The sequence below is a fragment of the Anguilla rostrata genome, chromosome 1, assembly GCF_018555375.3.
Source record: "Anguilla rostrata isolate EN2019 chromosome 1, ASM1855537v3, whole genome shotgun sequence".
Classification (NCBI taxonomy): Eukaryota; Metazoa; Chordata; class Actinopteri; order Anguilliformes; family Anguillidae; genus Anguilla; species Anguilla rostrata.
This window is the reverse complement of record NC_057933.1, coordinates 21951931-22019752: the sequence shown is the minus strand read 5'-3', so window position 1 is coordinate 22019752 and position 67822 is coordinate 21951931. Positions and strand designations below refer to the sequence as shown.

General features: G+C 42.2%; 5 protein-coding genes across 10 annotated transcripts; 3 read left to right on the top strand and 2 right to left on the bottom strand.

Annotated features, from left to right (window-relative positions):
• The first annotated feature begins 1367 nt into the window (after positions 1-1367).
• On the top strand, positions 1368-9055 carry LOC135252130 (uncharacterized). Of its 2 annotated transcripts, none has more exons than XM_064329942.1 (5): positions 1368-1652; positions 3806-3992; positions 4207-5166; positions 5522-5591; positions 8415-9055. In XM_064329942.1, the coding sequence occupies exons 1-5, from the start codon at positions 1576-1578 to the stop codon at positions 8738-8740; spliced, it is 1620 nt and encodes a 539-aa protein (XP_064186012.1). In that variant the 5' UTR covers positions 1368-1575; the 3' UTR covers positions 8741-9055. The 2 variants fall into 2 exon arrangements, with proteins under 2 accessions (XP_064186012.1, XP_064186013.1); XM_064329943.1 differs by lacking the exon at positions 1368-1652 and adding an exon at positions 3486-3705.
• A 2903-nt stretch (positions 9056-11958) lies between these two features.
• On the top strand, positions 11959-23388 carry yy1a (YY1 transcription factor a). Its single transcript, XM_064329947.1, has 5 exons — positions 11959-12594; positions 20092-20254; positions 20994-21054; positions 21593-21751; positions 21983-23388. Exons 1-5 carry the CDS (start codon positions 12072-12074, stop codon positions 22163-22165), a joined length of 1089 nt encoding a protein of 362 aa, XP_064186017.1. The 5' UTR covers positions 11959-12071; the 3' UTR covers positions 22166-23388.
• A 3439-nt stretch (positions 23389-26827) lies between these two features.
• On the bottom strand, positions 26828-41709 carry tpp1 (tripeptidyl peptidase I). 2 transcript variants are annotated; one of them, XM_064329937.1, is made up of 13 exons: positions 41555-41709; positions 40835-40906; positions 39580-39719; positions 36792-36942; positions 36052-36173; positions 34870-35048; positions 34189-34387; positions 32378-32566; positions 31048-31117; positions 30735-30855; positions 29128-29286; positions 28512-28637; positions 26828-28175 (listed from the first exon to the last, which is right to left on the bottom strand). In XM_064329937.1, exons 1-13 carry the CDS (start codon positions 41563-41565, stop codon positions 28038-28040), a joined length of 1677 nt encoding a protein of 558 aa, XP_064186007.1. In that variant the 5' UTR covers positions 41566-41709; the 3' UTR covers positions 26828-28037. The 2 variants fall into 2 exon arrangements, with proteins under 2 accessions (XP_064186007.1, XP_064186006.1); XM_064329936.1 differs by lacking the exon at positions 41555-41709 and adding an exon at positions 41110-41231.
• Positions 41710-42126: 417 nt separating this feature from the next.
• On the bottom strand, positions 42127-53760 carry mis18bp1 (MIS18 binding protein 1). The gene is made up of 16 exons (XM_064329930.1): positions 52914-53760; positions 52639-52806; positions 50664-51016; positions 50164-50237; positions 49913-50034; positions 49733-49823; positions 49188-49264; positions 48813-48979; positions 48176-48257; positions 46328-47879; positions 45363-45532; positions 44950-45089; positions 44325-44470; positions 43155-43242; positions 42835-42889; positions 42127-42574 (listed from the first exon to the last, which is right to left on the bottom strand). The coding sequence occupies exons 1-16, from the start codon at positions 53758-53760 to the stop codon at positions 42465-42467; spliced, it is 4242 nt and encodes a 1413-aa protein (XP_064186000.1). The 3' UTR covers positions 42127-42464.
• Positions 53761-54186: 426 nt separating this feature from the next.
• Positions 54187-59875, top strand: im:7136021 (uncharacterized). 4 transcript variants are annotated; one of them, XM_064329939.1, is made up of 4 exons: positions 54187-54711; positions 56248-56460; positions 58422-58638; positions 59527-59875. In XM_064329939.1, exons 1-4 carry the CDS (start codon positions 54702-54704, stop codon positions 59732-59734), a joined length of 648 nt encoding a protein of 215 aa, XP_064186009.1. In that variant the 5' UTR covers positions 54187-54701; the 3' UTR covers positions 59735-59875. The 4 variants fall into 4 exon arrangements, 3 of the variants coding, with proteins under 3 accessions (XP_064186009.1, XP_064186010.1, XP_064186008.1); XM_064329940.1 differs by having other exon boundaries at positions 54187-54885; XM_064329938.1 differs by having other exon boundaries at positions 54187-55381.
• The last annotated feature ends 7947 nt before the right edge of the window (positions 59876-67822 follow it).

The following is a 67822-nucleotide window of genomic DNA, read 5'->3' as shown; positions in this document are numbered from 1 at the left end:
CATGAATAAATGAAAGACATAATGATTGATTTTATGATGCAAATTACATCATTCTACATATCATGTTGGAACTATTTCAGCTGTTTCATTTCATTGCTTCACACTGATGCAGTTTGAGAATGTTTTGCATAAAGTAAAAAAAAAAAAACACAAACATATTTGCCAAACCATCTGCCAACACAAACTATTCTAAGCACATTTCCCTTGTGCTTCCCTTGCACTATGGAAATAATGTAATATGTTTTTTTTTTTAGGATTCATTGCCCAAAGACTATGCATTCCAATCTTGTGCACACCAGGGGGTGTCAGCCCTGCCATCCATATTTTGTAATTGTACTACATTGTGCCTCCCTCGCTGTATGTAACAAATGCTCCAGAAACTCCATTGCATATTATATGCCAGTGGTACAAATGTACAAATATATTGGTATATTGCAGCCATGGTGTTTTAAATTAAAATCCAACCAAAACTAATATCTTGATATTAGAGAATCCTTAGGTGGTGCCTTCACAGTTCTATATTAATATGAATAGGGTCATTCATTCCATTTTTGTTTGTATTCAAAATTTTCTAGCTGAAAAAAATAGAATATCAAGGTAGATGAACATGCAGTGTTGGTAGTATATTTACCTAGTGCTATGTACCATATGGTCTGGTGTGTCAGGCTAATATACGATTAGTTGAACCATAAAAATTGTGCTATGGCAATAAGAATATGAGTAATTAAAAGTTATTTAGAGTTAGCAATTTTTCACAGCCATATGCTGGAAAATTCTTGGCTGGTCAAGCGTCACCAGAAAAGATACTCAGCACCTGGTGTTGTCTATGGGTCACGGTCTTCAAGCATTCATTGCATACAACGGATATGCAATGAAGTACTAAGCATGAATACTTTAATTTACATAATATTAGTATGACCCCAACGTCATTGTGCCCTGAAATGGGGGAGGGGGCTATATATAAAAAGTGCCATAATGTTTACATGGTGAAACCAAAATGAATAAAAATATCCTTAAATAAAAGCACATAAATGTGCATTTTAATGTACACAAATAAAAAATTGTGGAGTACAGCGCCAAATCAAGAAGAATATGTCTTTGTCTCAAACATTATGGAGCTGACTGTATAATGTGAAATTTGAATGGGAAAAATGCATTGAACCGGGTATGGACTGTCTGTGTTTCTGAATCTCGGGTTTTCGGATAGCAATCTCGTCTTATTGTTCTACCACATTAAGCCGAAGTAACGTAACAATCTATATTTAACTGAATTTAATAAAAATTTGCACAAACCAGTAATTAATCCGCCCTCTTTTTAAAAAAGTGTGCACGGACCCTTTAATTCCTGAGGTCAGTTTTCGGGGGTCGGTTATTTGGTTACACCACAACAGAGGAAGTTTTGTTTTAAGGTTGAAGCGATTTTCCGCCATATTGGTGCACAAGTGCTCCTAGTTTGTAAAGGAAACCAACATCTGGCAAAATGGATGATTAATGCAACTTCATACTATTAAAGAGTGTGAAAGTTAAGCCAGTGCGTGTCGTGTCACTTTGCTCTGGCGCGAAGTCCTGCATACCATGCCGGTGTGCTCTGCATTTAAATGCAATGCTCGTACTGGATGCAATAAAGACAACAGCAAACTGACGTTTCACAGGTAGGACTGCTGTGATAAACGTATATGTCGTATAGGCTACGTGTGATGAGTGTGTCAAACTGAAACCATTTGTGGAAACAATCCTATATCTGGCGTGCATATTAAGGTTGTCACGTTAGCTAGCTAACTGTTATTACAGGGCAGTTCGTGCTTGCAGCATGGTTGCACATGCACAACAAACTACCATAAAATATCAAGCCCCTAGTTAAGTCGCGGAAAGTTGTGTATGACACTGCAGTAAAAAAGACATTGCCGTGAAAGTATTTGCTCACCCTTTATTTTCACAGTCTCTCCAGAAAGGGCTCATTTATTATTTTATTCTCTGATTTGTCAAAATGAAAGGGAACGCATGCCCAAAGACATTTTTTCAACTTATAAGTATGACTGATGGTGAGCGCTGTTGCATGTACACTTCTATAACCGTGTCAGTTACAAACTTTAATGCCTGATCCCACTATATTTGCAAATTTTCTTTTCTTCAAATCGATTAGGATTAGTTGAGCTGTTATTTTAACACTGACCTGATCATTTAACTATTTTCCTTTAACAATTATTGGTATAGGTTGCTGGGAAAAGTTATGGGAGGTACACTATATGACCAAAAGTATGTGGACACCGGAACATCACACCTGTGTATGCTTGTTGAACATCCCATTCCAAAACCATGGGCCTTAATATAGTTGGTCCCTCCTTTGCTGCTATAACAGCATCCACTCTTCTGGGAAGGCTTTCCAGTAGATTTTGGAACTCAGCTGCAGAGATTCACTTCCATTCAGTCACAAGAGCATTAGTGAGGTTGGGCACTGATGTTGGGCGATAAATTGAATTGCAGTCAGCATTTCAATTTATCCCAAAGGTGTTTGATGGGGTTGAGGTCAGGGCCAGTCAAGTTCTTCCACACCAAACTTGGCAAACCGTGCACCTTGCTTTGTGCATGGGGTCATTGTCATGCTGAAACAGGAAAGGGCCTTCTCCAAACTGTGGCCACAAAGTTGGAAGCATGACATTCTCTAGAATGTCATTGTATGCTGTAGCATTAAGATGTCCCTTAACTTGAACTAAGGGGCCTAGCCCAAACCATGGGAAAAGGCTCCGGACCATTATTCCTCTTCCACCAAACTTTACAGTTGGCAATATGCATTTGGGCAGGCAGCATTCTCCTGGCATTCACAAAACCCAGATTAATCTGTCAGACTGCAAGATAGTGAAGCGTGATTCATCACTTCTGAAAATGCTTTTCCACTGCCCCAGAGTCCAATGGCGATGTGCTTTACACCACTCCAGCTGACGCTTGTCATTGCTCATGGTGATCTCAGGCTTGTGTTCGGCTGCTTGGCCATGGAAACCCATTTCATGAAGCTCTTGACGAACAGTTCTTGTGCTGACGTTGCTTCCAGAGGCAGTCTTGAACTCTAGTGAGTGTTGCAATGGAGGACAGACTGTTTTTACACGCAAAACAGTTGAGCACTCAGCGGTCCCGTTCTGCTAGCTTGTGCGGCCTACCGCGTTGCAGCTGAGCTGTTACTCCTATAAGTTTCCACTTCACAATAACAGCACTTGAAGTTGGCCAGGGCAGAAATTTGATGAACTGACATGTTGGAAAGGTGGCATTCTATGACAGTGTCATATTGAAAGTCACTGGGCTCTTCAGTATGACCCTGCCAATGTTTGTCTATGGAGATTGCATGGCCGTATGCTTGATTTTTTGCACCTGTTTGCAATGGGTGTGGCTGAAGTGGCCAAACCCACTAATTAAAGGGGTGTTCACACACCTTTGGCCATGTGGTGTATGTTTAAAAGTAGGCTACAGGTGTTTCTGAAGCCATTTCCATTCATTGAGCCCCTGGACCTAGGCCTAAGTAGTGTCAAGGTCAATGGATGCATATTAAATTACTAAAATAGTAACTAATCTTAAAAATGTTGTGTAAACTTTGTTCTTAGGGCTGATATTAATATCAAATGTTTAGTAAATAATTTAAATTTGTTTTATCTGCACAATTGTGTCTAATACCCCCAGGAACACGTAACTACCACAGTTGTAAGTCAAGTAAAGGTAGGCCTAAGTGTTTAGTTCACAGCTTAAACTTAGTTGAAGGCTGTAATGGAAAAAAATGTGTTTTACATATTTGAGATGATATTCCTGTGGGGTTTAGGTTCCCACTGAAGCAACCAGAGAGACTCAAAATCTGGATCCGTGTCACCCAGAAAGACCACTGGATCCCGACACCAAATTCAGTTCTGTGCTCGCGACACTTCAAAGAAGACTGCTTCGACAGGACTGGCCAGACCACACGCATCAGGGCTGACGCTGTCCCAACAATTGTCCTTTTCCCCCGGAAGGTATCTTTAACCTTTTAAGGTGCAAGATCACAAATATGTGATTAGAATGTCCTTAACTGGACATTCTGAATATTCGTTGATGTTTGCCGTAGCTCATTTTGAAATGCATTTGAATGAACACTTATTACACATATTTGACTTTTCAGTTGATTGGGCTACTGATTGCAAGGCCGATGTGAGCAGTGGCCACTTTGTCTCTCTCGTGCATTTGCAGAAATCCCAGCTGCTGGAGATGCAGGAGAGCGAACAAAACGAAGTGCAAAATAGCCCCCGCCGGAAACGAGGCCGCCCCAGAAAAGCGGCCCCAAAAACCGAGCAGGCCTCCAAAAAGGACCCGCCTTCAATCCCGAATAAATCCAACAATGCCCCTTTACCGGCCCCCGTCCCCATCCCCGTCCCCGTCCCCAGCAAAAACAACACTGCTAGCGCCCCCAGCGCGGCGCCTCCCGCGCCCCAGGTAGGGCGGAACGCGGCGGCGGCGGCGTCGCGGCCCCTGATGGCCGCGGCGGCGATGGAGCACCAGCCCAGCGTCCTCACCTACTTCAGCTACGTCCCGCGGGTGGAGCCCAAGCCGCTGCTGCCCTCGGACCACCTGTACGCGGTGACGGAGTCGCCGGTCAGGCTCAAGAGACGCTGCAACAACATCACGGACAAGCTGGAGGCGTGCCGGAAGAAGCTGAAGATGGAGCAGCAGAAGGTGCGCCGCTGGCACCGCGACGTCGCCAAGCTCAAGACGGCGGTGAAGGAGCTGCGCAAGGAGAGCGCCGCCCCGCCCAGCTGCTCCGACATGGTGGCGGAGAAGTTCAGCGGCGTGCCCAAGGAGCTGGTGAAGAGGATGCTGGGAGAGAAGAGGGCCTCCCTGGAGTACACGGAGGAGCTGAAGGCCTTCGCCTTCAAGCTCCGCCTCCTGTCGCCGAAGGCCTACAACTACGTGCGCAGCAGCTTCAAGCAGGCCCTGCCGCACCCCAGCGTCATGAGAACGTGGCAGGCGCACGGCAAGCTGGGGGGCGTCGCCGATGGCGACGACGCGCTGCCGGAGGCGCTGGCCGAAGAAGACGCGCACGGGAAGAAGGGCGCGGCCGTCCCGCACGCGAGGACGGCGATACAGCAGTGTCAGTACGCCAGGCTCCGAGTCAAAGCGCAGGAGGGGGACTCTTTTGCGGAGTGGGTGGAGGTACTGAACTTCACTGTGTCTACAGAAGAGAAGAATACGCTTTACCTGAGAGTCGGCCCTATTGACAAGAATGTTGATTGTACATTTTGTGTTGATGGAAAAATTAATTGGTCTTTTACTGCAGCTTCGCCTGTTAAATAGATTTTCCTTATGCGTGTAGTGTTAGCTTGATGGTGCATTTTAACATACAAAAACACCAAGAGGGTCCTGTTATATTCACTGTAGGTCTACAAGTACAACTTAATCACATCAGTTCTGATGTACATCCAATGGGGTTTTAGGATGTGAGGGGAGCAGGTGATACTGCCCAAAACTAAAGCCATTTTAAAAGGTCTCATATTTCTTTAATTCACAGATTCACAAAGGAATGGTGGTTTACATTTGCTTTTTCAAAGGAGCCACAGAAAAGGTGATCCCAAAAATGGGTAAGTTGGGTCCTCAGGTTTCCACTCCATAGCTTTAACTTTATTTAACTATACAGGAAGTGCCTCAATTGGCCATTTCACTATTCCGTTATTAGCCAGAAGTTCCTAGCCTTCAGATAAATCTTAGTGGAATGTACGCGACAGAAAAAAATCCTTAAAACCAACTAATTTTTAAAACATTTGATGTATTTGGGAATAAAGTTTGCTGTAAACATGAAACATGTAATCTTACTGCATTAGTCGACTGCTTACTTGCTTTAATTCTACTGCACTTTGCTCTATATTTGCCGTTGAAGCTTGGTGTGCATATGTTGTGATGGATGGTTTAATATTTTCAGGGTATGAGCAGCACAGCTGAAGATGATTCTATTGCTATACTTCATTGTATAGTAGTCAGGCTATTCTCATTTCTGTATTAAGGCTCATGTTCAACTAAGTTTCTAGCCCAGTAATTGGATAATATGCAACACACAGTTTAAAGCTTGTTATCTATATTACAGTAATTACAAGGATGAGCATGGAAAAACTGCTACATTTTTTAATATGATCATTTAACACACTTCAGAAAATTATCTAAGGACTATCAACTGCTAGAAAAGGCATAAAATGTGTGCAATAAATTAGTATTTATTTTGGTCTTATTACGAATATGTAAAAACATAGTTTGTAGATGCCAGTATTATCAGGACAAGCATGAATGACTTATTACTATATGGGATTTTTGCACTATTTGCATATTACATTTGATATGTAAAATATGCTTCACTGGCATTTGCCGATGCTGAAAGCATTCCTCTGATATATCCTATTGCAGGCATGATGCTCCAATACCTATATTAATATGACATTTCATATACCTACCGTCAGGTCCATAAATATTTGGACATTGACAAAGTTATTCTTATTTTAGCTGTCCACCACAGCATATTGGAATAGAAATTAAATAATAAATATGAGCTCAAAGTGCAGACCTTCCGCTTTAATTTGAAGGTATTTACATCCAAATCAGGTGAACGGTGTAGGAATAACAGCACTTTTTATATGTGGTCCCCCCTTTTTAAGGGACCTAAGGTAATTGGACAATTGGCTGCTCAGCTGTTCCATGGCCAGGTGTGTGTTATTCCCTCATTATTTCATTTACAAGTAAGCAGATAAAAGATCTAGAATTTATTTCAAGTGTGACATTTGCATTTGGAATCTGTTGCTGTTAACTCAAAATGAAGTCCAAAGAGCTGTCACTGTCAGTGAAGCAAGCCATCATTAGGCTGATAAAAACAAAAAATCCATCAGAGAGATAGCAAAAACATTAGGTGTGGCCAAATCAACTATTTGGTACATTCTTAAAAAGAAAGAATGCACTGGTGAGCTCAGGAACACCAAAAGGCCCAGAAGACCACGGAAAACAACTGTGGTGGATGACTGAAGAATACTTTCCCTGGTGAAGAAAAACCCCTTCACAACAGTTGGCCAGATCAAGAACACCCTCCAGGAGGTAGGCGTATCTGGCTCAAAGTCAACAATCAAGAGGAGACTTCTCCAGAGTAAATACAGAGGATTCACCACAAGAAGTAAACCATTGGTAAGCCTCAAAAACAGGAAGACGAGATTAGAGTTTGCCATCATAAAACATCTAAAAAGGCCTGTACAGTTCTGGAATAACATCCTATGGACAGATGAGACAAAGGTAAACTTGTACCAGAATGATGGGAACTGCTCATTATCCAAAGCATACCACCTCATCTGTGAAGCATGGTGGAGATAGTGTTATGGCGTGGGCATGTATGGCTGCCACTGGAACTGGTTCCCTTGTATTTATTGATGATGTGACTTCTGACAAAAGCAGCAGGATGAATTCTGAAGTGTATAGGGCTATATTATCTGCTCAGATTCAGCCAAATGCTTCAAAACTCATTGGACGGCACTTCACATTGCAGAAGGACAGTGACCCGAAGCATACTGCGAAAGCAACCCAAGACTTTTTTGAGCAAAGAAGTGGAATGTTCTGCAATGGCCAAGTCAATCACCTGACCTGAATCCAATTGAGCATGCATTTCACTTGCTGAAGGCAAAACTGAAGGCAAAACGCCCCAAGAACAAGCAGGAACTGAAGACAGCTTCAGTAGAGGCCTGGCAGAGCATCACCAGGGAAGAAACCCAGCGTCTGGTGATGAGTATGGGTTCAAGACTTCAGGCAGTCATTGACTGCAAAGGATTTGCAACCAAGTATTAAAAATTACAATTTAATTTATGATTATGTTAGTTTGTCCAATTACTTTTGAGCCCCTAAAATTGGGGGGGGGGGGGGCTATGTATAAAAATGGTTGTAATTCCTACATTGTTCATGCAATATTTTTGACAAAACACTTAAATGAAAACTGAAAGTATACACTTAAATCACATCTTGATTGTTTCATTTCAAATCTATTGTGGCGTACAGAGCCAAAATGATGAATATTGTGTCACTGTCCAAATACTTATGGACCTGACTATGTTCTGTACACTAGCCAAGACAGCCTTAAAAGAAGTCTAAGATTCAAAGGAATAGCAAATAGCATTAAACCATTTGATCTGATAATCTGAGCAGATTGAGTTTTTAAATTGTACAAATTTTATATATTAATTTCATAAGTTTGTACAGATTTGGACAGACTGTTAAAGAGATTACTGTCAAGTGACTGTCATCATCACTGTTGGAGATTGTATTTATATTCTGGCCAGTACAACAGGATTCAAGGCCATGGCACTGACTGCATAGGTTTTGAACATTTCCTTTACACGGTTTTCTGTTCTGTGACGTGTCTGGGTCTCTGTGTGTCCCCTCAGTGAAGGCCTTGCTGAATGTGAAGCTTTTTGAGGCGGGCCCGGGGAAGCAGGCCTCGGTGCTGGAGCTGCCCGGGAGCGTGCTCGTGGTCCCCCAGGACACGCTGGGGGGGCAGGCCAAGAGGCGGAGCATGCACTACCCGAACAATATCGAGAGCACGAAGGGCCTCCAGCTCTACGCCAGCTTCGTGACTCAGCTGGAGAGCCAGCTAGCCTCCTCCAGCAAGTGCACGGAGGCTGGGGTGGTGGTCAGGTACGGGGTCTACGGAGAAAAGCAAGCCCTGGTGATGGACAGTGATGGACTCTCCACGCATCTGATGGAATTTTAAGCCCCTCCCACTGGACCTCTTCGCTCTTTCACTGTGCAGTTCATTATGTTCAGCAGGATGAGAGACACATGCAGTAACATTACAATGCTCCACCCACCAGATAGGTTTTTGTATATGGCAGAAATATATTATGCATCAGATATTTTGTTGGGTAAACCGATTTGATTTTACGTTTCATTTCTTCCAGAACGGACAATTCTTCAGCAGTCTGAGCTTTTTCACAATTTTTAGTAACTTGGTTTTGATAGACTTATTTACTTTTACTATTGGACATTCCTTTGTGTCCGTGCCATTAAAAGTTGGAACTTCTGCATATGTCCATTTGTTTCCTGGTCTGGAAAGTAATCCAACCCGAAATGAACAAGGCACAGTTTTGGTCCTTGCGAATAGCAGTTTGAATAATCGGTATTCCACCACAGCTCTCTATGAGACCACTCATTTGCACCACACTTCTGCTGCTGATGTAATTTATGATGGGTAGTGTTGTATAGGTAAGATGATGTATGTGGACTCCCAGGTGGAATTTTTCATTTTTCATAAACATTCTTGTCGGAAATGCCTGGTTGAAGTGCTAGAAGATTTGCCGCTGGAAATTATTCAGAACACTACCGCCACCTGACACTGTCTGTATTAAGCAGTAGTGATCATGTTTCTACTGTTAAATACAGTTGTATCAAACAAGAGAAATGGGGGAGACCTAGTGTGTTACCTCACATAAAGTGCTGGTTGCAGTGAAACAAAATGAATCCCAAAAAGTAAAAGAAAACTATAATAGTGGCTTTTTACAAACTGTACACTCAGAATAAAAGAGTTGGGCCTTTTTATATCAATGCCTCAGATTAATGACACCGAGCCTGCAAATTAAATAAAAATCACATCACATGAAAAAGAAAATACTATAAATATGTACCTGTATATTTTAGTCTGTGGTGTGTGGGGTTGGTTCAAATGAACAGTGGCACCTGCAGGGTTCTCTCCGCAGGTACACACCGCTGTGCAGAGTAGGCATTGTGCGTTCCTCTGCAGCCTCAAAGTTTTTCTTTTTATTTTGTTAAATAAAAAGTATAAACTTCAGACTGGAAAATACAAAAATGCAACTGAATTTGAAACAAAATCACCAATGCATCTTTTAATTGCAAACTCTTCAATTATATATTGCATTTACGTATCTCAGAAGAGAATCCTGCAGGCTTCTCTGCAAATAGACACTGGTAGTCATAATAGATTAACACGTTAAACATACAGTATTTCTGGTGGCAGTCACCTTGGCAAACTGCCACTTTTTCAAAGTTCTTGGAATAAATATTAAGTCTATTTTCCTTTATGGAATAATAACTTTTGTGATGAAGAGGTTTTGATTCCAGTGAGTTCCAGATTGCAAGGAGAGGACTAAGGGTTTAGTTTCTACATGGTTTTTGAGAGAAATGGCTCCATCTACTGGAGCATTGTTACATACCAGTCAACAGCTCAGGTATTCAGATACTTATACCTGAAACGCCATTTCCCTCATTACCTTCCAGATAAAATACAGCACTTGCAGCACCTGTTTAGTCCCATTGGGGGAAGATGAGCTGGAAATTTCTGTCAGTGTGTAAGTGAAAGTTTTTTTTGAAGGAATTGTTTTGTGGAGTAACGCATCTGCCAAAATTAAGTCAACAGCTAAAGCATGTTATTGCAATTTGGCAAGCTTGCCTTCAGTTTTTCTGTCTTCAAGGATAATTGAGTTACAGATTAATGTGCTTGCTATTAAATGCATCATGATTTAGGTAATCTGGTGCAAATTATGACTTGCTGTAATATTATTTTTTGTTTTTCCCAAACTATGCCATTATTTTAATTGCACTAGGTTATTTATTGGCAAGGCACTAAGGTTTAGCATTTTTAGAGCAATAGAAGTTAGTTATAGTGCTATAGGGATTCAAAATGAATTATATGAGTTGTGCACTCTGAAAACGGTTGCTTGTCTTTTCTTCCTGTTTATCCCAATCCATGAAAATTACAACAATGCTTTTAATGCTGACACCCTAACCTTCCAGACCTTTCCAGGTAATGCAACCTTGTCTCTATACTGCTGAACATCAACCTCAATATTATTTTTAAATCCCTGGAAATAAGGCGAGACACAATATCAAATGACACCATTTGTCAGGGAATACTAGGTGACTCTTCTATATATTACATAGTATATTAAATACAACACTCCTGCAGCCCACTTGATGGAGAAAAAGCAGCTGGGCAAATGAGCTGGTAGATCTTCATCAAAACAAGATATTGTATCAAACACCTGCTGCCTACACCTAAACATAAAACATCTCAGCCAATAAAACCTCAGAGAGGCACAAGACAAGGATGAGCCCTAGCCTGAGTCTGCCAGAACTGCTGTCAGTACTACCAGTAGAAAAGAAATCATATGCCACACCAAAAACATGCCTATACTGTAAGCTGATTATCTGATATCTTTGGAAAAGATCCTGGTTGATCCTGAATATAACATTTACAGTCTCTTCAGTTTGCAAAGTTCAGCCTCAGTAAACATTAATGAAATGCTGCAGCTTAAAACCTTGTGCTAAAATGAACCCTAAGCACTTGTTAAAATATCTGGACTTAAAATGGTCTCAAACATCATCTACATAACACATCATTCTAAGAAACCTCACAAATGATTTCTAAAGAAAAATATTTCACTGTTATTGACATAATTGCGCTTTGGCTTTCATACTGGGAGCCATGAGTACACTCCATAGTAGCAGCTTTTGAACACACTGAAATCAGGAAAAGTGATGTTTTGAATAAAATTATATTCCATGTTTATGCCAAATATTATGATCAATGTTTGGTTTGCAATTTTTTGTAGACAGACACAAGCCCAGACCACACATACTCAGATATGCAAATCATAACTTGAAATATACAAAACAGAAAACGTTCCGAAGGATGTTTGGTATAGACATTGGCTACACCTCTGAAATAGTCAAAATTATATTTTTCATCTTTTCTGATTGAGTGATTCCTTTGCAAATGGCAAATTAATAAATAAAGTATTTATTATCAATTACCTGTTTTCCCAGTTTTAATAACTTATAATTTGCTTTAAACCTTGTCAAACATTTCGTTCCCATACATAGAGCGAAGTGTGTAACATTACGGTGGCACGGTCAGTATGAGCTGTTGAGCTCTCGTCTCGCGAGACTTAGCATTTAGAGCATAGTGGCGAACGGGACTTGGCATGGGACTGAGTTGAGTTTGTGTTGTCGAAGAAGGAGGAAGGGATAGAGACAGGAGAGGGGGCAATAGAACAGAGCGAGTGAGAGCATTCTGGGGGGAATCCAATATGGCATCGGGCGATACGCTCTACATCGAAACAGATGGCACGGAAATGCCAGCCGAGATAGTGGAACTCCATGAAATAGAAGTGGAGACTATTGAGACAACGGTGGTCGGCGGTGATGATGACGACGAGCACCACCAGCCCATGATTGCATTACAGCCGCTGGTCACTGACGATCCGAATCAGGTTCACCACCACCAAGAGGTGATCTTGGTGCAGACCCGGGAGGAGGTGGTCGGTGGGGACGATTCGGACCTCCGTGCAGATGACGGTTTCGAGGACCAAATCCTCATACCTGTCCCAGTACCTGCTGCAGAGGAGGAATATATAGAGCAGACTTTGGTGACTGTAGCCGGGAAGAGCTCTTCAGTGGGACGGATGAAGAAAGGGGGAGGCGGTAGCGGAAAGAAAGCGGGTAAAAAAAGCTATCTAAGTGCAGCGGAGGCAAGCGGTAGAAAATGGGAACAAAAACAAGTGCAAATAAAGACCCTGGAAGGAGAGTTTTCGGTCACGATGTGGGCTTCGGGTGAGTATGGTTTGATCATGGAAAATAGTCTTTTCTGTGCATTGTTCTGTCTATGCTAACAAAGCGGGCCTGCAAGGGCGTTGTCCTCCTTTGCTAGCCCAGCTTTTCTCGTTGTGGACTAACACACTGTCAGAAGTATTTTTTTACAGTTTTCCATGCATGCTTAAATGTAGTCCGATTGAAATGTTTTGGTTTGGAAGGGAAGCCATGTTTTTATGTGTTGATGGGCGCCGCCATGTTCCCCCGGTCCAGTATGGCGGCCCGAAAAAATGGCGTTTGTGCGGCCGGGGGAACATGGCGGCGGGTGCGGGAGCGAGCGCGCTGCTGCTGGCCCCTGGAGTAGGCCGCAATGGCGCAGTTTAAACATACAAGATGCAAGCTACTGTTCGGAGGCAGGAGGGGGAGGGGTCCGGAGGAGCGGGAGGCTAAGCGCGCAAAATTGCTGCTAACGCGTTAGCCAGATTATTCAAACGGGACCAACATCATGCAGTTGCTTGGCAGTCATAAACAGAAATGTTCCGTTAACTATTTGACCAACGTTATCACTGTTGTCGAACATGGTATTTTAGTTCTAATCAGCTAGCTAATGTTATTATTTCTAGCTAACAAGTTAGCCTGGCACGCTGCTTTTGAAGCGATAGCTATAGAACATTAGTGAAGTGCTACAGAAGAATAGAAGTGTCAGTTAACTTAGCCTGATACTATCTGTAGTTTTCTTTCCAGCTAGTTACTCGGTTGTCTTGAAACTAAACTTTTAGGCAACATATTAGACTATGTACTAGTATAACGTTATTGTTGATGTGGTTTTAAAAAAATGCTAGTATCATTAAACACGAGCTGATGCTTCCCTGAGCAGTTAAGCTTCATATGCCCGTATTACGAGCATGACATCGCTAGCTAACTTCGTCTTCAGACAGCCTAGCTCTTTAATATTGCTGGACTGCAGGTTTCCTCGTTTGATACTGATAGGTAGCTAAGGCTACCTCATAACTGGTAGCTGTCGTGCTAGCAAGCAAGCTAATGTTACCCGCTTTTAAAAAATGAAAAGTGCATATGCGGGTCTGCTTTACACGTGTAACACAGCGGATGGCCAAAGAATGATTACCTCGCTGTTTTATATAGTAAACAATTCGAGACACTGAGGGTTACGTTAACGGTTAGTCAAGACTAACGTTATCATTGTTTGCCTAGACTGGTCGGAAAATCTGGTTAGCAGCTAGGTAGACAGCCGTCTTATTTAGGAGGTAACGTCAGCTAACTGGCGTTAACGTCATGTTGTGGCTAGCTAAGTAAATTGTAGTTGGTGAGCTATTCAGTGTTATCACTGATGGACAGTCTTAACATCCTCTAACGATAATGTTTTAACTGTCATTGTTATTGTTACCGCTAGCTATTCCGTCAGTAGACTAATGCAACATAATTTACATGGCTAGTCAGCAGCAGTATGTGTTCTCGAGGTGGTGCTAACTTTATTTGAAAGTTATTAACTTTTCGTTCAGTGACGTTGAGAAGAAGAAAAAACACTGAAGCTTCATTAAGAATGAATGGCAGTTTTGATAACGTGGTTAACTTTTTATAATAATAATAATAATGATGAAAAAACAGTGTAACTGACCAAATGCGGGCTAACATTGACTTAAGACAGTCGCAATTATGGGATCCCTAACTTACCTTTGCCAGGTGCGTTAAAATAGGAATTGTGAATTTGAGTAGTCATTGTTTAGTGATTGTTGATTAAACTGTTATCAACCTGTATTTACACAGGAGATACACTTGAAAGCGAGGTCTCTTTCACGATTGTTCCCTGCGTGAAGGGAGAAAAACTAGAACGTGTGAGCTATGCTGTTGTATACTGCAGGTTTTTTATTTTATTTTTTACGAAAAATTGGCTTTGAAGAAAGAATAGGATTCACATTAGGAGTATGTACAGTTTGTAATTCCAGACTTGTTTTAGGTCAAATTACGAGGAGACGACACTTTGAGAAGCAACATTCTTTATAACTCCGATAGTTTTTCCATTGACACAGTGTAAGTTAGGGCTTATTGTCTTGTGTTTTACTTGTGTACAACATTGGGTTCGACCAGCACTACTCCATTGATAGGGTGCTGTATTTGAGATAGGCTTGATGCCTCTATTCTGTACACGGGACATCAGCATTGGACATATGGTGTTAGTAATCGATCTTATTGGCAATACACAACAGAATGAGGGCATGACGAATCAATCTTATGACGCTAGTGGATATGTGGGTAACATTAGTTTTTAAAAAGGTGTAATTAGTGGTCTTCCTAGCTTGGTAACGTGTGTGTTGGTTACTTAATTGCATGTGTGTGATGTGGTCATGTTGTGGAGCAACATTCTTGGTCATATAATTTCTCAGATGCACCGTTTTGTGACAGTGGAAATCTCTTCCGTGTAAGGATTTTCACTTCTGTACTTTCAGCCAATGTGCCATGACCCTTAGTAGCACTGCCTGCCACTCTGGTGAATTATCAAACTGAAAAAAATTAATCCGTGGAACGGGTAATGTGGTGTTTGATCTAAATTCAGTAAATGGAAAAATGTAGGGCAGAGCATTGCCATATTTGGAAGAGCACAGAGCAGTCATAATGGAATTTTGGAAATAATAAATCATTAATGAAGAAAAACAGCTTCTGCATAACCGAAACCTAAACCGTGAGACCGAAGTGGCTCTTTGCTTACTCGCAGTGTAATTCTAATTCTGTCTCTGAAAGTGGCTGCTGGTTTTGACAGGCAGCTCTAGAAGCTGACCTGAAAAGAGTACAGGGCTGTTAGTCAAGTTTGTTCAGCCTAGTCGAACACTCTTAAATGCTCAGTCAGTATTTGGTCAGCATAGCAAGCCTTCAACAGCAGGACTGATTGAGGAAGGATTGTCTCTGTCTGTTAGATTAAAGCTCTTCGTCTGTGCTTCAGCTTTGTGTGCGATAAGAAGTAAATGAAATTATTTGTTTATGGAGCATAATGTTGTGCCGATGCTGACTTGTGGAAAGACCTTCAATAAAGAAATAACTTTTAGATAACTCCATTTCAGTGGTCACGTGAATAAAGGGTTTGCACATTTTTTTACGCAGAAAAGGGCCAAAATGCAAAGAACAAAGTTAGAAATCAATTCTATAAACGCAGGTATTCCGACGTCTTTTTTAAAGATAACATCGGGCAATGACCCTGGCTTGAACCACAACAAAATACTTACTTCTGCTTCTTTGAACCAATTGTTTTTCAGTGTCTTGACATTTGTGTTGTTTATTGATCATACTGTTTACACAGCTATTGGTAGCATAGCAAGATTCAAAGAGAAAGCACTTAATTAAAATGTAGTTGAAAACAAGATGTCACGCACTAGCTATCTGACTCAGCATGAGATCATGTTTTGATCAGAATGCCAAAACATTATTTTTATCTTATCTTTATCTAGATAATCCCGCTTCTCTTTTAAGTTTCATAAAATTCTGAATGACATAATTTGTTTTTTGTTAATATTATTCTGAATGGGCATATTATTGCAATAATAGCTATTTTTATCTGAACACAAGCAAATTAGTGTGAAATTCAGATTTTGATATGTCCTGCGTTCCATTAATGCAGCATTCCATGGGCTAGCACAACCACTGCATTTGAATGCGATTAAGGCAGTGCTCCTTATTTCAGACTCATCATTGTTTATAAAGTTACTTGAGATGCTTTTGTAGAAAAGATACGTGGAACTCTGCATTCAGTTGTCTTGCAAATTCATGCCGCTATCTTGTTGCAGTTTGTGTTTTTGGGGGCAATAAACAAGACAGACCAGTTTGACATTGAACATCATCTTTTGTTTTTCTGCTTTTTTCTGTCAAGTTCTCATTGTCTACTTCATTGGCACTTTCATGTTACATGTACCTCCATCCATCAGTTTATATTTTACATTGTATCATTATCTTGATGTTGTAGCTTGTCCTGCCTCCTAGTTTGATTTAGAATAGGTTAGGTCTGAGCAATGTTTACTGTGTGAAGTGGACTTAATGTGTTCAGTGTTCATGGCTATAAATAACTGTTACAGAATGAGTATTGTACCTTATCGGACCTGTGTTTTGTAGTTGTTCCAATGACCTTTGGTATGCACTTTATTGTATGTCGCTTTGGATAAAAGCGTCTGCCAAATAAATGTAATGTAATCTATTTTTGATAATGAACATGGCACTAGACTGACAATCCCAGATTTCTTCATACAAATTAAAAACGTAAAAACTATGGTAGTCTCAAGATGACAGAAATGACTGCATGGTTTCAGAATGCAATTTACATTTGGGAATTATTTAAGGAAGTGAACATGCAGGGACCAGGGCAGACTAGGCCCTGTTAAAACATGCACGTTTGCACCTGAGATATGTAGGTGGCATGTTTCTTGTCTTGTGTATGCTTGCAAGTGTTAACACTCAGTAAAATTAAATTCCTGTCGTATGAATGGAATCGGCCTGAGCCATATGAAATGTAACCAGTGTTACATTTAAAACTTTTAAATACACATGTATCTTTTATAATTTAAATTATCACTATGTTGAAACACCATTTCCTGCAAACATATGATCACATTATCTTTCTTATTTAGTAGCATTGCTACATTCTTCTCTAGCAGTGCTCAGTTCTTTTTAAATTTTCACCTGTCTTGGTTATACTGTGTCTCTGTATCTAAAGTTATCGCTCTTTATCAAATACATAAGCTTTTAATTGACCTTTTAACCAGCAAATTTGAATTGACATGAGTATTTGCTGGTTGTTTTTAAGATAATGGACTTCTAGAAAGTGCTCACACTATTCAGTGTTATTTTTACTTTCAAGGAATGCAGTTACGGCCCTTGATTATCAAGATGGACCAGCTGAATTGTGGCAGTACAGGATATTGGCGTACTAGAGCGAGAGCTGTTGGCAAATCCATCAAGCAGAGGCCTGTGTACGCAGGGGCCCACCCACACCATATTATTTTCAGCAGCGTTTCAGTTTGGGCCCAAAGTTTTTAACACGCCCACTCTTTCACCTTCTCTCATTTGCACGAAGACAATGCGCAGGCCATCAGGATGTGAGCGGGTTACCGACACTGCCGTTTGCAGATGAAAGCGCCCTCGAGCCTCGGGGGAGCCGGTGATTTTGTGTAGGCGAGTGCCATGGCAGTTCGTTTTCAGTGAGAGGGCTCAGGACCTTAGCTGCAGCGGCGAAGCCCAGTTAGCACTGTAATTACTTCGTCTGTGGAGTTAATTTATACTCCAGTCAAGATTAGCATATTTTAAACGGTTATATCATCAGCTGAAGAAGAAAGGTGTTAATTCTCTTGACTTCAGATACAGCAACCAATTATGTTTTTGATGTAGATCGTGATCCAAGGAAACTTTCGTGGACCTGGGGATCCACACTGTAATGAGTTGGCAGTTAGATGCAGTCCTAATGCTTTATATAGCTGTCGGATGAAGCTGACTGGTTTTGCCTTTTTAAATTAAATTTATTAAACTCCACTACTGGCTTACCTTCAGAATAATTCATCTGACTTGTTTTTCATGTATCAGGACCAAATCTTTCATCTGTGCCTGGAAAAGACCATTCAGGCGAGGATGTCATTTGGGATATAACACATCTTACTGTGCTGTTGTGCTGTAATTGTTCTGCATAATTGATAAACAGTGCTAAATAGTGTTGGGCAGTCATTTGTATGTTTGGATAAGCCAAATATGACCCTCAGGGATTGCCGATAGGTGATTGTATAGCCGTGTATATTAGCTGGGGGGGGCTCGGGTTTCTCATGAACAGGGCAGTTTTGCGGTTTGCAAATTCTGATGATGTCGAGCCTAGACAGACAAATTAGTACTGTTTATTATATGCTGTTATTAGGCTATCATTATTTATCTCCAAAAAATGCTATCACTGACAACGCTCAGTACAGCGTTTTTTGAATAATGATCTGACCACCACATAGCATGAGACTCTCAAAACGGAGATCTATAGTACTGTATGCAGCAAATAGCCATCATATGAAGTTTGGGTGGGGAAGAAGCCCATTTAATCTGGCTCAGCTCATCATGCCAGCTGTGTAGGCTACCCGATGTAGCAACGATGCTCAATATAAAGTTTTAACGCACAGCGATTTAAAGCAGATCAAACAAAGATACTGTGGGGACCAAAAGTCTGAAGACACTGCCAATTCCTGGTTGTTTTCGTTATTTATGAAGGAATAATGCAATTATGATACTTCAGTAATGCAAGAATACTTTATTGAGAACAGTTACAAATGAAAATTTCCAAAATGCTTGTATGAAATGGGAAGCTATGTGTAGGCCTATATCTGGTTCGTCCATCATTAACTAAATGTTTCTCTATTCGTTGTCGCACTTTATTCCATTCAATGTGTGTTTCTAAAGCTTAATATGCAGATGTCTGAGCTATTAACAAATAAAGCCATCAATTGAATGAATCTGACATTCTACCTGTTGATGTCACTACTGCTAGTGTTTTTACATTATAAATAGCACATGTTTTTTGACTATACTTGTATTAAAAAATAATGTATTCTTGAAGAATAAGTATAAACAGGGTATCATAATTGCATTACGCCTTGATAAATTATGGAAACACTTAGTGTTTGTTGTGTTTGTAGACTTTTGCTCTCTATGCACTGTATCTTATCTGCTTATTTTAAAATAAAAACTAATTTGACTTTTTGCAGTGCTCTGTATGTGAATTTATTATGTGTGAAGTGATTAATTAATTGTATGTATACATGCAGCAATACCACTAGATAAACATTGAATTTGCCACCTTCCCCCCCATAGACTTGTTTTCATAAATCAAAGAACATAATTGGTCAGCCCTGCTTTAAACATTTTATCGCTCTTGAGGACAGATCTAATGCTAGTGTGTAAAAATCCTGTGACCCAGAAAAGAACACCCATTGCAAGGAAGCTCAGTCCACCAATGCTAGGCTGGTCAGGAAAGCTTGTATTGGGCTAGCAGGAACTTCTTTAATTTTATGTTTGCATCAAAGGACAGAAAAAGGAACTGGTAGTGTTTTGTTTCAAAAGCGGGGACCGACTCTCGTGTGTTTGCATACGAGTGCCATAAGTATCTTTATTTTGCATTATCTTTGAATATATTTTGTAATGAATGTATTTTTATTTGTATGAATTGTTTATTATGCATCAGTAATATTTATTCGCACGTGACTAAACGTTGAGTCTAGCTGTAATCTCGATTAAAAAAAAAAAAAATTTCAATCGTGTAATTGATCATATTATGTAATTAATGATTGTCTTGTATCGATCTGGTGGTTACGCGTCATTTCAGAAAGGTAGCTGCCACTACCTAGGTAAAGGGACTCCTTGTTTTGGCTTGGTTCAACTACATCTCACTGCTTCCATTGCCCATTGGTTGTTGGTGAGCTGTTACTGATGTCCTGTGGTAGTGCGTCCTCTTCCTGTAGGTGATTGACTCCGGTCTCCTTTGCTTCCTCGCAGATGACAAGAAGGACATTGACCACGAGACGGTGGTGGAAGAGCAGATCATCGGGGAGAACTCTCCTCCGGATTATTCCGAGTACATGACCGGAAAGAAGCTCCCACCGGGGGGAATCCCGGGCATCGACCTCTCCGACCCCAAACAGCTGGCAGAGTTCGCGAGGTAATCGCCAGGCACACCTCGAGGGATAAGCCTTGGAATACACACCTAATCTTGAGGAACTTTATCCATACAGGCCCAACCCACCCTAAAGAAATAATTAGTGTTACAGATTCTCAATAATGATAAATGACCGTTTTGCAGTTTTGATTAGTGCAATTAGCCTTTTCTGATTTCTGTTAATTCTCAAAAATCGCACATTGACCACTTTCTGTTGGAGCTAATCATTAATGTATGTTGTGAATACCGATGAGTACGACCAATCTGTATGTCCGGATAGGCGCAAGAACCACTCCATGAGTAATTAAATGACTAATTGAGGCGATTAATTTACCTTGATGGGATGATTTTTAATGAGTCTCTTTATGAGGGGGTTGTATTGGCATCTTGCAAATCCTGTCAAACTCAAAGCCCTATTTATTTGTAAGTGAACTGTCTGAGAATGTTTGGATGCTATCGGCTTTGTCTAATCCTTTGTCAGCATCAAAACGGTAATCTTTCCGCCAGCGAAATCTTTCCCCAGCCATTAGAATTGCAGGTCTGTGCCCTCTCTTAGCGCAAGAGTGGCTTCCACACGGAAGCGAACAAGTAGCTTACACCAGGGAGAATTGTAATCTTTGCAGAAAACGTTTGCCGGCAGCCTGTGTTCCTGAGGTGTTTGCGTTCCCCTGTGTTCCCCTGCGGTGGCTGCGGTTGGCTGAGGACGTAACGCGTCTCCCTTGGCGCTGTTCTTTCATTGCAGGATGAAGCCACGGAAGATTAAAGAGGACGACGCCCCCCGGACGATAGCCTGTCCTCACAAAGTGAGCCTTGCCCCCCCGTCGCCTGAGACATTTCCTGTTCTGACAAACCTGGCCGCTTTGGAACTGGTTGCGTTTGGACATGTGCTCGTATCTGATTGGTTGCAAAGATATATCCAGAGCATTGTATGAGACAAATATTCATTAGCCTGTCCTATCCACAACCTGATAAAGTGGCCCATAACATTCCACGCAGAATCATACCCCTTCAAAGTTGAATCTGATTGGCTGAAGTCAACCACCAAAAGAGATTAGGCTGTGTGAGCGCATTGGTTTGGCTGCATAATTAAAGTGGTTTTAAATCCTGTATTGGCTGTGAGCTGTACAGCTCCATGTGGGCACAGCTATCCTTTGATGTTTCAGTCTGTTTCAGTAAATGGGGTGTGGGTTGGGTCTAAAGCAATGTTGTTACTTCGTGCCTGGACATATGGAAGATGTTTCCAGTGGCCAGCGATTAGACGGTTACAGACACAGCAGTTAGTTCTTCTGTTTGATCGCGACCGTAATGACCCGCTGAATAACTGCTGACTCTGCACTTCAGGGATGCACAAAGATGTTCAGGGACAACTCGGCGATGAGGAAGCACTTGCACACCCACGGCCCGCGCGTTCACGTCTGCGCGGAGTGCGGGAAGGCTTTCGTGGAGAGCTCCAAACTGAAGCGGCATCAGCTTGTACACACCGGAGAGAAACCCTTCCAGGTACGCCAGCGCCCACCTCCCACTCCGTCAGTATTAATCTTGCTTGTGTCAGTCAATTTGCCCTCGTGGTTCGTAATGGTGGTCTCATCTGTATGATTTAAGCTTAAACTTACAATCACTCTCAAGAGTGTTGTTAGCACTGTTAAAACGTTTCAGCTTTAAATAGCGATAGCATAACCAGAATTTAATGCCGTCTGTCCTCCCTGTTTCTCTCTCGCTCTGTCCCTCCAGTGTACGTTCGAGGGCTGTGGAAAGCGGTTCTCCCTGGACTTTAACTTGCGCACGCACGTGCGGATTCACACTGGAGACCGGCCCTACGTCTGCCCCTTCGACGGCTGCAATAAGAAGTTCGCCCAGTCCACCAATCTGAAGTCTCACATCTTAACGCACGCCAAAGCCAAAAACAACCAGTGAACTGCGAGAGGGACCCTCCCTCTCAAATCCTCGACACAAACGGCATCTTAACGAATGCTCAAAAGAGAAATATGACATCCCTTTGTATATTGTTTCTAGAAAAAAAAGTTTTAAAAGAAATTGTCCATACAGACTTTTTGATAAGTATGGAGATGAGAAAAGAGGATACAGAACTGACGGTGAAGCCATTTCTCCTTCCCCCTCCTCCGCGTCTGGTCCCTGACAGAAGAACCCACCAGCTATACTAGTATACTTAACAGAAACGGAACTCAAGAGTTTCCATCTTGGGACAGTTCTTTGTACTACAGAGCTTAAAGGAAGAATCAAATGGTCCAGGTTTTTCAGTCAAGAATGGTTTTCACTCCTCTGCATAGAAAATCGCTTTTTAATTTTGTATTTTTTTTTTTCTTCCTCCAAGTGTGCATATTGTACACTTATTTTGGGATATGCTTAGTGATACTATGTGTGTTTTTTTCCCCCTGAAGATTGAAATCTGCTTGTGATAGTTCTTGGAAGAGAGTCGGCCATTACTGTACTACATGCATACTTTTGGAAGTGTTTTCATTTGTTTTGTTTACTTTGGGTGTATTCTTTACTCATTTTGTATAATTGTAACATACAGCTGTATTGAGATCATGTAGACACTTATAGCGATGTGATTATAGATAATGTTGACTGATTAAAAATCCCGTTTTAGTCGTGACACTTTTCTATTGTGCCTGACAAATTGCCAGACGCAAAATAAGAGAAGTGTGTGATGTTCTTCACTTGCGAGGCCTGTGTAAGTTTCGTTGCACAAAACGTACACAAAAAATCGACTTAAAGTGGTGCTCAGTTGCATTGTTAGAATGTATTGTGCAGGCAGCATTAACCCTTGTTAATTTGTACATCCTGTGTACTTCAGTGGCCAATAATAAAACTGGTCTCAAAGCAAGTGCTTATTAGAAGCTTATGTTTTAGATACTTATTTTAAAGATATCCCAGATACAAGGTGTATATATATATATATGTGTATATATATATATATATATATATATATATACACATACATATATATATATATATATATATATATATATATAATAAAATGCACATACATATATATTAAGCTATTTAAATGAGGCCTCCCTTACTGTGGTGATTGTTGCCCTAGTTTTCACAATGTATTGGTTAATGAAAAGGGACTGTTCCATTGTTACAAAAATAAAAATGGCTGACCGAAATGGCATGGAATATGGAGCATTTAATGAACATCAGAGCTGTTGTCCCTGGTGTCCATTCCTATGTAGAAATGTCTTTGCTTAACCATAATCTTTTATTTCCCCTGTAGGATTGTGTGGGTTCAGCCTTGATTCTGTAAGGGTGTAGTCTTGGTACATCTGTCCTACACTCTTTTAAAACCATAAACATAACCAAACTGGTATCTATCATAACAGGCGACTGTGATCCTGTGCAGTGAGTATTAATGGAATGCTGTAGAATGGTCTACCTGTTGTTTTTGTCACATGTCTTGGACCTTACACCTTACAGTCTACATTGGTTAACCCGTCTGTTGTCCTCATATTATATGGGTACCATGTGTCCACAGGGTCAAAAACGACCTAACCCTTACCAAGACCCTCTGTGATAAAGCCTCTTCATTTAATTTAAAACCCAAAATCAATATTTTCCATGTAGAAACAACCTGTCATTCATCAATAAATCGGCGAATAACTGTTTTCCTACTTCACAAGTCCAGATGGACTGTATTTGATCAGTTTACACCACTCATTTGTCCTCCAAAAAACACATGTATTGATGTCTTTTCTTTTCCAGTAATAGATTTGTGACACTTTATGACCTCATTTCATAACTGCAGGGATAAAAAAAGACTCATGATAATCTTTGTGCCCCAGTGGTGTGCCATGTTTATAAATAAAAAAGAATTATTAAAAATGGCAATGTTTAACTTTTTCTTGTGATAGGGTCACTCCAGGAAAAAGTCATCAAATTTAATGCTGAAAAAATTTAATTTGCAGGGTTTTCACTGCCATTTTTTGACCCCGAGGACAGCATAATGGTTACTTTGGACATTGTCACAGTTAAATTTGTACCTTAGTATTAAATCAGACCACTGCTCTCTTCAATTATTTTTGAAAGTGCTTGCCTTTCAAATTCAATGCTAGATTAGAGTGGGAATTGTCCAGAGACTTGGATTCCACAAATGCATTTATTTCAATTTGGTTTAAGTGTGTGCTACTCATTCTCCTTGATGAAAAACTATGGTCTATTTTCCCCTTAAAAACAATGGTTCAGTATGGAAAATTCCAAGTGTAACACAGCTTCTGTGGTGGTGTGATTCATCGTGACTGGTAAGGTTGTCTGACCAACGTTTCTGTGATGTAGGTTCTGAGGTAAGGGTCCATTGACCCTTAATTCAGCCATCTCGAATGGGTTTTTGGTCCAGATATATGTTGCCAATATAGATTGTCATCTAAAGGCAGTAAAGTACTCCCTGAAGCGGCTGAAATCAGTCCTAAAATCTGAAACCTTTTTGAGTTCCATCCCTTCCTGTAATAATGAGGTTTGCCACTGGGTGGGGCAGGAGACTCATAATTGTGAAAAGGGAATATGTTGCAATGTGTCCAGAATAACTACAATGATTCATATTGAGGAGTTATCCGCAGTTCTTTTAAGTTTTTAAAATATAATTTATGATTTTGTTTTGATAGCAACAAGTGTATGCTAGGAATATGATGTGATAGTTGTGAATCAATTAACGGCTGTCAAAAATGAAATGGTTCCAGTCTAAACAGTGCGTAGGCATGAGGCATGGGAAATTTAGAAGGAAAATGTACTGATCCATGCATAGTTTTACATCAGGTGTGAACTTGAGAAGTCAGAGCAATTGCAAAAAATACACCCTGTCCACACCCTGTATTTCAGTCGGAGCCATCACTGTACTGCTAGGCAATCCAACATCCCTGAGATTTAATTCATGTGAATTACAAATAGCTCTTTTTATATACAGTACTGTGCAAGGCAGAGACCACCCTTTCTTTTACTTACCAGTGTCAGAAAATAATGCAAAGAACATATGTAACACAACATTACAGAAAAGCTTCCACCGCCACATATAGCAAATCTATCAGTATTAGTCTATCTATCAGTGTCCACTCTTTCATTTGTGCATCCTACTACCACTTCGTCTTCATCCTTCCGATCAACAAAGTTACAACTGTGTCCTTCTAACAAAAGCTGTTAACAGAAATTGTCAATGACATTGTCAGAACTCTGCCGTCAAAATGAGTAACATTCAACCGCCCAAATGCACCTTAGCTGCCTTGCAGATTTCTTAGTCACATGCATCTAAAATGGCTATAGGAGATACTTCTCATGAGATTAGATAATTCAACTGCATAAGTAAGGTGAAAGTCAAAGGGAAGAACAGGAGTTTCCAAAACAGGTTCCAAAGATTGCAAAGACAGTACTTGATTTTATCTTTGAGAGATTTGAAAAATCAAGTGCCACTCTTGCTTCGCATCAGAAGAAATCCACAGGAGCTTCTGTCAATCCCTCCACCATGAGAAGACATATCGCTGCCATGGGTCTGAAAGGATGTGTAGCTGTCAAAAAGCCACTACTGAGAAAAGGAAATAAACAAAAGCAAAGAAAATTTGCACTGGTACACCGAAACTGGATGCCTGAGATGTGGAGTAAGCCTTTATGGACCGATGAGTCTGAACTGGAGATTTTAGGAAGTAGAAGGCATGTTGAAGCAAAGACTCGTGAAACCATGTCTACAACCATCAGTCAAGAATGGTGGATGATCAGTGCAAGTTTGGGGGGCATCACAAATGCTGATAAATACAAACAAATCATCTTAACATATCATGCGATACCCGCTGGACAACGTTTGATTGGGAGCAGATTCATTCTACAGCAAGACACTGACCCTAAGCACGCTGCCAAAAAGATCAAGCTGCTGGTGTTCTCAGAATAGACTGGCCACCCCTGAGGCCAGACCTCAACCTCATTGAATGCATTTGGGATCACTTGGATTAAGAGAAGCAGAAGATGCAACCAATTTCTAAACCTGTAAGCCGGAGCTGTTTAAAAGAGGTGTGAAATAATATCCCAGCAGATTTATTTAAAAAACTCAAAGCAAGTCTCCTACAAAGAAGGGAAGCTGTAATAAAGGCAAAGGGCAGACACACTAAATAATTAAAGGTTTGATATTATACACAGTTCTGGAGGTTTTTGTGGAGTTTCATGTTAAAAATGTTTGCATTATTTTCTGACATTGAAAAATAAACTTGCTCATAATGGCCGTTTTCACTGGAAAGTAAATAAAAGAAAGGGTGGTCTCTGACTTTTGCAGTGCTGTATGCTACTTTATTAGAACATTTTAGGGCCTAACTGCATGAACTGCAAACTTGGTAAAAATTTCAAGGTGTAGTCTCTGCTGGTGTGTATGTAGCACATCTAGAATGCACATTTTATGTTGCAAATACAATACAAATATAAACATGGTAATGGGATAATTATGCCTGCAACACAAAAATGAAATGTGCACACAAATCTTTCGCACATAAACTTAGCACAGAAATTTAGGTGTATGGACTCTTTCTGCACTTCTCACTGTAGGTGCAGTCAGGACTAGAGGCACACAGATATGAAGCCTTGTTAAAAAATTTAAATCAATTTTATTTTCTTGAAATTCAATGCAGCATTGTAGACATAGAAACAGTGCTCATACTTCCACCTGTACACATCTGCAAAAAGAATGTAACTGAAAATCACACACATTACACAACAAACATTTGCAGGCAAGCAGTTTTTACTGTACACGACTGATTGAATATTACCAATTATCAGAACTCAAAGCAATAACATACTGACCCAACAAATGTGTTTATTGGGACAATTCCGCAAAATGCTGTTACAAAAAATATTATGTGGTGTGTTTTCAGTTAGAAAACGATTTTAAAAATGTGTTGCTGGCGCTGAAATAGGTCACTGTAGCGTTCCTGATTAAAATTATACAGCCTCCATCACACGTCCCATCAGCCTTACAGTCTTCATCACACGTTCCGTCACAAACACTATCATTCCATACACTTCAAATCATGTAGTAGATTAATCTGTCATTTGAAAGAATTCAGTGCATTTCATAACAAGCACAAAACACTTTCAAAAGTGATTTCTTAAATCACTTTTTTCAAGTAAGAGGTGCTGGTTAGAGTAAAAATTGTCTCGCAAAAACTACAAGGAGATAATCGATATTCTGCAGGGAGGGAGCACTGAAGCAAAGCCTTTCAAAGGCAGTGCTTAATGCCAACACGACATAAAAAACACAGCATTTCCTCACATCTAAATTGGGCTAATTGACAGATGGCATTACAGAATATAAAGTGACACCTTTAAAAGTTGAAAACCATATTTTGTGGCATTCCTGCCAATTTCTACCAATCAATGAAACCATGAAAATTGAATTTCTTTAAAATATAGCACAATCCCTGCATGCCGATTACCCAAGGGCAGCCACAGCTTTACAGTATAGACTCCATCCTGACGGACTAACAAACAGGCACAAATGTTGATTTTGCTCACTGGCTCATTTTAAATGGCTCATTCTCAATATAATGCAATGGACTGCCGGAGTAACTGTACACATTTATAGTCTGATATTAAATTAAGGATTGCAGTAAAACGTGTAGGTGATGTTTTAGTTCTTATACACATAATTTACCTGTAGATTTCCACGAAATATGATCTCATGTTAAAGGATTAAAGCCAAGTGAGTTGCATGGGTCAGTGAGAAGTGATATGATTGGGTATTGCAGAAAGATGAAAGGAGCAATGGTGTGCCCATGTGCAGCTCAGGGAATTGCTAATCCAGGAGAGCTGCCAGTAGTGCAGGATAATTGGGTGTTCCCCAGCCAGTGACAGGGTCCCATGATGGTGCCGCGCAGAAACCCTTCCCCTCCACCTGCTCATCCAGGCACCCCAGGTGGCATCCATCGGTCACCTGAACGCAAAGGGGGACATTTACTAGTGACGGCGCTGAAAGCATCACTCCACCCGCTAAACCCAATCAACATTTACAGAGCAAGTCTCAATAGTCAAAGGAGAAAGTGCCAAGCCAAGGTCTCATGCAGAACTTTGCCACCACCTAGTAGTGAATCTGTAATTGGAGTTTACCAAACTCCGGCTAGGCTACCAAACAGTTACCAAACAGTTGAGTTGCACCAACCCTTCTATGGACACCGCAGTCCAAGAATCCCACCTTTACCCCATTCCAAGTAAAGTATGGAATGAAACTGCAGAGACATGGTACACTAGACCTGGATACATGTCCACTTACGTCGTAGAGGCCCTGGCCCAGCAGCTTGTACAGACGGGGGTTGAGAAAGCCGAGGGACGGCAGCCCTTTAAGGAAGCGCTGGTCGTTTATCAGCGAGAGCATCCCTCCCACAACTGGAGTGGAGGCCTAGAAACCAGTGCAGACCGTACATTGAGCGACGCAATGCTCCTGCATGCCACTGACACAGATTCACACCCGACAGTGACATATAAACAGGAATGACAGCTAACCGACAGTTGGTATTGCTATGGTTGTGACATTTGAATTTTTCTTTCACAAACTAGAAAAAATGACCTTCTGCACCATGTCTTGTGAACATCGATCAAGTGGCTGATGAGATGTTTCAAAACATTGGAGAATCCAATGCAGAAGACCTGTCCAATCCATTTTGAACGTATATCATGAGTAAACTTAAGCAAAACAGTGGAAGAACAAGCACTGTTTTTTCTTTATGGTTTTTTAGGCTATAATTACAGATGGATTACGCAACTCCACAATCATTTTTACAGATACAGCCCATAAAACAAGAATGTTGCAGTCAGGTTGACACACACACACACAGACACACGGACACACACACACACACACACACACACAAACACAAGCTTTTACTCACAGAGGTGCCAGACACCCAGGGGATGGGCACTCTATTGCTGACTACCCAGTAGTTGTCGGAAAGAGCAGCTATGTCTGGGTAGGCCCTGCCGCTGGTGTTGAAGTAGGTGCTGGGGGGAAGGGCCTGCATGGTCTTCAGATAGCCATTCACAGCGCTGACCTACTGACACAGCAAGTTCACACACTGCGGCAAACTTCAACCATGAGAACCGGCACATCAATTCACATGTCCTGATGCAAACATCCAAATGTAGCAGAGTTCAAGAGTACAAGAGCGATGTACCTTGATGTACACCCTCAGACTTTGAATAAATATCATTTTAAATATGCTTTGTAAAAAGCAAATATAATTTTTTAAAATTGAAATTCGCATATATGGAAAAGGAGCCATTATGCAAAAATAATTAAATTACACTAAATGGATTCTCAGCACCAGTCCCAGAAATTAATTTTTCAAAACAATTTGAATACAATTTCCTGAAGAGGACCATTTAAAAATATCTGAATGCAGTATTTAGTATTTAAATATTTCTAAAGTAGTTATAATACACTTGACAACTATAAAATTATTTTTATCAATTAACTGCTTAATTATTACCTTGAATTCTAAAGAGGTTGCCCTTGTTAACCTTCCTGCTCCTCAAGCATCATATAGTACTTGTATTCAATAAGAATGTGGAACAATCAAATACACATCTTTGTTTCAGCTTATCCAAATATAAATGCCTGTAGACAAATTTGTTTTGTGAGCAGGGGAACTGTAAAGGGGGAATTTAGGATGATTCCAAGGGTCCTGACTGACAGGGGCCCTCAAAAAATATTAGACCATGGGGCAGTGGGGCCCAATGTCAGATCATAGAGGCGCCCCTGTTTGTGAGATTTGTTTTTAATACTTTCAAATAACATTCGGTTTTTTGTGAGACACCTTCTTGAACACTGAAACAAATACAGCATTTAATTTTACAGTTGAGCAAATTTATTTGAATACTTTTCGGAAGAGTTGACACTCACAAATAAAATCCCAAATAACTACTTTTGGCTGAGCTGTGTTCTCCACCTGCGACCGCCCCAGTCAAGCACAGATTGGACCCCTTAGCTGGAGAGCTGGATGTGCTGCTATTGTGACGTGTTAATGGAAATAGCAGGGGCTGTGGTCCCCAACCTACAGAAGACCAACCACCTTTTTGTTCACTGGGTGGGTGTGTGTGAACCTATTGAACAAATGTGTGAATTACAGATGTATACTTGCATTTACGTACATGCTGTGTTGTAATCAGACACGTACACTGTATGAATTGTGGTAAAAAAAAAAAAAATCTTCTAGAAGGAAAATAAAAAATAACAAAAAATCATTGCACACAATTACTGACGTGTGACAGCACATAATCAAAAGTGTTTCTAAATATCGTGTCTGCACTGAACAGTAAAGTTCCACCGAGATCCAATCAACAGCACACAGCCCTAGTGTGCCCATAACATACCCTGCATGACCACTATGCAGCACTAAACAGGCCTGTGGAGATTATCCAAACCACAGCAGGTACGAGAGTACGACTACTAACTGCTTGACATAATCTGGTGTTCATGCTCTTTGTGAGACACATTTACCTGGTAGTTGGGCATTGCGAATACGTTGCTGAACCCGCCCCCACTGATGTAGTCCGTAACCTCGTAGGACATTGCGAAAGGGTTCTTGAGGGCCGTCCCACCCACTGTGGTCACGTAGGGACTAAGATTGGATGAGAGCATAAGATTGGCAGATGGGGTTCATGGCACAAATGGTCAAAAAAAAAATTGGCAGTTCTAATGGCATTACCTATGTTGGAGTTTTAAAGTAGAACTACAGGACAAAATGCGGTGCACAGCACCACTGGAATGACTGTGACTGTAAGACTGAACGCTTCTGTGGAGGATTACTCACCTAGATGCAGGAAAGCTTGGCCTGAACACGTTGCTTTTGGTCAAGTGTCTACAGCCAGCTCCACTGTCCCCTGAATGAGGGAAGCAGTTAGTTTCTCCCTCCCTCTCTCACTCACACACTCACACACACACCCACACTTGTGGGAATGCATGCTCTGAAAACATACAAACTGGACCACAAAAAAGGACACTTCAGAAGGCCGCACATTCACAACTCTGCTGTGACTAACAGTCGGACCGTTGACACAACCGATATGAACATGATGCTCAGTCAACGCCTCCAAGGTAACTGCATCCATTACCATGGCAACAAAAGCCGTGCATTCATTTTTATGCCTTTATTGAAAGTGAGCTTTTGAAGCCGCAGCTAGGAAAATATGTGGACTGTCTCCGTAGAACTTTGCTTGTAAAAAATGAAAAAATAAATACAGACCAGTACACGCTGCTTACTCTTTGCTGACATCTCCCCAAGGAGAGAGAGGTAATGCACTGCACTTCAGAATCACACCAGCCTGCAAGCTGCTTTTGGTTCTGATATTCACTTTCAGCATCTCAAGATCAAAAACAATGCTTGCCCACCGGGAAATCTGAAAAACTCACATCACTTCATCTCCATTTTCTCACAAAAATATGGTTCTGACAATTCACCCCTTCTCCCTGATCAAGTCATTAAACTGCCGTCTTAATAAAACTGATATATCAATTCCAGGACCTGCTGACCAAGCTCCTCACTGTTAAAAAAGGAATGTAAGATTATGTGAAAACACAGTGATTAATAAAGAAATTGTGCAAATGTAATTCTGCTTTGGTCCGATGCAGCCAAGAGCTTAGCTGTAGTTGGAATACATGGGGGGGGGGGGGGGGGGGATTGAAATGCAAAGACCCCGAAAACTGCAACCCTGTAGGCGGGTTTGAGGGCATGCCTCCCCAAATGACTTTTTTAAAAGAACAGCTGTGAAATTATCGTTTCTACGTGGTTATTTGGCCTATTTTGTAATACTGGGGGAATTCTATCCCCCCTTATCCCCCTGTGAATTATGCCCTTGATGCAGAATTTATCCAGTGTTCTATAATGATGTTTTACTGTTGTCCAACTGGACCAACGTTACAACAGCCATGAAAAAAACACGTTTTTAGTTTAGTTCAATAAATGAATCCATCACTCGCACCACCTCAAGCTTTATGTTTGCTCTGCAGTTCTCCACACACGAGCAAAGCATCCATTTGCAGACACAGGTGACACCCCCTTTTTCTCATAACTCCTGCGTGTATGGGTCAAATCTCAGTCAAGCGGAACTGTACGGAGAGGAGAAAACTTGGATCTGGCTCACCGGAGGCAAACAGCATGGAGATGCCCCGGACTCCGGCCTTCATGAACTCGGTGTTGATGCGCGTCATGTAAGCGGTCGCCAGGCTGTCCTCGTCGTCGCCGTAGCTGATGGTGTGGACCCAGGGCACGGCCGACATGTTGCTAAGCAACACGATCCACTGCAGGAAGGGCTCCTGCGACTCATGGCGACCTGGAACGCACCCCGAAAACGAGTCTTTTAGCCTTAGCGGGCCTTTTTTTAGATACGCAGCAGAGTTGACCTGATAGCCTGTCAGCCTTAGGGTCCTTCAGTTTCACATCAATCGATGGGTTATGCGGTGATGCAATTTCACTTTAACAATGGTAAACCGCACTGCTACCCTATAAAGTTAGCTTCACATGAAGATGCACTCAAAACCAGCCACCCTCTTAAACCTGGGTAAGACGACACCCCCGCCCCTACTGGAAGTCACCCTTTTAGCAGGATTTAGGCAGCCAGTCAAATCAATAAACAACTCCGGAGGTGTCTGTTAATACGTCTTGACCAGCCTTCTGATATGCAAATTTATCTAACAAATCACACACGTACACAAACTGCGGTACAGAAATAAGAGTGAAGGGAGGACCGTTTGAGTCACGGGCACCTTTCTACCATCGCCATCTTGACACTACCTGCAATCCATCTGTCGGGTTTACGTTTCAGTCAAAACTTTGATCGCTTTACTTTCAGCTTTAATTACGGAGTCTGGCAGGCAGCCGGAGCACGGGGAAGCGGATCAAAAGGAAGCAGATTCAGGTGAGGCACACTAGTATAACGCGAGACACGATGACAGGTTCGCGCTGAAAAGGAAACAAACGCGACGCTCGAAGGGCCTGCTTTCTTCGGCGAAACGGCTCCGCGTGAGCGGGCCTGACAAACGTTTCGGCTCGCCAAGGCGTCATCGGCCCCTTTTTTCTTTTCCGGTCGAATAAACACGATGCACAACGGGGCAGTACGGTTCGGCCGAGCGGCAAGAAATGCGCTACAGTCTTTCAGCTGGAACTTAAAGCTTGTTAAGGGATTCTTGATGAACAGTTTGGTTGAAGCAAATTCGAGCAATCCTCCAAGCAAGAGCCCTGAGAACCTATGACCCCGGACCCGTGTCGGCGAGAATGATCTCTCACACCGAGCAGCATTTTCCAGTCAAACCAAAACATAAAACTTAAAATGTCCCACGGAAGGTCGAGACTCGAGATCGCATCAGATGCGGGATTACAAATAAATGAGCTCTTGAATTTGAAGATTGTTGATCCATAACATCCCCTTTCATAAAATAGAAGCAGTTACTATAAACAATGGTACACCGTACATCCAAACAATGTCAATATTAATATGAATGTAACCTAACTGCAATTGACAGAAGCAACACTATGTAGCTCCACAAATGCAAAACTTTTAGACAGTTCCGTAACATCAAACTTTCTTCACTTCATGGGACTAAATGCTCTGTACTAACCACTTTATTTATGGCCTTCCTCAAACAAGATGGATACTAAAATAAGGATAACATGCAATACTTTGTGATTTATCTAAAATATTGCTCACGTAGCACATTTCAAATTGGCAAAATTGCACAAATGCCAAACGCATACACACAAACAATTAACAGACTCTTCTTGTCAAGAGGAACTCTCTTACAGTGAATTTAACTAACGTCAATGTCGGTGCAGTGATGCAACACAAGTGCATAAAATGAAAGCCGTTTTAACAATCCCTGTGAGGGTATCTACTCAGTACTGACAATAAACCCACAGCTCATAGGCCTGGCCCACATACCGCAGCCCAGCTCTTACCCGGGTTGGTGAAGACCCAGGTGGAGATGTTGGCCCCAGTGCTCATGATGTACTCTATGTCCAGGCTGGCCTCCAGCCCCGCCTTACCCCCGCCCTGGGTGCCCACCACCCGCGTCACCTCGGACATGTGCTTGAACCCCCGGCCCAAGAGGAACATGAACATCGCCAGGTCCGCGGGGTGGTAGAACTGCTCCAGGAACTGCACGGAGAGCAGGAGAAAAGCTCTGAACACGTTCTGAAATATCTTCACGCATCGGCCAATTAAAAACTCTACCAGCAAAGATTTATTTCACTCATACAGCTCACGTTACAGACTCTCAAGGATGAAGAAGCACTCTAAAATGAAGTAGCCATGCAACGCGCGAACATTATTTATGCAAGGAATCTGAACATTTCCTTCAATTTTCTTTTAGCCCGGGGGAGTTTTGCAATGTTTTTGTGAGTTCTAAAACCTCGTGAGAGCAGGGAAATTCCTCCAATGTGTTACTGAAGGCACAAGATCTCACAGTCATTTAATGTAACCACTTCTCGCTTCTCTAAGCAATCAATGAGAAAACATTTTGCGCAGGGTTCCCCCCCCCCCCCACCATTTTCTTTTTATTATTGTAATATAAACTGATCGCCCCCCGTTTGATTTAAAGTACCGTTTCTCAGCATGCGTGGAACCCTGGTTCTCCGTACCTGCGCCACCGCCTGGCTGTTATTCTCCGCAGAGCCCACGTCCGCCTCCGTCAGGTTGTAGCGACTCCTCAGGACCGCGGGCGTGACTCCCAGGTGGAAATCCGCCTCCCGCGGCTTCCCATTGGTCCAGCCTCGACTGACAGCCTGCATCTTAGGCGGGAACCGGTGTACACCTCCCACTATAAGCAGGCAGAAAGGGACATTTTAAAAAAAAACATACCGTTAAAGAGTCGCACGGATTAAATATACGTTCGGTTGACGTGACAAAGAGATCCTTGGGTTCTAGCTTATGTAGGCAGTTTTAAAAAATATCAGGATAACTGACGATCATCCATTTTTACAGCAAGATCCGTCTAGGGTAATGGGTCTTACAAATGCAGTTCATGATTGATGCGATCTTGTTAACGCAAGGCAAGCTCATTCCGCCAGATAAATGACAGCTATTTAAATTTCGCCCTGGAGCTGTTGTCGTCTAGTCCACGATCAAATGACTCGGTTTTATGTACAACGCAAACATGTAGCGTAAACTTCAATTTCGGTCCTCCATTTACGTGCAGTTACTGCACATCACACCATCACTCCATCCAGCTTTAATGGTTTAAGTTTGCTAAAATGCCCAGTTTGCAGTCAAGAAAAGTTATTTATGACTTGTGCAACTGCAGTAACATGAAGGACATGCATGACAAATAATGTCAGATCAACAGAGGCTCGGCTCTGCAATATATTCACAAACATCTTTTCTTGTGTTAGAAAAGGCAAGTGCTTCAGCATCAGCACTGCGCAAACGACTGACAGCACTGGGGAATATAACATCCAATGACTCAAAGATAATTCCACGATCAGTAATAGAAATTACGTTTCTTGATTTTAGAATTCTTCTAATTGATACACAAAACAGTAATATGATATGGAGATGCGCTTCATAAAGGAAAGGCACATCTAACATTTACTATTTGCACCAGCTTACTGTGGTGCCGAGCTGACATGGCCTGATAAATGTTGCCATGGAAACAGGCGGGGAAAGGAAATCGTTTTGAGTGACGGCAATACTAAACCCATGTCAGTAACTAATACACAAAGTGCAAAGCTGAAGCAAATAGGCCAGCAATAGCAGGCAATCCCCCAAAAATGTATTCGTACTCCCCCCCACGCTTTTTTCTGGTCTCTTTAATAAATGCTTACCGAAGTCCAGGTGCTTGGACACGTCCTCGTGAACGGAATACAGGGACGGTGACCTCACCAGGGAGCGCTGACCGTTCCAGTATCGGTGAAACTGGCTGCCGGGGAGCAGTCTCTCCGCCACGCTGAGAAAGAGAGCACAGCTTTCCTGTTAGCACCCACTCTAACCACGACAGGAACTGCCCGTGGAATTGGCAGGAGTGTGGAGTAGTTCTTAAGATGGTGGACTGGAGACCTGTGGGCACTTTATAGATGGACACTCTATTGTTAAGCATGTATACCCATAAGCGTTGTTCAATGGATGAAACTGTAAACGAATATAATGGCATCCATATGTCCATCCATTTTCTATGTCCGCTTATTTCTGGTCAGGACCACGGGGGGTGCTAAAGCCTATCCCATCGTGCATTGGGAGAGAGGCAGGAATACACCCTGGACAGGTCACCAATCTATCGCAGGGCACACACGCCAATGTAATGTCATAATGCATTTAATTAATTTGATTAACAGATGGCAGCTTATCAAGTCTCGAGTGTACTTGACATACATAATGGTACCATTTATGGTACAGGGTTTTTACTGGTGTGGTTTCAATTCTACCCAGACGGAAAAGCAGTTTACCAATATGGTGCCTCGTGGTGACCTGACAATCAGTCTATGCTGAACATCTTAGAGCTCTTGAAATGTGGTGTATGAAGCACAATGTGGTTTTGCATTCAGTTTTCAAATGCTGTGGCTCTTACTGGGCTGTCATTTCACAATGCAGGAAGTCCTCTGTAGCGACGGACTGGCAGTCCTTCACCCCATGACTCTGTAGCCAACTCCTCACCACTTTATGGGTCAACTGAGATGGGCGTACCAGAGATGCCACTTCCTCCAGAGACAGGAACTTCCCTGGGAAGCACACATAACAGCGGGTAAAAATTCATACAGTGTCCACAGAACCCCACGATTTCTCCATCAGAGATAACAGATTAACCTAAGAATTTAGAGCCTTAAGTATATTAACCGAGCTGATTAGCTAGCTAACTTGCCTGGTCTACCTATATCAATGGAGACATACAATCTTCCATGGCCAAAGGAGTACGCCTACTACACACAATACAATGCCAAAAAACCAGATAATCATTAACAGATCTTAAACACTGATATATATTTTAGAATGTTAGTACCAACATTTTTCTGTTATTTTTGAGGTGTTGGTGTAGGATGCTCTAGCCTACATTACCTTAAAATGAATGGCTCCCAGCTGTTATTTCATTGATCAGAAAACGAACCTAACAGTAGCCAGTTTCCCCACACAAGCATCTCTTTGAGCAAAGGGGTCTTGCACACATGCAGACATGGCTTAGAATGACCCTTTACGACGGATCACAAACTTCACCTTATTTCGGAAAGTGCTATAGCAAACTGTGCTGATGCTAACGCTTTGATCTTTGAAATGACCCCACTGCTGCAGCCCAAAAATGTAGTCAGGTTTGATGGCAAATCCCGGCTGAGAGGTAATAGTACACATTATGTTTGCACAGGTCAGCTTTAATGTACTGTTGAGATATGTTCAGCCTGCAGCAACAGCCAGGCCAGGGACTCTAGATAGATAATAGTTTGAATATACAGTATGTCCTATTTGAGTCAGACTTTAGCTTAGAGCTGCCTTCATGATTCTGTGCATATCAGCGGAACTGAAATAGGAGTAACAAATCTTGTCGAAATGTTGGTTCTTGTGTCAGTGGCTGGTAACTGGAGGCACAACGCAGGTTACAGCAAACAAAAATTGAGGACACCATTTTTAAACTCCACAAAAAACAAACAAAAACAATGTGCCGTGCTCCAAGGGTTTCTGATTACAACCATCCAGACAAACCACATTCAGCTTGGCAAGTTAAAAGCAGATAGGCATAGGTGACGAGAGATACCAACAGGTCATGTGCTTCTTGGCTGTCAGAGTTCATAAAAACAAAGATAAATGACAAACGTGCCAATTGACCCACATAGTTCTCAGACTTTAGAGGAAAAACAATCACATTACTCGGCGAGTCAAGAGAAAGAACAATCACGAGGTGCAGACGTCTTTGGGAACTAGAAAAAGAAGAACTGAAAATTTAAGTCTATCACAGAAAATGGTGATTCATTTCACTGTCAGATGGTCACCTCCCTGAATCAGACAAAACTGGAATTCAACTCCAGCTGCAGAAAAATTCTTGGGGACAACTACTTTATCCAGTTCTGCACCACAAATTTTCAAAGGATCTGTGAAACTTGAGCACTTACGGCGCTAGTAAAGCTAGCTAGTGTTCATTACATAAACCCTAATTAATTCCAAGGGATACTGTATTTATCAATCCCAGTGTCATCTTATCATGAAACCAACAGTGATTTCCAAACAATCGTACCATCTAAAACACTGTTTTGTAGCCACACTAAACCCACCAGTGCTGCCAACACTTATTTATAGCGTACATGAGCATGGATCGTCATTTGCTGGTCTACATCGGGCAGCTGAAGCTGCACCTAACGGCCGAATACAGCTTCCACATTTTTAGCCAAGTCTTTGCTTGTCAGATTTAATTCACAGAGGAAGAAACCGTGCTCAAACCGGCTGTGAGCAGGTGCAGCCAGAAAATACATCAAGACTTGATCAATGGACAGACTTGACTCTTGCTCTCAGTAAAAATATTTGGATTTTATTTAATCCTTCTCTATAAAAACCACTGATGTTTTGGTCGTACTGTCAGGCCTTCATCGGATGGTTTTTAACAGATATGGATTAAATTAAATCAAAATATTTTACTGAGAGCAAGAGTCAAGCCTGTCCATTGATCAGTTTTAATTAAAAAATGTTTTTATTAAAATATATTTTTTCAGTCAGTTTAATATGGACATGTAGCCAAATATTAGTTCAACTAAATATTGGTTAGCTTAAATAAAATGTAGCTATGTTCTGTTTGATCACTTAGAAGCTATTCAGCAAGGGTCTGGTAGATTACTGAATTTTTAAAGCAGCTAGAAACAACAAGAAAATATGCTGTCATTCTCAGAAAGTGCAGATCACCATCTTCACCCATTTTCCTGAAATTTAGAGAGGACATGACATTCTCTTGATTGGAAGGCAGCCAGTTGTTTAACAACTCAATTAATCTTCCCCTTTAGCTAACTACATTGCTGGTGTTATAAGAAACATTTGTTTATTCATTTAATCAAAATGCAGCAGTACATTAAAACCAAATGGAAGGCTTGTGAAAGACCATCTAACTTTCAGGTGCATAATTACCTTTGGTACTTTTAAAAAGTAAAATAAAAAACACCATATTTTGACACTGGAGTAGCCATTGCTGTTGTCTTTCTTGAACTGTTAACACTGAGTCAAGGGAGCATTTCCTGATTTGGCTATTTTCCCAGAAAAAAAAGAAGAGGAAACATATACTGACATTCTACATCCCAGGCTCAGTCTTAACGGTAGAATTTGTGTTTGCAGAAGTGTGAAACCACAACCAGAGATGGAGCTGGGGTGATTGTGGACAGCTTCAGTACCGTATTGTGGCGAGTCTGGGTCTGACACCTGGTCCAGAAGCGCTCTCAGCCGATCCACATTCTGTTGCTTCAGAGCGAAAGTCAGCTCCACCCGGTCTGAGGGTGCGACTCGACCAGCATGGCTCCACTCCTCAGGTACTCTTCATACAAGGGGACGGACAAACACTAATTATTACATGCAACACAAATGTACAGCAAAAGGGATACGCTCTATTCTGGAGGACAACACGTTCGGAATACATGCAAAACTTAACTTGTAATGCTATGTATGAACTGTGTGCATCAGACAAACATGTTTAAATCGACTCAATCATACAATAACCTACACCAAAACCAAAAGGTCATAGATTTTACTGTTGCATTGGGACATTCTTTTCATAGATCAAGCAGGGCTGATGGTATTATATTGCTTCTTCTACCGCAAGGTTGGTGATACATCACCACGGTTCTACCAGGAAATGGTATCAGCTACAATATAACCTCACTATCAAGAACACCTTAGGATTGGGGTTGTTTGGAACGCTGAAATGTATAACCAATATTTAAAAAAACGTAAGGGATCTCGTTAAAACATTTCTTCAGCTATAGAGAGCAGAGGGTGCATTTCCTGTTTTTTTTTTTTTTTAATTAGGAGAATGCATCACAAATTTCCAACCTGCTCTCGTTTTTGCTTCAAAGAGAATAGATAATGAGGAGCTACACAAGGCATAATTGTGTATGCTACTTCTCATACCAGTTCACACCATTTGGTTCATTTGACTCACACCAGTCTGAGATTCAACAATACAACATATTGTTGCAGTTAACAGCGCTGAATGTATACCAAACAAAATACTTGGATCTTGGGTGTAATCCTACCATAGTCTGGTACCGACGCAACATTTTACATTAGCACTAACGTTTCTGCTTTAATTGTATTTATTGCGGTCATTCAAACACATTGTAAACTGCAATTTTCACCAAAACTGTCAATAGTAGCCTACAGTAGCTAAATTCTTAAGTCTTAAGTCCTCCCCTCTCCATTATTATACTAATTTATATCTAACCTATTATTACCACCGAAACAAATTTTCACGTTGTAACCATAATCGCTTGCCGTGTTAGAACAACTAGCACAATTTAAAACTGATATTACATCATTGACAAAAGTCACTGGCACCGAACACACATAAGGAAGTAGCAAGTAAATAAACTTCCGTTAAGCAGGTTCATTGAGACAAAGGCAGGAGCATTTAGGACATTTCGTTGTTCTTACGAAGTGTCCTGGTCAGGCTCCAGGTGCGTACTCCAAACGGGACAGCTGCAAAGTACAGCAAAAACTGGAACCCTGAGATAGGACAGGTAAAACATACAAGGACAGACATGAGCGAGATCTGTTGCTATGAAATGAAACACGACGTGTTCAATTAAAAATGCAAGTTAAGCTGTATTTTGTGTCCGCACAGACTGAATACATGGACACATGGGGACGTGATCGGTCAGACGTTTTAAAGCCCAATTTTCCGTTTCATTTTATCTCGTGCCACTCACAATGCCGGTGCTATCAGCCAAAACAGGAACCTATTTGTACGAACTATCAGAGTACAAATTTGCCGCTTATTCTCAAGCCATTTATTATATAGACAAGGGCGTTGCATCGAGGTCATACAGCGCAATTATAGTCCAGCCTACTACGCACATGTATTTTAGTATGCTAATATATATATGGAACAGGCGTAATTGTGAATAAATTACAAAAATAACTAAGACCAATTTTCTTTTACATTTGTCAACCGTAAAACAATGCTAGCAGGTTACAAGCTCGTTGGCCAAATAGTATAGCAAGCTTGCTCGCTAGCTTCCTAGCTACAAGTCAACTTCACATGACACTCATGATCAGAAATGGACAATACTTGTTCTACGATAAACTTAAAAACAAAACTAGACAATTATGAAGTTTGCAAATCCTGTACGAACGGGGAAAAACTCAACTTACAGTATCTGCATTGTGGCAAGGACGACTAACTGTTGACGAGCGAGTCTGAAGGCATAATCTGTATGCAACACTAAACTCCAAAATGAAGCTGTGCCCCTAATGATCACGTGGCTGTCAGCTGATTCCAATGCGGAAGTGGCCACAACGCACCTCGTTTGTTAAAGAATAAAGAACCGCAAGACTGGCAATGCTTAGTGTTTTCAGAGACATACTAACGTATTGAAAACAAGTTAAAGACAATTGGTAAGAGTTGCTTTCACTATAATGTTTTCTGAAGTCAAGATATAATTCATTGTTTGCATTTGAACTTGAAGCTGAAGCCTGAACAAATAAACTGGTAAACTCATCTGGACAAGAACTGAACAGTCCCCCAAGTATTAAAATGCCTGTCAATTTATTTAAACTCGTTAAAGAGCGGCTTCGTTTCACTTACCACTAATTTGTAATGCAAACTTTTCATAGAAAACACGTTGAAACAAAAAGACTGACTCCAAAAGACAACTACAAGGGTTCTACAAAGACATGTAACGTTACACATTGACTGAGGGAATGCACAATGGTGAGTCAGAAAATCAAGTGGACAATATACTTTTTATATTTACAGACATAATTGGCGCACGTGTTTCATCTTTTACAGAAATGCACTGCCATACATTTGAAATCAAATAGGATACATCCAAGATAAGAAAATATGGGGCACTTTTGCAACTGTTAAATTATAAAACAAGACATTAGCAATACACTTTAGGAAACATTTCAAGAAAAATGTTAGGCACCCATTTTCCACATTTAAAATTCCACGTTTTCATTTTTACTTGTTGGAACAATATTTTCATCTCATATTAAAAATAATCACTGAAAGTTCCGCTCCCCCAAAAATGTCCAGATTTGAAGATCCAGATTCTGTGATTCAGTCATCATCCATAAAATAATAATCCTCTACTCCACTTTCATCTGAGGGAGGTGGAAGGGGTTCCTTGTCGGAGAACATTTTCCAGACAACAAAAGATTCATTTTCAGCTGAAAGTAAAAAAGACATTAAGCACATTTAACAAAACTGCTGAAACAAAGTGCTGAACAAAATATAGGCATATGAAGTACATGTATACAAACAGACACAGGACACAAAAAAGACAAGCTGAACAACATAAATATTTATAGGCTGTGTCACCTGAGACGGCAATTGAATCCTTTATTTCACCTCCCCAAGGACATTTAATTATAAACCAACAAGTCTAAAAGCAAGACTGAAGTGAAAGAGAACACGTGGGAAAACTTACCATCAGGTCTCCTCTTTGTAGATTTTATGGATGACATGGGGCTATCCTTCAGTTTCTGGAGGGTTAAAAAAAATAGATTTTGTGTTCCGCAGTGGTTTCTTCCAACTTTCCATTTCATTCATTGCGTGGTAATTCTTAAACTGCTTTTTGATGGAGTAACTGGCTAATAAAGCAGCAGCATCTCTATGCACATGGAACCAATTCCCATTGCAGTTCCTTAACTATCACAGCGCTAACAGCCTTAATCACCCTTATAATATGGCGCTAAAAGCATTTATTAGTTTAAATAAAAATGATCAAAATGAACAGGATGGACCAACCTGAAGGCAGCTGTCCTGTCCACGGACATTGGCTTGTCCTTTACCCATTTTCTTCTGCAGCTGGTATACATACTTGTCATTGTTGTTTCTTAAAAACAAAAATAAAGTTGCGTCATTCAAAATTGTAAATCTTCCCAACTGGATGGCGTCCATGTAAAATTTAGTACTGTAAAAACAATGTCTGCTATTCACATTTTTTACACTTTTACTATAACCTACAATAGAGATTGTTGGTCTGACTTCTTTGACAGACACTCAACCATAGATTTAAAATTCAATTAATTTTTACATTACAAATTCATGTTGTCTCAGCTCAGTAGGGAGTACCATGTAGCCTAAATCAAATTATTTCCACATTCAGACCATGGCGTCTGTGTATGTTCTGCACAGTCCACTGCACAACACCTGTTCAGCACAGCTGACTATGACTATGCTTTTCAGACATGCACAGAAGTGTGAGGCACCTGATTTTACGGGATATTGTAGTGATGGCAGTTCCAATTGGGATTTGCCTATTTTATAAGGAACGCATTTTTTTTTCTTAAGCAATTTTGCATCTCCAATCCCACCCGAATTTGGAATGTCTAATTCCAATGATGTACGAGCAGGCTCATGTATGGCCCCTGTTGCCAGCATGGGAGAGTGTAGGCAATCTGCGGTTATCCTCCGAAAACTGCACGCCTGCCAACCAACTGCTTCTTTTCACACCGCAGCTGCACGCTGTGCACGCACAGGGTAGGGGTGGAGGAGACCCAATATACACATGAGCAGAGAGAGCCAGCCCCGGGTGCCCGGACGGCCAGCAGCAGTAGCTCAAGCAATGGACAACGCTATATCCTTACTGACTGTACCCCGCCCATTGCCAAGTGACATGATGCCAATTATGCCGCCCCTGCGGTGCTGCCGGCCACAGTCGGCACTGATCCGAGACCGTGGTGCTCCCACATCTGCCGCAAGCGGCGCTTTTAAGGAGTAAGCCAGCCAGCAGCAAGCAATATATTTCTAAATCATGGATTAAAAAACCTGAGATAAAAATGAATTGCCTTTAAAAGTGCCAATAACCTTAAATGGGCAATGCAAAAAATTGATTAATCAACAGTTCATTGCACTCAAAACCTCCAAAGGACAGGCACTTGAGCTGAGCCTGTTTAAGGATATTAGGATCTTTACCTGTTGACAGAGCCCAACATGCCAGGGCTGATGTGAAGACAATGGGGGGTCTGCACTGAAGGGAATGCACTGGAACTAGGCGTTTGGGGGTTCTGCTGCAAGTGCTGGAACACATTCTCTTCCCCATTCGTAGACAAGGTGGGCAGCTGTTTCACAAGGGAGGTGATGGAGTCAGTACAAAATCTGCAATGTATGGAGACTCAATCTGCGCACACACATGGTGTACCAACACATGGACATTTACACACTGCCCAGCTCTTTTAATGGTCACGACACCCCCAAGTGAACACATTATGCTCGAACAAAATGAAAGGAGCTCTTGCTAACACAAACTGCACCTTTCTTTTGGCCTACTATTTTTTATTTTGCCAATAATTTGTCCATTTAGAATTTACAAATTAGAAAGATAAGATTAGAAGGGAGCTTTGTTTAGATTTCGCCTCTTGGTACATTTACTCATATTCTTCCACAGAACAATTATATTTACGAGATCCTGGCAATGGTCAGTTGTGTATTATGTAATGATATGCTCCTGGAGCAGGCAACAAGTTATGAATACTGCAAGAATATGGGAGAAGCTGTGCCAACCTGTGTTCTACTATAGACAGCTGTGTGTATCACCCACCTTCACACGTTTGTTTTGCAGAGGAGAGGAGGAGAAGATATCGTCATGGTCATCTTTGGGCATGTGGTCCAGGAAATTCCTCATTTGTTGCTTCCGCTTCAGAGTGCCTGCCTTTGCCGTTATCTGCGGTGACTCCTTAACTACAAGCCAGGGAAACAGGCAGCTTTCAACCCTCACGCAATGGCTCTGCTCATAACTTTAACTCAATTAGAAATGTATTAAATAAAATGTACTAAGTACTTAGGCAAATCTTAAAACTGTTGCAAGGTCTCAAAAATTATTTTCCAGTTTGAACTTTGGGGTTACAAAATGTTACAGTTGAGATTAATTTGTTGGATTAGATTGGGAGGGGCCACAAAGCCAAACTGTTTCTGCAATTAGAGTCATTCCTCTAACCGGCTGGAATGACATACCAGGCTCCTCCTTTTCGTGGCGAGTGTTTTTCTTCCTGGCCTTGGCTCGGAGCAGCACACTCTGCTGTTGGGTGTACTGCTCCTGGCACTCCTCGGCTGAGCGCGTGCCCACCGCCATCGCCACGTTTATCCAGAAGCCGCTCTTGTGCTTGGGGAATGAGGACGCAGCCCTGACGCACAAACAGAGTCAGAAGATACTGGCATTTAAAACAGAAGTGTACTGTACACACACACACACACACACATCTAATATAGGTCATGCATTTAATGACATGCTACTGAATCACTTCAAAGGCACCTAGGGTTTTTTTTTTTTGCTTTCATCAAGATTTAACCTTACAATTACCATCTGATATGCACTCATTTACTTTCAGGGAAGAGGTAAAAGCGGTATTTAAACCATAAGCCTAGGGACAGGTTGGGTGCACAAACGAATGCCAGTTGGATAGCTGTAAGGCTGACCAGGTAAATGCTTGGTGTTTATCAATCACTACCTTTGTGTTCATTTTTTGATGCAGGAACAGTGTTAAAATTCTGACAATGAAATGTGCTTCTAACAAGGTTTCTCTGCCCCAATTACCCAACATCGCTGTCTGTTCAATTAACTTACAGGAGATGTAATTTTCCGCAATTAACTTTTAATTGGAGACAATCAGCCTTTCTGACACCTTGAACGGAGTGCAAAATGAAACCTTGCCGATAAAGCTTAATGTAACATCTGTGAACATTCTAATTTGAGCCAAGTATTCAATCATTGAGCACCATTCAATTTAACACCTTTAATTCTTTCTGCTGAGCGGGTTGTCCCTCCACATCCTTAATCATGCTAGCGTGCTTCAAGTTGCACTTTCCCTAAATAACGCATTGGCTCATACATCCACACACACCCGTGCGGTGATATACTCCCATATTGTACTTTGGGACCACTTTTTGGGCATTTCTGGTTGTAACGTTAAAAGGCTTACGTGTGCAGCTTTTCCAGTTCGCTTTCCGTCCAGTCATCTTCATCCTCCGCCAGCTCTTCCTTCTTGGAGCTTCTGCCGCCCTCTTTATTCTTCCCCTTCGTATTGTTTTTTTCTTGCCGTTTCTTCACAGGGGAAGGCTTGGAAGACACGTCCTTTTTCACTTGGGGGACGTTAAGTTTTTTCCTCGACAGGCTGAACTGACGGTCCTCAGGGGATGGCGCAAAGTCGGACAGTTCGCTTTCCGACTCGCTCGAGACGTAACGACGCTGCTTAGCGCACTCCGACGGCTGTCCGTTTTCGCCGGCGTCTGGCGCATGCTGGGGGTTCAGCGTTTTCTTTCCCGCCCTTTTGCCCGTGCACGAGAGGCCGTCTTCTGAGGCCTTTTGATCTCCGTCTTTGACCACCTGCCCGACTTTTCGCAGCGGCCTCTTGGTTCTGCTTCCCGAATCGGGTGTGCTTTCCCCGTCACTCCCAGTGCTGATCAGTACTTCCTGCTGCGCCCGGCTGCCCTTAGACAGCGGAGTGGCGGGCTCGCAACTCGCAGTGCTGGCTTTCCCCGGTCCCTGCTTTCTCCCTCCTGCCTTAGGCAAACTGAAAAGCTTCGGGGGGTCAGAGAAGCTTGAGCTGTTGTCAGGCTCTTGAGTGGGTTCCGGCTCCCGGCTGGGTCTCCCCCCGCGGTCGATTCGGACACTGTCCAGCGAGGAGCTGATGACGCGGACGCTTCGCTGACTCCGAGAAGAAGACCTCAAGAGCCTGGGGGGGTCGCTAAACGCGTCGCTCTCCGTGTCCAGCCCAGAAGCCCTGCGGCCCAGTGCCAAGCGGTTGGTCCGGCTCTTTCCTGGCCGTCGAGAATTGGGCTTTGAGGCACGGCCCTCGTCGCTCCCAGTCCCTTCCGAATGCCTCGACGGAACCCTTCCTTTCGCGTTTTTTTTCTGGTCGTCCTGAGAGGAATCCGTAGTTCTGCTGCTCCGGGACTTGGTCCGAGGTCTCAGGACGCGCTTGGCGACGGACGTTGAAGGCAGCCCCCTCTGGCCGTCGCTCTCGGATTCGGAGTGCTTCGCCGATTGCCGCGTTTTTTCCACGTCGCGGTGGGTGGGAACGACCCTGTTTGAGCTCGCCTCCCTGACCGACCCCTTATTGGGTCGGGTGTACTGCTTCAGCTTCCTCAGTGGCGCAGGTGCCTCCTCGTCCTTGCTCCAGGTGGCCCTTGAGCCCTCATCTGCAACACATGATTCGTCCGGCCCGACTGACTGACCAGTGGGACTTTCCGCTCGGGCCGCTTTGTCACTGTCAGCCGAGTCGCTGGTCTTAGAGCTTCTGCGATATCTCAGGTTGTTCTCAGAGCACCTCTGGTGCAATTCAGTAGATGTTCTAAGCGGTGTCAGGTCCACTGCGTACTGCCGATTTAACGTGCCCTGGTTTAACAGCTCTTCCGTGCCCGAGACCTTATCTTCAGGCAACTGCTTCTGAGACGAGCGCAGCTTTCTGCTGCCGCCTGGCGTGTCACTGTCTGACACGTCTGGTTTTGCCCTCTCGGTTCCCCTGTAGTGCACTACAAACAGAACACAACTCAGGACTCCCCATGGCTTTCTTAGCATTGGTAGGCCTATGTATAGTCTAACTGTTTTAAGGAAATGCACATACAAACAACAAATACCGTTGACCTGATAAATAAAAGATAAATACAGCTAAGATGAAACCAAGCCTACTACAATATACACATTTCTGTGCAAGAATTTCCTGATGTAATTTAAACTAACGTCTGGGAGTGTCAGTGACATAAAGCTATTAACATTAAGTTATGTTCATAAGCACTTCTTGGTGATAACTCAAATAATGCATACATACCCTTATAATTCGCCGAGGATGCCTTCAATGATGTCTTTGTTGTCCTTTGAGATGATTCAATGAGTACAATTTTACCGTTGCCCTGTGTAATTAGAAAAATGTAAGTCTCAAGCCTTTCCCCAAAGAAGCAGAAACACTACTAGGAACACAACTACGCCAATACAAATTTAGGGCAGATTCATTAATGTATAATCTAGTTTCAGAACAATAAAGAATATGGATCAAGTGCAGTACAGTAACACTAAGGTGATGAATTTAGGACCTTTTTATTAGTGAACTTAAAAACTATAAACATGCAAAATGATAGGAAAAATGATTAAGGACAAAAAACACTGCAATGCCATTGTAAGGCGTGGTTATATTTTTCAAAACGCTATTAAGTGACTGCATGTGGACCACATTTAATGATCACACATTACTGTTGACAATGACCAGAATTGGCCCCTTAAACCACAAGCAAGTGGTTAGTCAAAAGTCAAAGGCAAGTCCCTAATAGACACAAATGAACGAGAAAATTATAAATCTCGAAGTCACCGCATATCGTGCAGCGGATAAAAAATCGGTATGTATTAAACAATATAATGCAGTGCCAATATAACATAGAATGGGAGTGCCTCCTGAGCAGGAAACCACTCACCCTATGAGTGTTGGGAGTAGACTGGTAGTCCTCATGGATGGTGATGTTCATGTCTGAATCCAAGATAACCCTTCCCCCTTTCCAGTACTCCAGGGGCGCCTTGATGAGTCTCCCACTACGGGAAAGCTTTGCGCTGCTCTCTAGGAGATTGGCCTTAGGACCGGAGGCTACATAATCAGAAAAAACATCACAATGTACTACCCACATCTAGCTTGGCATACCCCCCATGCTAAAGTAGAAATAAGTTAATTGTAGAGAGCATTGTTTCATGTGCAAGATACTGACATTGTAAACTACAAGTTTGGTATCATTACAACTTTAGGCAATAGGCTTTAAATACGGAACCCGGCAGGTTAAAAACCTAAGAGTACTCACGGGTCTTTGCTTTGGGAGTTTTGGAGGACTGCTCCTTTGCTCTCACCCGAGTCTCTCTCTTAGATGAAGTGGATTGCCTGAAAATGAAAGGACGTAATAAAAACTGATTAAAGTTTGCAAATCAACAGAACCTTACATTTTTCATGTGAACCGATTTGAAAATAGCCTGGAAGACCAAACTTAGTGACCGTTCACTTTATGGGTTTTAAAGAATATATTTCATTTAAATTTGTGTGTATATTTTTGACTGGCCGAGACATTGTGTGCGATAAATATTTCGGTTATTTAGAGAAGTTCCTGCCAACCTTTGCCTTACAATGGTAGGTATACATTATTTGGGGGTTCATAAGATACACTTCAAGTAAATCCAATGCAGCATGAACATTCAGAAAGGCTTGAAAATGAACCACCCATTTTCCATCTACATACACACACCCATGCTGTAAAGATAACATATACCGTGAAACAACACCAAAATTAAGCACAATTACAATGGTAAAAGTAAAACCGCTCTTTTATACTTGGGATTAAAAGTGGTTGCCTACCTTTTCAACGTGGACAAATAATTCAACAAGTAAGACTTCCACTTTTCTGGAAAGCCGTGGAGAAACTTCTTCAGAAACCATCCGGGAAACACTGGCAATGAAGGCCAACACTAATGTCAATGAGGGTGTGTGAGCGAAGACATGGGCTGATGCATGGGTTGAATCTATTGGCCTGCTTACCTGAGTTGGGGTCAGGGGCCATCTTGCCGACCAAGATGTAGATGCTGCCTGAGACTGTCTTCAGGACGTTGCTCGAAAGCCGCTCAGCAATTAGGTTGCTGTGCCAGGGCACCTTGTCGTCCCTATTGTAAGCCACAGAATATAAGTATATGATGTAATCAAGATGAAAACGCTCTCACAATATGCTCCTGCTGAGCCCAGAGACATCAGTCCAAACAATCAATCGAACTGAATTCCTGAATTATACTCACGTGCGAAACCCGTCAACAAACAGCCTTGAATTCTGGGACTTAAGCTGCCATTCCATCAAATGAATTCCCTTTGCCTGTGGGAAAAAAACCGCAACTTTTAGGTTTGCAATTTAAAGCTCAGGGTGTATGCTTCTACGTGTTAATTTAGCCTAGGCAAGACAATTAAAAATGCAACAATTCGACATCAGCATAATTTGAAAGACAAACCATTTAACCGGATAACTATTATACACTCAAGTCATTCCATACACAACAGAACATTTGAGAGAAAAATTAACCTGAAGGCTTTTCAGGTGTGCCATGTTCAATAATGCTATTTATTGTTTTTTTTGTCAGTTAACATACCAAAAAGAACTTTTTTTTCCCCAAAATGGAGCCCTATGCTCATTATGAGAATTTCAGGCATTGACCCTATGAACACAAGCATTTTTAAAATCAAAATCTGTACATGACAGGACCCAATTGCAGTTACAATTAGTTACATACAAGGAGGGCATTACCATCGGGCCCTGCTCCTGGTCTGAAGTCTTTAATTCGGCCTCCTCCCTGTCCTGAAACAAGATTGCCCTCTTCTTGGGGATGGCGATGCGGGGAGAGTTCTGGAGCAGGGTGTCGTTGGCAAGGTCAGGAAGGGGCTCCGGCTCAGGGAGGGGTCTTTGAGGGACATGGGTGCATCGCCTGTCCAAGGGCTCTTCGTGGCCCGTGGTGGAGCTGGCCTCTACTGGGCTGGTAACCACGGTGCCAGCGTTGCTGGACACGCCCGTATTAGAGTCGACGTCCCGGGAAAACTCGTCGTCCGCCTCATCCCCGCTCATCGGCAACGTTCTCTGTCTGCCGGATCTGTAAAAGAGTCCTACAGGAAGGGGGGTAATGTGAAAGCGTCCTTTCATCAATATCTGCGATGACTCAATACCTGGAGATCCTGGTGCATGCTGACTTTCATTGCAATTCAGTCAATACAGGTAATGAACTGGAAATCAATTCATTAACTGAAAAATCCTCATTTGGCTATTTTTACATTCAGAAATTCAGTTTCAGTTTCCTGAATTGATCCAAACCTGGTATGCTGCTCAAACCAATTTCCCTCATTTCACTAGCTCATTTATTTGGTTACAGTATACATTTATATATGCATGAAGGAAGTTTGATTTCATGGAAATATGTCATGAACAGTAGAAATTTTTGGGCGAGGTAGAAAAACAAGTGCAGATGATGGATCAAGTGATAAAAAACCCAGTGCCTTTTTTAACTTTTGATTGAAACAGTACTGTGAGCTTTCACAGTCCTATCAGCAATAGCCCCATCAGTAGTTTCACCTGCTGCATATGACTGAGGTCCCTTTTAAACTGTGTTCTCATTGCACCATCCAAGATAGATGATAATGAATAATTCAATATTAATTTGTGATCATGAAGTTGATTTTTTTTAGATGGAGCAACTAATATTAAATATTCCAGGAGTCTGTGCAAGTAGAGTTGTTTTAAGAGCTTAATCAATACTCCAAAATCAGCAGATTGCAGCGAGAAAGCACTACATAAATAAACAAATAACACACAATTAAAAAAAAAAAGAATTTATCGTTCTCCATATCTCTTTCTGGTATGGCCAATCAAAATTGTACATCTTCCCCAAAGCTTCAGTGTTCTCTGCCATTTTGGGAGTATGCATACACTAGCATATAAACTTTCAAAACAAGTGCAGCAAGCCACAGATTCTTTATACTGTGCGATACCTTGATTTAGGTGTGCAATTGCTGCTCCTGGAAATACTTCGCCTGGAAATACTGCAATTGGTGCAAAGCAGATTGTAAGAACCTGTTTGACCATAGAGTCCCTATAGGACTATGACTATGGAAATAGCCGCCAGTTGAAACCCTCCTTCCCAGGAGGTGCTATGTGCTCTTTAAGCATCACTCCACAGGACTCCCAGCAACAGTCAAGCGCTACATAGTCAGGAGGATTCTATCTGGGCCACACAACACTGCACTAGGAACAAGAGTCCAAACTAGATGCATAAAATTTTTCAGTTCTGTATACAGACAGCACTTTGAGATGTATTAATAGACTGCACTTTAAAACAAAATTATTATGTACAGCAATATATCCGATCATGGGCCTGTAGTGTGTCAGAGTGGTTACAAAGACACTTTCAGCTTGCCATTTGCATGTTTTCTATCTTATGTATTTATCGAGGACTGATGCCCACATTGAGATTGACATGTCTTTTCCAGAAAGGACCTGGTCAAAAAACCAGCATTTACAACTAAATGTATGTAAGAACCCACAAGCTGATACTAGAAATGACAATACAGTAAAACAGGGATAACACAATGCTGCTGTTTTAACAAACCTCAACAAAAGTAGTCAATTTGACCAGCTGTAATTACACAGCTGTAAACACTGATAATGTGTATTTCAGTCTCACCTGCCCTGAATATTAATAATAAATATTAAATGTATAGGCTAAGAGACGCACCTCCGGGATTTACATCGGCTGTGCTGGTCACCCGATTGGGCTCCTGCTGTCTCCTCTGCAGTTGCACCCTTTCCTTCATCTGGGCAAATATCTTCGCTGGAGAACAACTCATCACGGAGTTCTTTCTCGTTGTGCCAAGGTCCGACCTCTTGACAGGAATTTCGGGCACTAACAAAAACAAAACAATCCAAGTTTGTTATTTATTTTCCAAACTGAGGTCACGGGTCTCACTGGAAAACAGACAAGTCTATTGCAATATATCTGAAGCAACTTACCGGCAAAAACCTCGTCCTGATAGATCCCATGGGTGGACGATTCTTCTTTTTCAAATCGTATCTCTCCTCCGGCAGACTTAGCACAGCTGGGTGGATGAATTGGCTCTTCGAGTTGGGTGCTGCTGTTTGATTGTTGTGGAGTTCTGCCGAAAAATTTGCAGGGTTCCGGAAGCCGGTTACACGGGGTGTTTTTTCTCGGTGATGTACCGAGCCGAAGTCTCTGAACTTTACAAGGAGTCCGACTGGGTGAGAGGGTGAGGGCGTCTACTTCAATGGTATCGCGAAAGGCCTGGCTTCCCCTAGCTTCTGCGCCAGGGATGTCATCTTTCCTCCGGGTATAATACAGCACGTCCTGTTCTTGCCTGGCTCTGGGGCAGTGAGCGTCGGTGAACGATTGTCCATCTCCACTCTGTCCTAACGAGTGATTATGCTTCTGCACTTTCGCTTTCATCCGAGCAAAAATTTTCGCAGGCGATTCGAGTTGTTGATCGTGCCCCACAACCAGGGGTGCATATTTCGTCCGCCGGGGTGGAAAAAAGACGGAATCACAGCCCAAGGGAGAGCTGTCTTCGGCAGCAATGCTACTAAGTTCGCATGGCATTCCCTTGTAGCAGTCTGCATGCAGTACAGTGGAGTTCATTGCGTTCATACATCTGCTTGTTGAAACCTTTACAAAATTACGAGGATTGGAGAAATGAAAGTGTCGGTCCTGGTGTGCCTCGGCAATTTTTAACAAATCCTTAACAGGTGTTATAGCGTTTAGAGGGATCTTGTGTAAAGGTACCGATTTATAAGAATTCGCTCTCTCTGTTTTGGTTGTTAGGTTTTTAGACGGCGAGAGCAACATTTTGACTCCAGCCAATGTTAGCGTTTAGTCTTCTAAGTGTATCGGATGCGACTGAAAGCAGGCTGCTGGTTTTTTACTTCGTCCATTCCAGAATTAAAAAACAAAAAAACAATCTTGCTAGCTTTAATTCTGCAAAGAGGCGCACGGTTAGCTAATGACGTCTGATAAGGTACTGCCCACAACTACTACAACAGATAACGCGTAGACGACATTTGTACCAACAATAGTTAACGTTAGCCTAACCACGCATTCGGTCCCTTATCTCATTTTTTTATTTTTAATGTAAATTTTGCCATCAGCATAGTTTAATTTTGCGTGAAATTACGATAACAACCTAACTAGTTATCTATAAATGTAGCGAACAAGTTACGGGACACTCACCGCCGCAATTTGAATTTCGCAAACAAGCAGTTGGATTGGTTGTCGACGCACGATTACGTCACTACCAGAAGGTCATATACTCTGAGGTCATCACGATGCGACACTTATTTTTCAACTTTTCATGCGTGGGGGTATTTCTCACATACTGAAGGATTCAGTGCTTTTTAAAGTTGAATAATAATCAAACCATGTGGTGTTTAATGAACCGCTCGATCACTGCGCATATATGACACGTATACACATAATTTCTAAGATGATGCGAAATGTATTACTGTTAGCAAAACGCTAGCTAATTTGTAATCACCTCAGGTCGTGTTGCTAAAGGAGTCTTAGCTACAGGTTTTAATATTTCTAGAGGGGACTGCTGTTGTTAGACTGGGCCTGGAGCAGTAATCTCTTTATTTATTACTTAAGCAGGGCATCATGACAGTATGCACATGTGAATAGTTTCCGAGATATTGTGTCGTGGGAAAAGTAAACTGAATGTGCAAAAAGTTGCCATCGGGAAAGCCTTCTTAAACGGGGATGTCTGGGGCAGCATTCCACCTCCCGCAAGAAGTATGGTTTCAGGTATGTCTGTTCCTCTCTGACGAGGAGAAAGGGAACGTTCGTTCGAGCTGCAAGTACTTCAAGAGGTTGATAGACCACCCATCCATGTGGAGGAACAGCTCTGTGGTGCTGAAGAAGATTCGCTCCTATAACAGCGCGTATTGGGCCACATTGCGGCGGAGGAAGATAAGCAAGGTTGTGGTACACAAAGCGGGGACAAGGGAATGGGAGCTCATTGCTACTTCGCTCCCATGGCTTCGGGCAATAACTATAGATAAATTCATGGACGTGAAAGCGCTTGGAACCCTACAGCGTTTTAAAAACCTAAACAGACTGGTCATTCGGAGCTTTCAGTGTCCCTCTGGCCTCGCCACTGTATTGGCGCCGCTTCGCCAACTCACCCACATTTGCTTGTGCGACCTCCATCGCGCACCTAGGGCAGAACTAATCAGTGCCCTGTCCCAGCTCATCGGCCTGACCTCGCTCTTCTATCACGAAGGCGACAAACCCATCTCCAGTCGGACATTACAGAGCATGCTAGTCTGCTTGCCTAACCTAACGGAACTGTCTCTAAAAATGGGGGCAGTTTATGGCACCCTTCCTGATGACTATTTTCATCTGCCCAAAACACATGGTGATCCAACCAGTGAGGTAGCAGCATTGGATACAGTTCCAAATAAATCAATATCAGGTGTGATTTACTTGATTTATAATGTCACGTGTTTTCTAATTATTAGAACAAAATAGAATGCTTATATATGGCATTTAACCCTCCTGTTATGTTGCGGGTCAAATTGACCCTTTTTAAAGTTTGAAAATCTAGGAAAAATACTTAAAATTATTTTTTCAGTATGAAACTTCTTCTACTGGCCTTAATTAGTGTAATCAACATTCTAAATGAAAATGGTTCATTTCATGTATTTGCAAACCCCCCCTGTATGTTTATATCACCCGGGAACACCTAAAAAATGAACAGAACAGGAGGGTTAACTTCACTTATAGCACATTTCACTGTGGAAGATGGCAGATCTGTCCTGAAACCTATTTTGCACATATAGAGATATTTTATGACAAGATATGGGAAATGGTGCTGCTGACAGCTATGGCCTGCATCCGCACTGCTTTTTCTGTCTCTCATCAAGTCCCTTGGCTGGTTGTGTTTGTATTCACAGGTGTTAATGATCAAGCATTTGTGGAGACATTTAACATGGGAACATCTATTAAAAATTCAATACTGTTGTCATATAAAATTATCAGGTTTGAGATGTGTATCTCAAAGTGTAATGATATAGATTTTTTTTTTGTCTTGTTTTTTCCTGTCTTGTCTAATACAGGACGGAATCCAAGTTTTGGGAGTTAACCAGATGGCCTCAGGAACCTGTTTATTGTAGTTTTGATTTGGTTTAAAAGAGGCCACTTGTTTGTATGGCTGCCTGCTCACTGGTCTCTCAGCCACACAAAGATGGGTGCTTCAGTATGATTTAAGATAATTGTTTTTTTTTTGTTTTTGTTTTTTTAAATAGAGTTCTGTTCTAAAATAATTGATCTGTTTGGTAGGAAGAGAAGATCCAGGTCAAAGTGATCGTGGCTTGACCAGGCTGGAGCTCCTGAACTACATGGATCCAATTCTGTCCCCTGTGGCCTTGGAGCCGCTGTGCCGTCTTCAGAGTCTGACCGTGTGCTACAGAGACCGTGCTGTGGAGCCCAGCAGGTGCAACCTGAGTGTGTGGCTTAGAAAACTCCCCTGTCTGACCGAACTCACAGTGGCACGTACGTACATTATAGTCTTCAGAGTCCAGCCCACTGTCCCGTGAGGCTAGTTTGAAACTTGATAGTTTTGCACAATAGTATGGTCTGATCCGGAGCTTTTTGTTTTGGGGGGGGGGCTATGTGTTAGTCTCTGTGTAGCCCTCCTCCCTCTCCCTTGGTTTTATTTATTTTTTAAATGTTTATTTTTACACTTCCCTCCACTTCTTCCAATTGGGAATGCCGTATTCATCGTCAGTGCTCATTTCCTCAACCTGCACAGCTGGGGATGCACATGATTAACCAACAGGGGTCGCAGCGATAAGAAGCGTGCATCCTGGCTCACTGATACTTTCCCTTCCCTGGGTGACTCTGGTGCCAATTGAGTGCCACTCTGCATGGCTGCTGGCTATAGTCCAGATTTGAACACACACTGTTGTGCCCATCCACACATTAGAACTGAGCTTTAACAGTGTGTATTGCTACAAAATTGACAGAAGTGGCATAGTGTACATATTGTGTGTTCATTTCAAGCAGCCATGCACTCACATCAAGTAATTACATGGATTAACTTTTTTATTTAAAATGGGGTCACGGTGTACTTTTGTTTGGAGTGTTTGAAGAATTATAATGTCACTTCAGTGGTGTGACAGATGGTCAGAACGTCAGTGGTCTCTTGGGTAGAGTTCCCACCTGAGCTCTGAAAGTTTTGTGGGTTCAGTTTCCTGGCAGGTCCCACTCAGGAATGGCCAGCATTACAAATACATGTTCTTGAAATATGTATTTGAATATATGTATTTTAGATGTCATATGGGTTGCTTGCCTCTTTTTTTAGTTTATACCTCTGTGAGGGCTGCAAAGCATCCTACGCCTCCATCGTAGTTGATTTTAGTTTATCGTAGTGTTGGTGTCCTAGTGCTGGGCTAAAACAAAGACCTGCACCCACACCGGCCCTTTCTGGATAAGATTGGACACCCCTGGGTTACAGCATATGACCATAGCTGACATACACAAATTAACATATGGTATTAACCTGGTATTAACCTAGTTTTTTAGTTGATTGAAGAACCATGAGTACTTATTATGTTTAATACACACATATACGCACATGAGGTGTATTTTTTGCGTAAAAACTCAATTAGATTATTCAAGACAAATTTTAATTTATCAATCGGTATATCTGAAATTTCTGGTTATCTCAATTTATGACTTTGGTTGCTCTGCCTGACTTTGTTTGCACAAACAAATCTATCAGGTTATTGTTTTGCCACATATCAAATCATGACCGTGAACATTAAATTAAACTTGTGCAAAAAACATGTACAGTGCAGTCTGTAAGTATGTGTGGATAGTGACACAATTTTTGTTGCTTTGACTCTGTGCTCCACCACATTGAATTAGAAATTAAATGATGTGAGGTGAAAATGCAAACAGTCAGCTTTCATTTGAGGGTATTTACATCCATACTGGGAGATCCATGCTGGAATTTCAGCCCTTTTTATACAGTTTCCCAATTTTATCATAATTTGTTATGGCAAAAAATGCTGTATTCTTACCTGTTGCGCAAAATATATTGGTAAAATTCAGAAGCATTTCAAATGAAACTATAATTCCATAACCATATTGCAGTATGTGGTTTTATTTCCTGAGAAAATAGTGTAATGAATTTCTTTATTATGATGTTAGATACATTGATTACACTTTTGGTTAGATTTACTTTTACTTTTTGGTTAGATGACTCTAAGGCCTCCATTTTATTATGAGTCACAGTAAACATGCTTGCTGTTGAATGCAGGAGTAAGGACACAGTTACAAAGTGTGTATGTATTAATTGTTCTGAATGGTGCATTCAGAATGAACAGAGGTGAGCTGGAGACTGGGGATGGATAACAGTCCTGTGACTGGCTGGTATCTTGTATATCAGAATTAAGGATGATCTCTTCTTCTTCTTCTTCTTCTTCTTCCGATTACCCTGGTGTTTGCAGGCGGGTATCCCCTCGGCGTCTATGTGCGTTCCCTGCCGGCGACCCTCCGGAGCCTCTCCCTGCTCCAGGTGATCATTGGCCCGGGGGACCTGAGCGCCCTAGGAAAGCGGACGCCGGACCTCCAGCGCCTCCACCTGGACCTGTGCAGCTACGGCCGACAGAGCGGCCTGCACGAGCTGCCCGTGCTCTTCCCCAAGCTGAAGACCCTCAAACTGCGGTGAGGCGGACCCGCCCTGGCTTCTGCAGGCCGCACCCACCACCATTTTGTGCTCGTTCCATTAAAGATCATTGCTGAGGGAAGCCGGTGCCAGTGCAGTTAGGGAAAATTGTTTCTTTGGTAGGAAGGTCGCGAGTTTAAACCTGGGTTGGGTCCCTTACCCGACTAAGTTCCTCAGGTCATCGCTGCAAATGAGAGTCGAGTCTTGCTCAATTAAAAGCTCGTTAAACATGGGTCAGTAATTAAAGTTGGTAAACTGTATAAGTCACCATGGAAATGAAAAGCTGCCAAATAAATAAGCAACAATATGTATCAATATAAGAACAACGGAGGCAGCAACGCGTGCTGTAGATTTAAGCTGCCGCAGCATGGTTTCAAGTTTAAATAGCGATGAGCTTTGAAAAAATTGGCTGTAATTTTCAGCTGCTGCGTGTAAGTGGCACTATCATTATCTTCTATCAGTGATTGATTTGGAGTAGATCAACCAGCGGCTGACAAGGCCTTGCAGCAATGCCATTTAAGTGTATTCTGATGCCTCACTTACCCACCTCTGCTTATTATTAGCACAGATGCTATAGTGTTTTCATGCTGCATGTCGCTCCTCTGAGGCTAAATCAGACAGTAATCCCTCCACTCCCAAAATCAAAAACAGATGGTACCCTCAGAACAGACTGTAAACATCAGAGATCTGGCTGGAATATTTGCCGCAGTCCTTTAAATCGGTTTTATTTTTTTCCCCCCTCAGCCAGTCTGAATTGGGACTTTTAATGGTGCCAAGTCCGTGATGGGGAAGACGGAAGTTGAATAGTCAATTGTGCCGTCTGGTTGAGCCGTGTCGTTACACAAAAGCCTGGATAGATTGCGGTATTGACTGATTGGCTCTTTCAGACACTGGAACATGACGGAGGCGGAGTTTGTGGGCCTGGCGCAGCTGCGGCACCTTCAGCAGCTGGTGGTTCTGGATGCGCAGCCCGGTCCCAGTCCTGCCCTCTCGAGCCTCATCCAGAAGCTGCAGATCGAGACGGACTACAGGGTACAGGTGATCCATTCCCTGATACCAAGGGATCCGACAGCCTGCTTCTGCAGCCAATACTAAGCCCTCACTGCACTGCGGGAAGCCATGTGAAAAGTTTATTCTTTTACCAGTCTTATTCTGATTATTTTGTCATTTTTGGTCTAAAATCCTTGCGTGTGCCTTTGTCTTCTTTTTCAATAAAAGTCATCGCTGGTCTTGTTATCTGTGCCTCTCATTAATTCTCCATTTTGTGCAAAGATGACATACTTTTTAAGATTCTGCTCTAATGGATTTTGTGGAACATTATGGAGGCTAGAAGACCAATTATAATGTGCATTCTAAAAGGCCTTTAAAAGGTTATGAGAAACTGCGGCCATAGTGTCAATTAAAATTCAGTATTCCGCGGGTGTCCTTCACCTTCTGGAATAACTTATTTCGCCGCAGAGCAGTTATTCACGGGACGACAACAAGAGGGCAGTAAACACACGTGGAAGCGAGTGACTGCGAGCGCCGCGCATTCAAATGAAGTTCCTTGGAACTATCATCTGCCAGTGCCTTCACAAATATTTCACTTTATTCCCTGAGATTTGCACAAAATTAGTTTTGCTGTATGATGTCCCTATGGATCAGCTGTAAGCACATTAGCGTCTTGAGTTCTGTATTAAAATTATGGCAAGCCGCTGCCGCCAGCTCCCCTCCACTGCTGCTATGGAAATATTCCATAAGAGAATATTCACTTTTATATCACTGTGCAGGCAAAACAGAATCATTCTGAAGGCATCCCTTTCTCACCGGTCTCCATAATCAGTCCAGCGTTGCATCCCGTTGGCATGGCTTTTTATCCTCTGCCTACTTAGCTAAAGATGCCATTTTAGAAAAGTACAAAGGCATGTGCATAATTAACATTTTAATATTGGAAGAAAGGCACACCCATCGACCACCCCCCTTCCCCCCCCCCCACGGCACACTGGACACGTTGCCTTCCCACCCACCAGACAGTGTGCAGTTTGATGGCCCTTTTATAAGCAGATGAGTCGTTTTGCGGGTTGCGTATCCAATAACAAGTTTATTTCCACATGCTGCCAGTCATGCAGAACCCAAGACAGCACAGTATGTCTATGTAGTTCCGTAACAGCGGCAGCAGTTTTTCACACCCCATCTAAGTATCACGTTACATTAGCATGGTGCTACAATGGGCAGAGGAGGGTATTTCGAAAGAGGAAGCACTGTAGACAGAGGTATGAATGCTGTTGCCGCATTTGGTTTTCAAACCCCGGAATGATGTTCTCTGGTGTTCTGCTAACCGCATCCTCCTGCGATAGGCCAGCTCTTCAGTCAGGGGTTAAGGGAGCCGTATTGACTTCCTGTCTCAGCACAGGGCTAAGAGCTCATTCCAGACAATGTCAAGGTAGACCAGTGGATGCCCATGCAGGAGTCTCCCCATCCTTGAATGAATATATGTGTGTGTGTCTGTGTGTGTGTCTGTGTAGCAGTTGAGCATGCATTTTTTTGTACCAGGCACTTGACAAGTAAACATAAATAGCTGTTGAATTGCATCAGGAGTCGATGTGCCACTGGCACCACTAGTGCTGCTCTCTTCAGGATGAGAGAGAGAGAGAGAGAGAGAGATACTCATCCACTAGCCAGAAAGAACATAACTGGAGTCATCTACCTGGAACACTACATCCACTGCTATTGGAAAACAGCACCAGTCTTTTGTTGTATTTTTAATTTATTCGCTCACAGAGTGCCCTCCACGTTCCGAAATGGAACGCGGAGCCGACGGTGGCCCGCAGCCCCGCATTTCTGCATAATTGCCTGCGGCGTTGTGCTGGGAGAGAGGCTCTCCAGTCAGTGTGGGGTGTTCCCCACCTCCTCGCGCGCACACGCGCGTCTCCTCTGGCCAATTTGGCGCCTGCTGTCCGTCTGTGCCAGCTTCGTAAGTAGTGCAGTTTGTCGCATTTAAATCTAAGGTTATACACGCTCACGCATTCACAGAGACGCTGCATCGGGCACTGCGGAAAGGCTGCTTCCCACCTTGCATTCGAATCGGTAAGCCTTCTGGCGCCGGGACCGGCCGCTAAACAACGTGGCGCACTGCCGCCAATCGGCGGAAATTTAATTTGGCTGCTTAATTCCGTGGCTGCAGTCCACATCGCCGCGGCTGGGCTGCGGCGGAACTGCCGGGTCTCACTCGGGTTCCTTGTCTCCGGCACGCATCTCGAATTGAATACGGTATGAATATTGATAAGCTATGTGCAAGGCACCGGCAGACAGCTAATTGGTGAATCATGCGGTTTATGGCATTGATTAATGGGATCCACTTTGCGTGAAATGTGATGAACAGAGAGCCTTGCTGTCATTTATCCTCCTTATTTTAAGATGACAGAAGTGGAGGGGTGAAAGAAAATAACTTTACCTGAGACGAAACATTTCACCTTCTCATGGTGAAACCTCCAACGTAAACAAAACAAAGGCAGAACACTGCAAGAAAGGATTTATGCCAGTGAAAATAATAAATGCCACAATCTTTTACTGAATACAATAACGCTTTGCTGTATGCGCTGCAGTACAATTACAGGCTACTGAATGCCGTCATATGCAGAGTTATGTAGACAATACCCCTCTATCCCAAGAGCAGATCCAATTAGTGTTGAGAGCGGGTTTTTTTTTCCCGAGAAACAAACACTTGGGCTTTAAGTCGTCGTTCTTTGCACACAATAGTTAAGGCCCCACAGAAATGCACGCAAAGCAGATGGTCACACTGACACACTGAGACATGATGGAGCACATTTCTCTAGTGGCTGAGCAGTCACTGAGAGCCAGCTTACAGGTTCTGACACAGCGATGAGCTTGCGAACCAGGATTGTGTGAAAATAGCACAGAGGAGAGGGAATGTCAGCAGGTACATGGATATGGGGAGCGGGGGGCAGGGATGTTTTGAGTTGAGCCAGAGGGAAACCTATCCGCCTCATCGCTTATGAATTTGAGGAGCATGTAAATACTGCACTGCCTTATTTGCTTCACATATTTATTTAATTTTGCTGCAGGCAACTCGCTTACGTTTTCCACATACTGACAATTTGCGGAAGGCGGATGATAGCGAGTATCTCGCTCAAGGGTGCAAGAACGGACAGGATTCAAACTTGTGACCCTCCTCACAGCTCCCAGGGGAGCACCCCACAGATGCAAATGGCTGCCGATGTGACGCTGCGTGGATGCACGCACAGACTCGCACGCGACTTCAGCGTTAACAAAAACGGGGAGAGCGTGCGGCGGAGTGAAAAGGGCGGCTGACTGTCAGCGCGTATACGAATCCGCCCCGTGCGTCTGGGGGCTCGATTCCCTGCCAATGCACTTTCCTTTCGAACCTGAACCACCCCGCCCCCGCCGCCCCCACGTCTCCGATGTAGGCCATGTAATTTTGCGCTTGAATTGATAAACTGACACGATGTTGCGGTCTTAGACTGCTTTGGCTCCAACACTGCTACATTTTTTATTGTGTCACTTATCTCACGTATTGCCTGAGTGGCCTTTAACGAGCACAATGGAAAGCCTTGTCTTGAGCCGATATGATGCAAATTAGGCAATGGAAATGATAAAAAAAGGCTACATAAATATATAACAACTAATAAGGCTAACTAATTAGACACTGACAGTTGTTGTCGTGGCATTGACACAAAACTACAATGAATTGCAAATTATATTTAGATGGGGTGTATTTTTGTTTGAGAGAGTTACTTTCTCTGTTCTCCAGCACCCCAAAATGCTGGTCACTTTTCCAGACACTTGCAGCACCCCTAGTTTCTACATGTATGTACATAAGGAGTGCATAACATAACCCATAATTCTCAAAAAGTTATGAGCAAAAAAAAAAAAGCATATTGGCCTCTTGGGGATTAAGGTACAACCAGCATAAAATTAACTTCAGGTTAACATACAACCTTTTGAGTAATACCTCTGCTTTTATTTCTTTTCATCCCTCTGTGGATCAGTGAGGGTGAAGTAACAAGAGATTAAGGTTTTAGCCCGTGCCATCAGGGCAATGGCGAGACCCCCCTTTCTGTGAGTGTATTTGCCTAACCTGCCGAGCAATCAGATTAGCCAGAGAGAGAAAAGGCACCTTTGCATCGGTAATGTAAATGTCAAGGCTCTGTTTGATCGTGGACTAGCTTAGCCCCAATGTGTGTCTGCGGTAATTAATCCTCGGCCAGTGAACGCGTGCTCCCCGGAGGCGGCTTAATAACATTTGCTTGGTTAGAGGACTTAAAGACTCTCCCCACACACGCTCCCCGAGCCTGGGCACTGGGAGTTAAGATGGACTCACACGGAGGCAAAGCTGCCAATCATGCATGGGAGCAAGGCTGGTCAGGTGCCACGAAGTGCCCGGGAAGGTAGAGAGAATCCGTACTCGTATGCCATGTGTCATGCCTACCTAATGCTGCCAGCCTTTCATGCCAGCCTGGTGACTGCCAGCTGCGCACTTTAGTGGAGATAAGTTTGCACTGACTGTGAGGAGGGGCAAGGCGTATACTCACTGTTTCCTTAACCAATGAAATCATCATCCTTCTGCAATGATTGGGCAGCGGAAACACCCACACAGATTGCTCACCTGATGCGCTCACATTATCTCCATTAAATGCAAGTTAACAATCATGTTCCCAGGCAAGTCACATGCCCAGTAACAGTGGATGTTGTTATTTGGGAATGAAGTCTGTGGATGTTCTAGTGACCTGAATTCAGAGACATGGAGTAAAGATAACATCCACAATGGAAACTCCTTAGTGTGGACATACAGGATATTACAGAATACCATAAGAAGGAGAAACCAATCTTCCACAGAAAACAAGAACTGAGGTCTGCATCCCATATTTAGTAATACCACTATAATATCACTTTTCCCAGCACGTCGACAGAAGATGGAACCAAAGCTGATTTATCCTGTAGAGCACAGCTGCCTTTCTTTCATTGTGCTACATGGTATCAGAGCTTGCACACACAATGTCGCATAGTTTTGGAGGCTGTACATAAGTGGCAGGTGGAATTACAAATCCGACCAATTGAAACAGTGTAAGATTTAACAGGGTAAGTGAGGATGGGGGTGATGAGTTGATTTAAAGACCCTAAACCTTCTTCACACTTTCATTCTAATCACACCAACACAATGTTGGCAGCTTAGAAGAGAGTCAGCTGCTAAGAGTGCTCAAACACTTTCCAGGAGGAACATTAGCCCATTAAAGCTCCCCCACCCCCTTCCAAGACCTGCTAATAGACAAGGCAGGTCCAACGCTTCTTTGCCAGGGGGCTGGAGCCCAGGGGCCAGGTGGAGATGAGGAATTGATCCCCGGTGTGTTTGCGCTTTAGACCGCAGGTTCAGAATTTCCCGGTGTGTTTAGGTTCAGATTAGCGTGAGTGCTTGGGCTCAGATGGAGCGGAATTGATGGCAAGATCCCTTCTAATCCGTTTGTGCTGATTCCCAGACACCTGCTCTGAGAGCAGCTGCCCCGGGGCATGGAGGCTGCATAACTTACCGGGTTTAGGCATCGCTACCATATGAAGCAAGGAGACTGCCGAGAGGCATTTCTTGATTGCTTGGAAAATGATTCATTTCAAACTTGGCCTCATTCGCTCATGCAAACACACAAACACGGTTCCTGGATTTTCAGAAATAACGCTTTCCCCCTTTTCCCCCTGTTTTGGAATGCCCAATCATGCTCGTGCTTGCATTCGCCCCAGACAATCTGTCGACCGGTGTCGCAAAGCTGATCAACATACTTTTCCAACTATAATATATCAGTGTTTTGTGCTCATTGAATTTCCAATGTCAAAAAATAACCACTAATCAGTGTCATATCACCCTCCATGACTGAACTTGATTAGATGTCTAATGGTGATGGTGATGCCAAAATGGTGATGCCAAAATGTTCATAAATGCAACGTTAACCTCTGCTTCTCGTCACACCGCAGTTCGCAAGTCTGGCTCACACAGACATGAGTAAGACAGTACAACTCGACAAATGAGGTCGCTGGTGCGTGGTGACACGCCATCATCTTAGTCAACTGAAACCCTCCCAACCTTGGGTGACACTAGAGCCAATTGCATGTACATTCCAGATTCGATAACAAACCATGGTAACCATCCATGCACTAGAACAGTGTCTTAATAGGATAAGCCACACAGCAGCCCGCTCCTGAGATCGAAACAAATGGAATGGTGCTGAAACCAACTAACAACAAGATTCCATGGTGGAAGAAATTACACCCAGTCCCTGAACACATGGCTCCACATCAGATGCTCATCCTTCACCTTTTCTGAATTACAAATAAACATTCTAACTATTCCAAATTTATAAAAAAATAAAAAAATTTATATTAGGGTTGTCAAAATTAACACATTAATTCATGAAATTAATTTGAAGAGGATAGTATGTTAATATTTTAAAATTACGTTAATAATAATAATAATAATCATGATTAATCACAGAATTTTTTTGCGATTAACCACAATTTCAAAATGTAATCGTTTGACAGCCCTAATATATAGAAATGTATCACATCTGCTCTATAAAGCCTCAGCACAATCATTTTTGTATTCAAATTGTAGCAAACATTTTCATTAAGCCTGAAAATTCTGCTTTGGTATAATACAAAAAGAAACATTTCCTTTGCAGATAGCCCTTCACATTCAATTTTAAAAAGCGACCAAAGTTCACAGATGTGGCTCTACTGTGATCTACACCTATGACCTAATATTCTCAAAGCTTGAGCACAGAGCAGTCGGTGTCAACTGGTATCTAATTTATTAGCATAATCAAAATACCAAATTGTTTTGTTCATCCAAACTGGCCAGGTAGATAAGAGATGGAAGTATAATACTGCAAAATATATTCATGCAATCGGAACATCAACAATGCTGTCGATCATGCCACACATATAATAACGTTCCACAAGGAGGAGGAAAACATGAAGATTTTAACATTTTATTCTCTTAGTGTGCATAGTGCATGTATTCTTGGCTCACTGTAAATGATTGTGGGATGTAGAGCGCAACAGGATTTGTACGCGTTTCAGTGCGTGTTTAAACAGTTGTGGCTGGTTGGTTCTGGAAAACCTTGCTGAAGATGTGTGCTCGCATCCGTTCGCTGGAGTGTTGAATACAGAGCATATCAGGATTACCTGAGGGACCTGTGGCAGGCAAGCTCCACTGCCTTCTCCTCCCAGGTGAACTGGCAGTCCAACAAAATAAGAGCGCTTCATATTTTGACGCCAGCTTCCATTGCACAAATGGTGCTTATATCAAAAGCCTGGTAGCAGGCATTTGACCAATTTTCAATTTAATTGATGTTTTAATTTCAATTTTATTTCATTTTCAATTTTATTTGTATAGTGTTTTTTTTACAGAGTCCCTGTCACAAAGACACTTTACAGTGGAAGTACAAAAGAAAATTGGGCAAAAGGCCAAGACTGAACCTCCAGAAAACAAGAAATTGATGTAAAAAAAAAAAAAAACTCCCCAGTGAAAAGATAAACACTCAAATGGTGTGAGAAAAGGCTGTCCAATGGGAAGAAATCTCAGGAGGAACTAAACTATAAATGGGCAGTCCATTCTCTGCTGGCTGGCTCAGTGTACTGATTAAGACACAATGAATGGTAACAGATATGTAATGAGGGATTTAACAGAGCAAATGGGTTGGGCAGATACAGTCGAGTTTTAGAAAATAATGCCATCACTTTTTATAAGGGGAAAAATAAAAACTTATGCATTCATTTTTCTTCTTAATTGTCACCAACTCAAGAAGTTAATCTTGTATGCCTTAATTATATTTCCAGCCATTTTCACATGAATATTTATGTGAAGGATCTTATGTTTTCTTTCCTGCCGACAGTCCTTTGAACGAGGCTCTATTGTGTAATTAGTCATGCTTTTCTAGAGGAAATGTGATTATTAATGACATGTTAAATGAACCCAGGTCTCTTCAATACACGATGCAACTCATAATGTGGACTTAAACTATAAACAAACACATTTATTTGCCTGACAAGAACCTTTGTGGTGCCTCAGACACCTTTTTATTGCATATTTACAACAGATACAGGTTCACACAGGCAATGTAAGTTAAAGGGATAGTTCACTCAGGAGTGTTTTTATTTTAATATTATTCCAGTTTT

What these genes read in the sequence shown, in the direction of transcription:
- tpp1 (XM_064329936.1), bottom strand. Translation starts at nt 41,225, where the DNA reads ATGACCTCGATGCAACGCCCTTGTCTATATAATAAATGGCTTGAGAAT. An exon ending in TGGCTGATAGCACCGGCATT is followed by an intron (nt 40,907 to 41,109) that starts GTGAGTGGCACG and finishes GTCCTATCTCAG; the next exon opens with GGTTCCAGTTTTTGCTGTAC. An exon ending in GTCCAAGCACCTGGACTTCG is followed by an intron (nt 35,049 to 36,051) that starts GTAAGCATTTAT and finishes GCCTGCTTATAG; the next exon opens with TGGGAGGTGTACACCGGTTC.
- LOC135252130 (XM_064329942.1), top strand. Translation starts at nt 1,576, where the DNA reads ATGCCGGTGTGCTCTGCATTTAAATGCAATGCTCGTACTGGATGCAAT. An exon ending in AGCAAACTGACGTTTCACAG is followed by an intron (nt 1,653 to 3,805) that starts GTAGGACTGCTG and finishes TGTGGGGTTTAG; the next exon opens with GTTCCCACTGAAGCAACCAG. An exon ending in TTGTCCTTTTCCCCCGGAAG is followed by an intron (nt 3,993 to 4,206) that starts GTATCTTTAACC and finishes GTGCATTTGCAG; the next exon opens with AAATCCCAGCTGCTGGAGAT.
- im:7136021 (XM_064329938.1), top strand. Translation starts at nt 54,667, where the DNA reads ATGTCTGGGGCAGCATTCCACCTCCCGCAAGAAGTATGGTTTCAGGTA. An exon ending in TCCAAATAAATCAATATCAG is followed by an intron (nt 55,382 to 56,247) that starts GTGTGATTTACT and finishes TCTGTTTGGTAG; the next exon opens with GAAGAGAAGATCCAGGTCAA. An exon ending in CTGAAGACCCTCAAACTGCG is followed by an intron (nt 58,639 to 59,526) that starts GTGAGGCGGACC and finishes TGGCTCTTTCAG; the next exon opens with ACACTGGAACATGACGGAGG.
- mis18bp1 (XM_064329930.1), bottom strand. Translation starts at nt 53,760, where the DNA reads ATGTTGCTCTCGCCGTCTAAAAACCTAACAACCAAAACAGAGAGAGCG. An exon ending in GGCCCCTGACCCCAACTCAG is followed by an intron (nt 49,824 to 49,912) that starts GTAAGCAGGCCA and finishes CTTCATTGCCAG; the next exon opens with TGTTTCCCGGATGGTTTCTG. An exon ending in ATCCTCGGCGAATTATAAGG is followed by an intron (nt 47,880 to 48,175) that starts GTATGTATGCAT and finishes TTCTGTTTGTAG; the next exon opens with TGCACTACAGGGGAACCGAG.
- yy1a (XM_064329947.1), top strand. Translation starts at nt 12,072, where the DNA reads ATGGCATCGGGCGATACGCTCTACATCGAAACAGATGGCACGGAAATG. An exon ending in GGTCACGATGTGGGCTTCGG is followed by an intron (nt 12,595 to 20,091) that starts GTGAGTATGGTT and finishes GCTTCCTCGCAG; the next exon opens with ATGACAAGAAGGACATTGAC. An exon ending in CAGCTGGCAGAGTTCGCGAG is followed by an intron (nt 20,255 to 20,993) that starts GTAATCGCCAGG and finishes CTTTCATTGCAG; the next exon opens with GATGAAGCCACGGAAGATTA.